The 72089-nt window shown below is 45.5% G+C and overlaps 1 protein-coding gene across 1 annotated transcript; it reads right to left on the bottom strand.

Moving 5' to 3' along the window:
- Positions 1–13103: 13103 nt before the first annotated feature.
- Positions 13104–70422, bottom strand: HUNK (hormonally up-regulated Neu-associated kinase; the record flags this gene model as incomplete). The annotated part of the gene is made up of 10 exons (XM_082487526.1): positions 13104–13750; positions 16118–16298; positions 21545–21628; positions 22732–22900; positions 27426–27561; positions 33097–33224; positions 35107–35242; positions 41162–41217; positions 50127–50419; positions 70147–70422. The coding sequence occupies 10 exons, from the start codon at positions 70420–70422 to the stop codon at positions 13104–13106; spliced, it is 2106 nt and encodes a 701-aa protein (XP_082343652.1).
- Between the last annotated feature and the right edge of the window lie 1667 nt (positions 70423–72089).

Raw genomic sequence — 72089 nt, 5'->3', positions numbered from 1 at the left:
GTTCACCCAAGTATCCCACAGAACAGGCGGATGAGTGGGCTCAGGTGGATGCCACATCCCCGTTTCCTGGAGGGATCGTTCAGCACACGCGTCAGCAAACTCTGTGAGGATTCTCATCCTCTGGTGCTGTCAGCCCGCGCCTTCTCATCACTTCTGCATTTGGATCAGGTGCAGTAAGCAGGGAAACGTCGTCTTCCATGAAATCATTCATTTGGGTTACAGGGGGATTTCTCCATCTCCGCCTCGGCCCCATGCTGCCGCCTGCGCACCTTCCGCAGACCTGGCAAGGCTGAGGAGCAGCAGCGGTACCCCAGAGCAGGTCTGCTGAATCGCGTGTGTCTCTCCCCAGTTTATTACAAGCAAGGAGGCCTTCTGCTTCTGCATCCGATTTCCCCTGCCAAGTCACGATGCCCTGTCTGCGAAGGTACAATTAATCACTATGGAGACTGTTGCAAAGTCACCAATTTGGGCTTAGTGTTTCAGCTGAGCACTGAGCAACAGGTGCTGGGAGGCTTTTTGGGAAGAGCTCTTTTTTTTTTTTTCCACGCTGGTGTGCAGTGCCTGAAGGCAAAGAGAGGTTTTTCCCTGCCAGCTAACAGTAAGTGCGCAGGCCAGGTGCTTAGGTGGGATTTCCTGAAGCGGGAGAGTCTATATGACATGGATCAGGCCCCTGTCACTAGTGGAAGTGGTGGGAGTTGGGGCTCATTCATCAGAGGAATGGTCGGATTCAGATTTGTTTGGCGGGTCTCTTCTTCGTCTCTTCTTTAGGGCCCCATCCCTGGAGGTGTTCAAGGCCAGGTTGGATGGGGCTTTGAGCAACCTGGTCTAGTGGGAGGTGACCCTGCCTATGGCAGGGGGGTGGAACTAGATGATCTTTAAAGTCCCTTCCAACCTAAACCATTCTATGATTCTATGATTTTAACCCCATGGAAAACTCTGCACTGTATGTAAAGCCTTTCAACAGCTCGCTCAGGGAGTCACCTCAAAAGGCAGAGAAATCAGTGGGAGCTGCAGGTACACAAGGTCCCAAGGTGGGTCTATGGGAGCAGGTGCAGGTAGACCTTAAGTCTCCATGTCAGGGCTCCCAGTCGGGTCTGCACCAGAGGCCAGATAGCCGTAACAGCCCAGGAACACAAAAAAACCCCAAAACCTGCTGAGTGAAACACTGTGCCTTTCGGCAGCTGCGGCACGTCTGGGTGTGCAGCTGCTGAGGAGCAGCACGTCCTCCCTGATCCCAGCACACAGTCTGAAATGCGAAAACCCAGGAAAAACCTGGGCTGGGGGTGGGGAAGGGAGCATTTTGCTGTCACTTACAGATATGGTAAGCGTGTTACGTGCTCTAATCACAGCCCCAGGCCATCTGCCAGCCCAGCTCCTCAATCAGAGGCTGGAGGAGCAGGAGCATCTCTCATCGCTGTACCTATCGCTGTGGGCGCGAGCGGTGCAGCGGTCAGACACCGCTCTGCCAAGCCCTGCACAAACACGTCTTGGAGCTGAGACTAGCACATACCTTAGACACGTGAGTCCTTTCCTGGTGCCTCGGCATGGGCAAACTGGGGGGACTGCACTCAGCTGTAGGTACTTTAAAGCGTCCTTCTGGAAAGCAGACCTAAATATGTCATCTTTTCTGTTTGGAAAAGAGAGCACAGCTCTGAGAAAAAAAAAAGAAAATTCTGAGCATCCATGGGATTTGCCAGATAAGAGACAAACTGCACTAAAGCACTGGCAGCTCCTTGCTGAATTTGCACAGACGGCTCCTGCCCCATCCCTGCCCCCTCAGCAAGTCTGCGTGACATCGGATCCGGAGGAGAAGGGGAATGACAACCGTGGCTAATAACTGCACGGATTTATGCATCAAATGCTCTACGCATTTCAGCAGCCTTGGAGGAGCTGAATCTACAACCTGACAGGCACTCTGTGAACCAGCAGTGATGAATAACTGCATCCAGAGGCACCCCAGGATAGCAAGGCAAGCATTTTTTAACCAGGTGCTGCTGATGCAAAGCCATCAGCGCTGCTCCACGTGAAACTCCCAGTGCAGTCAAAGGTTCACATCCACACCCAGCCGCCGGGAAAGGACAAGGGGGGTCACATCCAGATGTATCTGTGGATGAAATATTTAAATTAAATGGTGTGAAAGGGGACCTTGGGACATGGTAATATATTGTCCTTGTAAGGCACAAGACAACCAGCCCTACTCTGGGGCTCTGCTTTGCCCCAGTTGCATTACTGTAGACCTACAGTAAAGACAGCTGATGTAGACCCTGAATAATTGTCCCCTTTCCCCTTCCCAGTGGTTTCTTGATAGGACAGAAACACTGAAATACCTGTCCACAGTGCCATAGTGCAGTTTTGGCTTTGAGGTGTACTGTATACCTCCCAAAGGAGATGCTGCAGAGCCCACCCTCTTCTGCTTGCATCCAGAGGCACCTAAGCCCTCACGGACACACATCTCCATGGGATGTGAAGCAGCTCTGCAGGTGCTGTGCCTGGGCTGGGCCTTAAACTGGCAGCCCTGCCTAGTGGGGACCCTCCATTTCAGCTCCCTGACCACCCTTCAGATGTTGCACCAGCTCCTGAAACTGCAATGGAAATACTCCAGCTGAACTGAGTGTTGTGGAGCAAGTACTGAAAGGTTTGCTGGTTCAGCAGAGAAACCCAAAACACAGCTGCTGGAAAGGGTAAGGCGTGCTTTTAAAAGCATCAGTTCCAGCCACTTTCTGAGCTCAGAAAGGAGAAAGGGTAGAACGGGTTTCAGTTTTGGGAAAAGCACCAGATACATTCTCATTTTACCCAAATCTGTGTCCTCAGACTTGGGCCATATGTCACCGGAGCTGTGGTAGCCCCAGAAGACCACAGGGCTTTGCACCGCTACATATATCTTCAAAATAAAGAAGTTAGGCAGTCATCAAAACTGGCCTAACAGAGGTCTGAGACAGCGAGAACCACTGGTGAGGCAGGAGTTGTCTTTAATGCTGCAATCAGCAACCCCCCCGTAGTTTCCCCTATTTCTGTGCAGTTTCTACTCATTCTAAAAATGTTTATTTTCTGAGGCTGCACTGCTTCATTATGAGGGAAAAATAATTAAACTATAATTATTTTGCCCTATTTCTGCACATGAAATTCTCTTAGCTACAGAGCATCATTCAGGAAACATTATTTTGGCAGCTTTATATTCTGAAATGCTTTCATTGCCCAAGCATCGACATCTTTTCACCTGGGGCTCTGCACCCAGCTGTCTAGCCTCGCTGCAGCCGCGCCTCTGGCAGAGTCTCGAGGCTGCAGAAGTTTTAATAGCTGATTACAACCATTCAGACTCGCTTGCGAGAGATTTGGGCCAGAAGCGTTGGTGACCTGTCACAGTTATCGCTGCATGCTGACGGGGCACGGCCCCATTCCTAGCAACTGCAATGACACCTTTGCCCAAGCTTGCTGCGTCCTTCCTCTCCCACGCAGGAGAAAACAGAGATTTTCCTGCCCCTGGGGCTGTGGATGTGAAAGGTTGAGCTGGTTTTGGTCCAAAGGCTGAGGCAGATCTATTGCTGAAGTAAGCACGTGCAGACCAGTGTGCTTTCACATCTGAAATCGACAAATGGACCACTCGGTGGATAAAGAACTGGCTGCACAGTCGCACTCAAAGAGTTGTGGTCAATGGCTCGATGTCCAAGTGGAGAGCAGTGATGAGTGGTGTTCCTCAGGGGTCGGTACTGGGGCCTGTACAGTTCAACGTCTTTGTTGGCGACATGGACAGTGGGGTCGAGTGCACCCTCAGCAAGTTTGCCCAAGATACCAAGCTTTTTGGTGAGGTAGACATGCTGGAGGGGAGGGATGCCATCCAGAGGGACCTGGACAGGCTGGAGAGGTGGGCCCAAGCCAACCTCATGCAGTTCAACAAGGCCAAGTGCAAGGTCTTACATCCGGATCGGGGCAATCCCAAGCACAAATCCAGGCTGGGCGGGGAATGGCTGGAGAGCAGCCCTGAGGAGAAGGACCTGGGTGTGCTGATTGACGAGAAGCTCAACGTGAGCCAGCAGTGTGCGATCGCAGCCCAGAAGGCCAACCGTATCCTGGGCTGCATCAAAAGAAGTGTGGCCAGCAGGTCAAAGGAGGTGATTCTGCCCCTCTGCTCCACTCTCATGAGACCCCACCTGGAGTACTGCATCCAGCTCTGGAGTCCCCAACATAAGAAGGACATGGACCTGCTGGAGCATGTCCAGAGGAGAGCCACGAGGATGATCCAAGGGCTAGAGCACCTCTCCTATGAGGAGCGGCTGAAAGAGTTGGGGCTGTTCAGCCTGGAGAAGGGAAGGCTCCGGGGAGATCTTATTGTGGCCTTCCAGTACCTAAAGGGGACCTACAGGAGAGCTGGGGAAGGACTTTTTACTAGGGCATGTAGTGATAGGATGAGGGGGAATGGCTTTAAACTAGAAGAGGGCAGGTTCAGACTGAACATTAGGAAGAAGTTTTTCACTTTAAGGGTGGTAAGGCACTGGAACAGGTTACCCAGAGAGGTTGTTGAGGCCCCATCCCTGGAGGTGTTCAAGGCCAGGCTAGACGTGGCCTTGTGCAACCTGGTCTAGTGGGAGGTGTCCCTGCCTATGGCAGGGGGGTTGGAACTCGATGATCTTCAAGGCCCTTTCCAACCTAAACCATTCTATGATTCTATGAAATTTGCCTTCACGTTTAAACGAATAAACGGGCCTTTGATTTCTGTTTCTGAGCCACCAGGAAAGGTCCCACCTGGGAGCAGAACACTTGAGGGTGCAGTTCTGCAGGACCTTGGATTGGTTGCAGGGGCTGCCCTGGCCGGTTGGGTGACAGGCACCCCCGACCCCATCCATGTGTTCCCAGATATGAGAATGTGTATGGGCTTGGGGGAGCTGAAAAGCAGCCCAGCAAATAAGTTAATTATTTTTTTAGCTGGGTCATCTCCTGAAGTCGTTCCTAGTGAAGTGTCAGAAAACCAAACGCATGGTGGCAGAGGGCAGAAACAGGTCAGCAGGCCTGGAGGAGGGTAGTGGGCGCCAGAAAGAAAGGAGTGGATGGTCCAGCCACAGCCTTGGTTTTGTGACGTTCCAGCTGTGGGAGAGCTGCCCCTCATCTACTCCTTGTCTTCCCTCTGCCTGCCCTCGGGTTTCGTTTGTCCGAGCTAATAATTAGTGTGGTGACTCCTGGAGAAAGCAAAACGTGACTGTCCTTGCTGAGATGGTTTCTGCTATGCTATTGCTGCATGTAACCATGAGCAGAGACATGGGACTTACCCATGAACACCTGCATGTAGCAGAGTAGAGGTTAAAGTCAGATTTTCCCTCCTGACATACAAAATAAGCCCAAATGAAGGAGCTCTACCCTGCTCTGTGCTAATAAAAAATGCATCCAGCAGGACTTTCAGAGCCACAGATTTTACCCTGAGGTCATTTGTGCTCAGCTGTAAATGAAATCTTCCCTCCTGTCCCTTCAGGACACTCATCTCTGAGGGAAATGTCACTAACTTTTCTTTTGACATTTCCAAGGCTCCATTTGCCTCCAGTTCCCCCAGGGAAGCACTGATCAACTCCACATCCCAGTTCAGCCTGGCTGAGCTGCTTGCATGCCCCGTGCATGCCTCATGCCGGCCATCATGCACCACTCTCAACATCAGCTGGCAGAAGCAGCACCTTCCCACCAAGGAGATATCCTCCTTTGCGCATCCCAAGTCACGCCGACCTCAGTGGCCCAAGTTGCTGCTGTTTTATTCCCATTAAACCTGCAAATCACACTTGCTGGAGCTTACCTCATGTGTCACCTCATTTGTGGGCTCAGGCCCATAATTGGTAGGAGGAAACCCTCTGTGGGTAAAGCCTGAGGTGCACAGAGGGAAAGGGAAGCCCCACAGAGCCCTTATTAACTGCTCCACAGGAATGATGCAGTTACGTGTCCTCTTGCAAGGCCGAGCTGCGAGCCCAGGTCTTGGGGGGGAAATGGTAAATAGCCCCCCATGGAAGCTGCCAAAAAGTGTGCAGAAAACCTGCTTACTCTGAGGACTATTTTAGCTGTGGCAAAGAGCAGGAGAGTCCCATCGAAGAGCTGCCCCCTTGGGCTCCTGCCATCAGCCTGCTTTCCCCAGCCAGGTGTCCTCCACTTTCCCGCTTGCCTTCAGCTGGTTCCCAGAGCCGGCACCCGAAGGATGCAGCCCAAAGGCCACCTTCTGCATCGAGGCTTGTTCTCACTCCCTTCTCTCTTTTTCAGAGGTGCCTAACAAAACAGCTGTGCACGTTAAAATATTGGCTGCAACACCTGCCATGCTGTCATTTTCATAAATAAAGGCTGGGTTTGTAACTTGCAATTTTGCTGCCTGCTTAAGTAACTAAATAAGAAGGTTTGCGGTTGTGCGTGGTTGTTAAGAAGGTAAGTCTTAAACTCATCAGTAAAAAGCCTGAAGTTTTTATCAATAGCCCTGGGGTTCAAAGTGAAATCTAATTAATCCATAAACCATCACAAATTGGTGGCCTCTGCAGGGACTGTAGAGTTAAGCATCAATTTAAGACATTTTCTGCTGGGATAGCTAACTCCTCCATTCAGAAGCCATGCTGTGAAAATGAACTTTTTCACCCCTCTAAAACTGTTTCACACTAACGTTTTACTTAATTACTCTTTGGAAAGTGATAATCAATAAATCTGAGAGAGGAACTTTTGCTGGAGGAGTTACAGCAAGTGCCCCAATTAAAATGTTAGGGCAGAAGATCATCCCAGTTTTACAGATGTCGTCTCTGGGGGGTCTTCTGCTCTGCGTTACCTTTGAGGGCGACTTCCCATTTCCCCACTCCCAAACTGTGATGGTGGCCTTTTGCAGGATGAGCTCCAAGGCCTGCAGGTGCTTCTTGGAGGACTTCCCACCGATGCCACTGGGCGCTGGTCACACACAGCAAGATCACATCAGAAACTTGTCTTGTCTTTCACAGCCTTCAGCAGCTGCATGTTGCATCCCCAGTTTTCACATAGCCGTTGTGGAGGGGGGTGGCTCTGCTACCTGACCCCCAAAATCCCATGCTCTTGCAGTGCCAAGGTCTTCAGGGCAGGGTCTTCGGGCAACTGAAATGCTAAAACAACCCAGCCTCCTCTCAAAAATCTGCCTGCCGCTGTTTTTCAAAGACTTATGATCTGGTCTGATGTGGGTGGCTCTCACGAGGATGGACAGACCACTTTCCAGCACAAAGGCCACCCACAGGCACTTTGAAGGCTTTCTAGGGAAGGGTTTGTACTCGGAGAGCTGCTCAAAGACAGACGCTGCAAGATCTTGTGAACCTGGCCATTGCAAATCTGTATTTCCACCCCCAAGCCTTGTCCTCTGAAGTGACAGAAACATTTTAGCTCAATTAAAACAGTGTTTTAAAAGTGGAGCCACAAAAAAAAAAAAAAAAACCAACCACAATTTGAAATGGCTAATGTGTTGGCGTGATAGACTGAGGGATGTCAGGCCGCTGGCTTGCCTGATAGCAGGGCATGTGGATGTGAGTTTTACTGTACAAGTGCCCAGGTAATTAATTCTATGGGGTAAATGCCTCACGCATTGGCTATCAGTACGTGTTGGGTACCTCCTCAATAACACTCAGATAGATGTGGGGTGAAAAAGATACTTTTGGTGTGGACCCCAGATCAGCTTGTCTACCCCTCCATCAGTCTCCTGAACAATGTCTGAGCCCTCCTCGCTGCTTTCAACCAAAGGAGGTCTCTGAAATCCAAAGTTTTCACAGATTTCATAAGGATCGGTGACGGGGTAGAGAAGGAGGCTCAGATCAGCTCAGTGGGGTGCACAGGAAACATGAGTCCAAGCCCACACATGGACAAGTCCAAAACAAATTGGGGGCAGGTAGAGATGGGAGGAAAGAAAAATAATTTTATCTAACAGCCATGCCTATGCTATATGCACAGGACAATACTTCTGCTTCCTTCTGTGAAACAGAGGAAAGCTATTTTGAAATAAAGCCTCTGATGGCTTTTCTTTGTTTTAGATTGAGTCTATCTTTCCTGGTTGTAGGAGATGCAACAAATTGGGGGATTTTTACTTTTATAGGTAGAAGAGTGCTATTCATACAAATGTTAATAAATATATTTCTTTATGATCTATATCTCAAAGATGCAGTGGTCCTGTTTTTAGATATTCACTAAAATTTTAAAACAAGTTTAGAACCTCACCTTTAATCAATAAAACTCTTCTTATTTATTCTCTTTTGGACTTTTCACTGCACTGGCCTCAGCAGGCAGACAGCAGACATGCTCAGGTGAACCCCAAATCCTACTCTAGGTTCTATCCTGACACCCTTTGTTTCTAACAACAGCTAATTGCCTGTACCTCAATAACAGAAAGCATCGTATTTCAGGCTTCTTTCGATATTAAATACTGAAAGGACTCAAAACGATTTCACCTGTCCTCCCCCTACATCCATCTGCAAGCCATCTTTGTGAAAGACAATCACAGGCAATACAAAGACGCCCCGGGAAATACATGCCCATGTACGCGGCTGAGGAATCAATGCTCGAGCAGCTCCCTTGACGGAAAACCTGATGCAAATATGACACTCGCTCACTTCTGAGGGAGCACGTTTCTCTCAATGAGAAGCGATGATGTGAAGGTGAACCCTCTCACGGTATTCCCCCGCGCTATTCCTGCTTGAGACCGCCTCCGACGCAAACAGGTCGCATAAGCAGGAGGCAGGGAGCTTGCTGAAGGACCGCAGAGTCACACCTAGTAATGAATTTGCCACACAGCTGCCTTTCTGCACCTGAGTGATTTGTAGCTCTCAGGCCACAGAGCTATGGTAACTTTTTAATAGGAAAAACAGGTGCCGGTGCTTCAGCCAGCAATTTTGTTACACTCCGGGGAAGCTGCGTGGAGGGGGAAACAAGAGAAAATTGACCGTTTGTGACCGGCAAGTATTAAAAAAGCAGGGAAGAGGCAGGCAAAGGACAAACTACTGCACACGGCAATAACGCCCCTGAAATTTCTGCTCACTTCTTGATAAGCAAGGCCCTTATGAGCTTGGGGTGCTTCAAACAGTGAAGTTTAAAGCTTAATTACAAATGGGCAAATAAAAGGTCAACTTCCTCTGGGGTTGGAGGTTTTTGTCCCACCAGCTGTGGAGGGGGTATAACCCTGCCAGCCTAAAACCCCCTTACCACAAACAGCAGCCCTACACGCAGCAACACACCAAATTTACCTGCCAGCCTCACGCTCTGCCCGGCAGAAGCACAGCAAAGCTATACTGACCATGGAGTCTTTCTCCCCTCTCCCTTCCCTTCTTCCATACATTAATCACAGCCACACATTAATCACAGCCACGTTGCTGCCCTGGGCAGATTTGTGCTGGGCTCTCTCCTGCAAAGTCTCCTGCAAGCCCGACCCAGCCTTTTTGCAGCTGCACACAAAGGGATTTTGTTGCAAAGATCAAGTGATACCAAGTGCAAAAGTACAAAAGTAACTGTTACTTACTTTTAGGATCTGTAAACCTTGATATTCTGGAATTTTAATATCTATAAGCCCATTTACAGGGGTACAAAGACTAATACCTTTAGCAACAGGTGCTGATTTGTGTCCTTTGTCTTGCTGAATGAATTTGACACATATTTTTCGAAGGCAGAAGGGCCTGAACAAAATCGCTTTTATCACTATGAATCCTGAACTGCTGCCCAGTGAGCACTCATTAAGTGTTTCACAGCTGCTCCATTGACTCCACCAGGTTCTGAAGATGAACAGTACCTAAAAAAGGCCCCATAAAGCCACAGTGCTTCCACGTTGCATCCAAAGCTCAGCAGTGCTCTTTTACCTCAGTGCATGACCTGAAGTCAAAAGTGCATTTTCAGATCTATCAAACAGGTTCATTATGAGCTTGGTACCAAGCCTATTGCAAACACCAGAAAAAAAGACCTCAGCTGATTTTGGAGGTCTTCGGATCAGTTATTGTAGGAAACACATTTGTAAAAAGGTAGGAGGATGAAGAAAGAGTACTTAGAAGAATTGTGGGATCAACAACAGAAATGCTCCAACTGAAGCTGCAAGGCTGATCACCAGTTTGCACGGCGATGCTAAGCTGAGCAAAGGTAGGATTAGTCACTACAACTTGAAGACTTGAAGTCCAGAGGTGCAGAAAGCTGAGCAGCAAATGCCTTTGTTTATACTGGTGTGACTTCCTATGGCTAAAAGCCAGGCTCTTATCTGAACTGGCTGACCCTATTACCTCCCTCCTACCTGGGAACAGCTACACATTGCTGAGGAGCAATTAATTCCCACCATTTTGGACCTCTGTTTTAAGGTGAGAAGAACTGGAGATACCTATCAGCCTCCACTGGTGACAAACAGAGCTTGGATAATGACCAGAGACTAGATGCACAACTTGCTGAGGACTCATATTAAGCAAGGGAAATCCCACTCTGCCTTTTAACTCACTCAGGGTTTATGGGCACATCAGCTACCAGATTCAAAGGAACACCCTCCGATGGGTGAAGACAAAGGTGCTGGCAATCCTCTTGTCACCTCACCATCTTGCTGGTTCGTTTTGTACCTAGATAATCCTTGCTACATAGTGACCTGGCAAACAAAGTCAGCAGTCCATGGCAATGTTGTTCAAAAAGTACATATATTTAATAATGATAACAAATACAGTTTTGTCCCCTGGAATTTCCACTACTGTATTTCAGAAAGTCCCTCCTATGGTCACTGGAGTTTGACTGTACATAGCTACTGTCTAAGCTGGATACATGGTTATGTTTTAGCAGTGTAGTACTCATATATTCTCTATAAATATAATAAAAGATTTAACATTTCTGTTTTCATTCTGACTTACACATATTTACTGGGTTTTCACAAAAAAATACATGTCTCTTTCCTGCCTCCCCCAACCTTTTATTGGGTTCCAAATAAACCTGAGTTTGTAATTCAAGTCAGTATCTGCCATCCATTCAGGTATGCAAATCTGACGCACGCAAAAGATGGGATTTCAGTGGTCCCCGCTCACTAGCTTTGCAGCGCAAACATGTTCTTAGCGTGAAGAAAAAGAAAATGCTTTGATGATTCTAAATGAAAGGAAGAGCTAAAACAGACCCCCGGGATGCACAGGTACTCTGTACAAACAGATGATGGTATTTTTCAATCGAAAAGTGAGTAAAATTACTTCAGGGTTGTCTTTCTTATCATATTGGGGGGTTTATGTATATTATTTTAGAGGCAGCTTAACGACTCCAGAGGCAGGTGTCCTCACTACACTGAAGAGTACAAGACGCATATGGACTACTTCACACCGAACTGACGGGCGGCTTCAGTGCCGAGGTGAAGGTCCCATCTGCAGGGATGAGAAGGGCGCTCTGGGCATTCATGCTCTGCTGGTTTTGCGAGCAAGCATTCAAAATACTGAACAGGCCGGTTATCTGTTCTGCCAGTATTTGGATTAACGTCCGATTTTTTTCTTGCAGATTTTGATGTAAGACTGAGAATCGGGAACGTGTGCTCACAGCTATGGTCTCTGTTGGAGACCTCCTCCCCTGCCTCTGCTGGCCCTCCTCCCCCAGTCCCTCTGTGTCTCTCTCATCAAAAGCTTTTTCAAACAGAGGAAACTCAGCATTTGCACAGACACCAATGCAATGGGGCCACAAAATCATTTGCAAAAATATTGATAAAAATAGGGCTTGGATTCCTATCGACAGTCTCGAGGCGAAATCCCTGTTTTCCAGCAACAACCCCAAGAAGAAGACAATGCCTCCACTGCCTGGGTTTTGAAACGACATTAAGTGGGTGGGCAACAGTGGGACATACGTGGGCCAGGGCTGCCCACCTGGGAACCAGACTGGAAAAAGCTTTGTTGAGATGTCCCATACACACAAACACATACGCAAGTGTGGTACAGACGAAAGAAAAGAGTAGTCTTTGGCTAAACCTTCTAATTTATAGGAAATGGTTTGAAGACAAAAACAGAACCAAAAAAAAATGTTGCCAACCTCTCAGATGTATCATTTACTTAGAAAAACAAGACCGGTATGCAGAACATGGTGCCTTTTAAGAAAGTTAATCTTCACCACTCATAACAATAACGAATTTTTGGTAACCACTGCATTACCAATCTTGCAGTATAAAATGGCATTGGTACAAGTTCGTGTGTCCTTTATAAGTCTTTTTAATTCACTGCAGTCTCTCAGAAAAGCCTTCAGGTGTGTCCAATGCTGCCTTGCTGTAACAGGGGCTAACGCAGTCCTGCACGTAGGCGTGACATGGAACTAGTACGACTACAAAAATCGGAGGTGAAGGGATTGTTTAAACACAGCGTGTTGCAATCTGCATTACTGTTTGAAGCATCCGCTTGCAGACCTGTCACATGAAAGGAACAGGCCTCTAGTGTGGTAAATCTCCACATGATGAAATTTGTTTTTAAATAGTAATGTTTCTTCTGAGTGACATCATTAAATCACCGTTTCCTTTAGGAAAAAAATGATTCCATTATTACTACTTTATGCAATTAACAGTAAAATCTGCTTTCACTTCCAATGCTCCCACTTCTTTCTGAATGTTTAGATCACTCCTGTCTTTATTCGAGTTTCTACCAACTTAATATTGGCAGTGCTTGTTAGCAAGTTGCCTTTGGACGTAGTATCTTGAGTTTTTCCACTTGTCTAGCCATGTGAACAATGCCCGTAGCAGTACCATGTACTGTGTGACACAGGCAGATGGAGCATGGACAGTCTTACCACAGATCCCGGATGGGACCAGCATTCATAGCACCACGCAGATTACTTTGATGACTCAAACCATTAATGCTCGCTGCTCTTCCAATCAACCTTACTGCAATACTAGATGAGAGCAGTGAAAATACATATTCACGTAGCTCTTTCAAGACACGTTTTACTGTACAGTCAGATGCCAAATGCTAATACATCTTAACAGCACAAGCAGAGCCCTTTTCTTTCAACTTCAACATGTAGGACAACGCCTTCCTCACAAGCAGACCTCTGATTTTCTACGTTGGACCACTGTAGTGTATTACATGGTGACAGTAAAATGCCTGTGGCTTTCCCTTCTTGTTAAAAGTAAAAAAAAGTTAGGTCCCAGAGAACAGCAGTGCAAATCCTGGGATGTCAGGCTAACACTGGCCGCTGACAGCATCTGCTGCATTGAAGGAAATCTGCGTGGGGCTCATCTGCTGCAGCTGAGGCATCCTCGCTTCCAGCGGCTTGTCGCTCGCCGACTGCATTGTCTGGTTCCTCTTCCGCAGCATCTGTCCGATCCCCATCATGGGGAATCTGCCTCTGCTTTTAACACAGTTAGGGCTGCCCAAGGGGTTGTTGGAAACCAGCTGAGTAGGGGACACTGCTTCTTCCTTTGCCGGATACGCTTTTTCTTCATACGTGAAAGAGACTTGGGTGGGGTGGACGGGGGACGTGCTCCCTGGCTGAAAAAGCGGGGACAGTGTCCTTTCACTTGAGCTTTTGTAAGGGAAATTCATCGGCGAGCCTAAAATCCTGTACTGATGAGAGGGGGAAACCTGGTCTATTTGGTCCTCTCTGTCAACCGACTCGAAGGAGTGCACAATATTCAGGATGAGAGGAGAGTCCTTTGCCCGGCCCCCAATCCGGGCCGGATCCTGCTGTGGGGACTCCTGCCTCTTGAGGAGCCGAGGGGTCCTGGGGGGCGGCTGCTGGACTTCGAGGTACTCCAGGGAACTGGAAGTGACGCAGCCCGTCTTGTTTGCCAGGGGTTCGTGGAAAGGGCTTACCCCACCGCTGGAGTCTGCAAAGCAACCAGAAAAGGAACCAGAAGAGCAGATTGCATTTAATAGCACTGCCTTCTCTGCCTTACGGCAGACAGCATCTGACATCACCTTCAACAAATTTTAGAAGAGCGTGGTAAACGCACTGGCTAAAACAAATGGTCTTAGGGACATACTCGGAACCTAACTCCCAGACTCTCATTTGATACTTATGTCGTCGTTTCATGGGTAATTTATCTGCCACTTTCCTCAAAGGCAGGAAGAGTGCTTAAACTGAGTAAGACAAGGACATGAAATGGAAAACCACAGATGTCTTCAGCTGTTTGTATTAATTATATCCTCTAAGGCCACGTCTGAGAAATCTCACATTTCCCCCTTAGCACAACTTTGCATGGTTTTAACTGGGTCTGCATACTGTATTCACTGACATACTTAGAGACACAGGGGACAACAGTGAGTTAATTCCTAATGTCTTTCCTTGCATTTTGGAAGAAAATCTGTTCTTGGTTTCACACATGTAAATATGGAGTAGCTGCACTGGCCAGATTCAGGCTGTTACAGTTGGAACAGATCTGCTGCATCGACTTCAGCGAGAATCTTTCCCCAGCAAGGACCAAATATAAATGGAACAATCTTTGCAGGATTTGGCCCAGTAAAACCAAACAGCTCGTGGAGAAGATCTGCTCAGTTTCTACAGGATGCTGGCACTCGCTTATGCCAAGCTAGTCGCAAGAAAACACGCTTTGCTGCCTTTATGGAAAGCTATCCAAGGATCCTGCTTTGCTAGGTTTCCCCTAAGTGAAAGAATAGCGGACCAACAGTTAATCACTGTCCATGAGTTCCTCAGTCTCAAACCATCTAAAAGGGATATAAAGTAATTTAGGTCTGCCAGCCCTCAGGTCACAGCCACAAATCTCACATGTACTTCTTCTGAAAGGGATGGTCTTGGCAGGGGTTGAGACCTGAAAGGATGTAGGAGATGAAATCACTCACATTGAAAGTTGCTTGGGAAAAGCAGACCAGGTTTAATCAGACTAGTTTCTTTCCAAAACTGGTCAAAAATATTTGACTGCTTCATTTAAGAAATGTCAAAACATGGTTTCCATAAGCAGAGAAATGCTTTAGCTGAGATCTGAATGATTTTCAGGTTTCAGTTCAAAAAAGCAGGGAGAAACTTAAAGCGGGAAAAAAATTAATTAGGTCTACTTCCCCCTGTGCCTCCCACCTAAAAGGAACAACAAATCTAAGCAAAATCAGCTTTTTAAAATGTTTTTTACATTTTTCACAAAAAGTACGTCCCATTTCTGACCAGCTCTCTGGACTACTGCTACCTTGCAGCAGACGGGCCTATGCTGCCAGATGAACATCATTTTGCCATTTTTTTCAGGTAGAAAGCATCAAATGATAAATTACCAAGTCACGAGGAAGAGCATGAAACCACCATAAGCCACCACTCTAAGTAACTCCCTGACACCACGGTAAATGTTTTACAGGGCTGTATTTCCCTCCCCTCTGCTCTGTAGTGACCTCCCCTCCTTTAGTTCCCTCACTTAACAGCTGGCTACATCACCTTCCTGCTCCTCAAAGTCTCCCGGCCATGTGTACACTATCGACACCCCATTCTCCCCGCTGACTCCCTTTTTCCTCCACTCCTTTCTTCCGCCTCCTTTTGTGAGCAGCTCTCACCCATCCCTCCCAGGCTGCCTCCTACCCTGTGTGATTAATGCTCTGCTCTCCCCTGGCTGTCTTGTCTTTTCCTTTCCCCCTTAATGCTTTTCCCCCTCCTTTTGCTGCTTGAAATTTGCCGGGGTTGGCAGTCCCACCCGCATTTCCTGTTGGCTGCCTACTTCCCCTTCCTCCACCATCAGCTGCTGCCCGCTGCTTCTCCCAGGGATGCCGCCGTTACCGGCACTCTCCTCAGGGTCAGGGATTTCTTCCCGTGCTGCTCCTTAATCCTCTCTAAGCAAAACATGCTTGCCGGTAGGAAGAAGCATCTCTGCCGGTTTTGGTTTGTCAGTGATCTGGGGTGGGTGTTGATGCTTTCAAAGCACCAGTGTGAAGTGCAGATGATTTTGTATAAGTACATATAAATAGAGAAAGAAAGCTTTTTTTAAAACACTGTGGGAATTCTGTCATATAAAAGGAGAAGTAAAAGTGAGCACTCGTGACTGCTGAACATCGTCATGGTTTCCTCAGGATGCTCCGTTCAATGTTTGACTATGTTATCCAGTCCTCTTTCACATACCACCCCCAAAGCAGACAGCAAATGCAAGTCCATGACTGTTTACTAACAAACACACAACACACAAGACTCTCTCGTTAATACTGTGCATGCCCACACATGCACATGCGCACAGGGACACACCACTGGTACTTCTCCCACTGACCTTTCTCCGGACATCCAGCCTTGGTGACTTTCCGGTCCTTCAGCACAGCCTTGGTGTTCTGTATCTGCGAGATAAGACAGGAAGAAGGCTGTCTATATGAAACTGGACTTTTCTCAGTTTTCTTTGGGAGCTGACGGTGAAGAATCTCCCCTTTCTTTTCTTGTTCTTTGAGTTTTTTGTCCTTTAAGTTGTAAAACAAACAAGAACAATTTGATTTACTTAAGGGAAGTATAATGACCCCCAGACTTAAAAGCACACCACTTACCGAAGCCGAATTAAAACCCACACATTTACAAGGAACTTATCCTGGCTACTCAAAAAACCTAAAACTTCCATGTCTCATTTTCCTCTGATCTGTCTGACATGATTTCATGGCTTCCATCTGCTCTGACACTCATGCAGTGTGAAAGTTGGTTTTGGAAAATTGAAAGAAAAGGAAAGCTTTCTCTTCAGAGGCCATTGGTCTTAGGAGACCTCGTTGGAGCAAGTAGATGCAGGTTCGTGCTCCTTCATACCTGAAATTTCCCTCCCCATTTAAACACCAAAAAAAGATCTGATTTCTCTTTATTGCACTTCCGCTGACATTTGAAAAGGTGAGCAGCAAAGTTTTAAAGAAAATTACTCTTTGAGTAATTTATCTTCCGTCCAGAATAGAACTGGAAGAATACAGCCCTTGCTTTTATAGCATCTCTGCAACTGCACAAGACATGGGGGGAGGGAGGAAATTACCAACCCAACCCTTCGCTGAACTCTTAACACCTTTTCATGATGGGGAAGGCAGCTGATGGTGGGATTGCAAGCATACACATCCTAAAAGCTAGGTTTGAGCTCCAGCGATGACAGAGGTAAAACTGGGAGTGGGATCTGGGAGTGGGATCTGGGAGTGGGAGTGGGATCTGAAGAGGAATCCAATTTTCAAAGCACTGGTTTACAGTGAAAATTAGTTGTACCATTTTTGAACACGAATCACTAGATTCTGCAAGCTGCGTAACACTCTACCTGGTACTGATTTCAAGGGGAGCCAAAAGTCTTATTTCACTTCTAAAAATCAGGCATCGGATTTGCAGCCCATATTTTGCTATCCTTCAAAGACTTTAGGAATCTCTCACCTTTCTGGAACAAATCTGTGTGGTCTGGTTTTGGCCGTCAATCTCAAAGAAGTGGGGCTTTTGCTTTGGTTGCTTTGGGGTTGTTTGTTTAGAGGGGCATCTATGTGATATTCTTTGTGTGGTTGTAATTCTCATTTAAGCAACATGTTTCGCTGTGTCTTATTGAAAAGTCACCGTAAGTACGAGGGTTATTTTAAAAATGCAGAGAAGTTCCTTCACCCAATTATGTGCTGAGGCCTGTATTTTGTCTGATAATTATGCACTGCCCAAGGGCTGGCTCTCTTGATGATTTTCTTTTGAAAGTTCATTGACATGAAGTCTATCAAAACCCTCAAATGCAAAACAACGTGCATACATGTGAGAGAGGGAAAGAAAGATGCAGAAGACAACTTGGATTCTCTTGGGCCCCTACACAGCTCTGGAAACGTTAAGACACGTAAGAGGAAAATACCTGGATGGCACACGTTATGATCATTCCCAGCTCAGACAGAGTCTAAATCCCCACATAGAGGGTGTCTGGGCACTGCTGGGCTCATTAACTTCGAATTCTCAGAAGTTATGGAGTCAGAAGGAAGAGCTTCAGTGAATCATGAACTGAACTAGGGTTTTTAGTTTTATTACAGAAGTGGTTAGGTGACTTGGTTAGGAGCGAGAACCAGAGACCCTCTCTGAGGTCCTCACCGTCTTCACCTCAGTCTCCCTTCTCGCATGTTTTTTGTTCCCATTTTTCTCTCCATCTGTCCCTTATCCCCTCCAATTTCTTTCCTCTTAGATAGCTAAAGCTGGCCAACCCTTCCGCGCAAACAAACCAATGCATTATGGAGCTGTCATCGCTTTGCTTGCGTGATACCTCTTTGTCCACCTGATGTCTTTCCCCTTGCCTTTAGAGGCCATAAACACCTCCAGCACCGAGCACTTATTCCTCCCTGCCTATGCTGTGCTCGGAACAATGCAAAGTCTGATCGGTCCCAGGCACTACCGATGAAGTAATAACAACAGCAATAACAACAACAGCAATAATAGTAACAATGCTGTGTGAATAATACCCTGCGACAATAGAGTCAGTGGGAGCTGTACAGCTAATTTGGAGCCCACCACACTATTTTTCCTCTCAAGGCTCTGAAATTCTGCTGCCAAGTTCAGCAGAGACTGGGCTCTACTGAGTATCTTTTTTTAAAGGTACTTGTGAGGATGAGACCAAGTGGTGACTATATTAAGCCTAAAGGAGCCGATCAAGTTTGTTAGCGGCTTTCTGCTATTTTGGATAGGTGAGGAAAGAATTTGCATGTCTGTTGCTGCAGCATCTGTCAGAATGCAGGACGTTTCACTGCTGCAATATTTTTAGCCTAATGGTGCAAGAGCCAAGCCGCAGCTCCTCACCTGCCAAGTGCCCCTGACTTTGCCTTCACACTGCTGTCATGTTTTCTAAGCAGCAGTAATACGGTCATACTGTACAATTAAAACCACCCATGAAAAAGAAAATTCACATGTCTGCTGTTAGCAATTAACTAGTTTACCCTGGACAAATGTTGCAAATAGTTTTAGAAGTATTTTTTTAAGCTTACTAACACTGTTTCTCTTAGACGATGGTTGTGAGAGGGGAAATGACCAAAATCCTAAACTCCCAATGTGCCACATAGTATTATATTTTAAAAGGAAAGGAAGATTTCCTGCAGGGGAGTTATAAAAGTTCGCTCTTCACTGTACCGTGCACAGCCACGTAATGGCATGCTGTCACACAATGCAGGAGTTGTACCGGTATGTTATACTTGAATAGGTTTGGCATTACATCATCCTCTGCTATTTCCTGTCCTGACCTCGACCCGAAAACCTACTCTTAGTCCCAGCAACGGATTTGAAAGGAAGATAAAGGGTATTTGCCTTGGCCATGTCTGAAATGGTGATAGGACAATGACACAAGTTCTTAAAAATTGCAAATTCCCCAAGTCTGAGCCCACTATCTACCCTGCGGGAGACAGGTATTCCCAGCACTGGTCCCACGGATTCACTGGGGGGACGGCCGCTCATCACCTGAGGCCTCTCCAGCAAAAAGAGAGAGATGGAGCGAGACTGCTGCCTCCCTCCTCCCTGTGCTGCCCATCTGCCCTGAGCACTAAAATGAAATCAGCCTGCAAAACGGCACGGTTACTTAGCACCGACAGCAGCTCCCAGCACCCTCAGCCTCAGCATGCTGATCCCACCGCTCCAGGTTAGAAAACCTAATGGAGAAGAGGGGCTGGGCACGACCACTGCCTGTGTGCCCCGCTGCCTGCCCCAGCAAGAGGCGGTGTTGCTGGCAGGCAGCCCCTGTCCGAGGCAAAGTCCGTATTTCACATCGCTGGAGTGAAGCCAAAGAAATTCAGCCGGCTGCTGAAGCTGACCAGCCCTCTTCCTGCTATTCCCATGACAACACACAGCTACGCTCTTCGTGCAGTGTCTGCCTAGGGACCAGTGCCTCCCAGTTCCCCTCTGGAAATAAGGGGTGATAAGGGGACTCTATCTACAGCTCATGAACCTGCCTGAGCTTACAAAATCCACACTCCTGAGTCCCAGTGGCACCCACTGATCCCAGTGGCAGGAGCTAGACACTCCCTGGGCAGTGTTCTCATCCCCATTACGGCATTTTAGGAGAGATGTCTACCATAGTTACAAACGGCAGTAGCATCCCAGGGTCTGTATTCACCCACGTGTGCTGCTTCAACTGTCCTGGTACGGTAAGGGTAACACAATCCCTTTGTGTAAGTACAGCTGAAGTGATATAAAACTTACTTTATACTCAGCTATGCCCATGCAGAAAGAGAATATACTGTATTATTATCGTGGTGTCTGCACTGTGATTGCATCAAGGTAACTATTTCAAGAAAGAAATGACACCCCCTCATCCTCTAAATAGCTCCATGGGGACTAACTCTGAGTGCAGGAGAGGCTTTGGAGAGAGCTTTTATCCCTACGCATGCCTTTAAACCAAGCTGGGGTCATACAGTGGCGCTACCGTTAGTTTTCCATGATCCTTACAGAAGTCAAACATCAGTTCCCGTCTAGGGGCACGGGGACTTCAGGACCACCACCAGACCAGACCACACGTTTCTCTCTCAGCTATGCGTAGGTGCAGAGGCAGGCCTTGCTGCAGGCTCCCCGGCACCGGTTAGGCATGCAGAAGCTGTAAGTTAATGCCTGGAGAAGTGACACCAGCAGCCAGAGGAAGCTGGCCCAGAGAGCACCAGGATGCACCATGCGACACCTCCAGCATTCACCTCCAGGTACCTGCCTGTGTTTCCATCGGAAGGTTGAAGTAAGCTGTCATAGAGCATTTTGAAATATTATATTCACTGAGTCTACCCACTGCTGATACATTTTAAGTAAAGTGGGTTTTGATTTATGTTAGAAAAGAATGGTAAGTACTTTGCCCTGATATTTCCATCTAGCTTGCAGTTCAGCTTGTCTTGCTAGCAGTCTTTAAAATAAACAAAACCAGCCATGATACAAATCTGCCCCTGCAATTAAATCATCAATCCGGCACTGAAGAGTAGCTTTTGAAATAGGTACACTCTTCAGGAATACTGCTCTTTGTGTTGGTAGGTAAGACTTGCATAGCTCATATTACTCTTGTAATTCTAGTGCTTGGCAAGAATCAGCCATGAGAAGACTCCTATTAACTCAATTACCTAATATGTATTCTTTTAATACAACCTTCTCTATTTGCAGGCAAAAAAAATGGAGACCGACAGAGCAAAAGATGACCTGGTTGAATCTTTTCTCTGGCCAAGGGAAGTCCCTCACGATGCAGTGGGCTAGTTCTACATCACTTCTGCTAAGAAGCAAAAAATAGTAACCTGGGCAGAGTTTTGTGCTAATACAGTTTCATCGCTTCTGGTAGTTAAGCCAGGGTTGGCCCAGGACACCAGGAATGCCAGGTGACCACATCAGCCTGGCTGTCAGTCAGCTCTCTGCCCTACACCACCAAGGTCTTGCGACTCAAGACAACACAGTTATGGTCTTCTTACAACACCAGAAACTTGCACCCTAGAATGAAACTACGGAGCCCCCTGAAGAAGTTTGTATTATTTTGCTAAACAGAGCACTCAAAACTTTTATTTTCTTCATAAAAGCTGAAAGTCACTTTTACACTTCCACTCTAGAGGGTTGCTCTTTGTTCCTTCAAAAAGAAATTAAGGGGTTTATTTGTCCTGCACAAGCAAGACCACAGGTATTTTTTGTCTCCACAGGTCCAGAAACCCATTGCCTTAATCACAATTGCCAGGGATCCTCTAATTCAGTCTGCCTTCAAAGTACCTTAACGAGCTTTAATAAGTTTTACCTCATAGGAGTCTTTATTTGCCTTGTATTTTTCTATCTGGTATAGTTGGTTCTTGTGGCAAATGTTGTCCTGGCCTTCAGACTTCTGTGGAGAGAGAAGCACAGAAAAGTACAGTATGTAAGATAATTGGAGAAAACTAACCTTCAACTACTGCTTAATGGACCGTATCCAATCTTGGCATTCAGTGGAGGTGCATCAACTTACAGAGATGGTGAATTTGAATGTCATTAATGGCACCATCATTAAAGCAAGCTTGCTAAAAGAACTGAGAAAAGAAAAAAACTAAGAAGCTGTTGTCAGATTGGAATGCCGTTGGGGATAATTTCTCTAAAGAAGCAAACATTAAGAAGAAAACTCCATGCAATGCACCCTCCTGCCCGTGCAGTCACGTAGGAGTCTACAGACCCTCAACTACTTGAGACACCTCACCAGAGAACAGGCAGCTGTGTGGAGAGGCCATGGGAAGAGAGCGTGCAGCTTGTCTTTGTGCCCTGTGCCCATCCTAGCACTCCAGCAACCACCACACAAAACACAGCCTGAGAGCTCAGCTCCCCAGGACATACATGGAACAGTGACAAGTGGCAGCAGACTCCTGCCCTAGAGAAAGCTTCCATGCAAACCCTTCAGTAGGGTTTCTGACCTCCAAGTCATACTCAGGGACCAGGAACGTCGGCAGGAGATTAAGAGACTTTATATTCATGTTATTTCTCATGTAAAACTTTCAGCAAAGTTGTCATTTAAAAACTAAACAAAATCTTAAGAGCTCTTAAGCTTCCTCTTGATTTCCTGAATCAAATTACATTATGTTATTGATACTTCAAGCAGCAGAATTATCTCAACATACAGACATAGTACGCCACAAGTCACAAGTATGACTCTGAATGGCAACAGTTTGCTTTTTATAGGGTAACTGCCTAGCCAGAGGGAATCTCGTATGGAAACAGGGACTCGTGAGACGTAAAGCCTATCAGCAATTATCTCTGCAACCTAGGGAATTCTTACCTGAAATAATGTTATTAGTTTGCGAGGAATACTTGCCCTTCATGGCTAGTGCTAAAAAATTAGAAAAAAAACCCAAACCTGAGGTAAAGCCTTGAGATCAAACGCCAGCAAGCAGGGAAACTTTTAGCACTTTTTTTACCCTACTCACCCGCTCATCCAAAGAATCGGCATCAAGCAATACTTACCTTAAGGCTTGCCAAGTAGCGCTCCAGCTTCTTATTAAGCAGAAAGTAGATGGCAAGCGTGTGACTTGCCCTGTTTGAGAGCACAGTGTTGATGACGTCGCTGTTCTTGTAGCCCAGCTTCTCGGTCATATGGAGCAGCACGCTCTGGCTGAGGTCCTCAAGGTGAATCCTGCACAGAGAGAGGCAGAGCACACCGTTCGTACTGTCCTCCCAGTGACAGAGCCTTGCCAGCCACGGGGGATGTGGCAGAGGGTAAAGAAGAGGTCTGAAAGGCTCAGCAACATGGGAGTTATTAGCTCTCTCCTCCCATGAGCAGGTATGAAAAGGGCAGACTGTTCTGGCACCACGGGCATCGTGGGAAGCCGTGATAGCTGAACAAACAGCCCTCTCCCCACCATGTCATACCCCAATGCAAAACAATCATCATGCTCTGGACACTGCTGTTTGTTACCCTGCATCTGACCAGTGAAGACCATCAAGATCATCTGACTGGTTTTGAAGGAAAAGAGGTAAAATCCAGCTCAGGTAGCTACGTTTTGCTTTCTGAAATTACCCTTTTCTTGTAAACAAAGACCGCAGTTTTCCACTTTGCCCCTTACCTGTTGCACAACAGCTAGGGAATTTCACCCTGGAGAAAAGGGACACACAGGGAAGATTATTACTGCAGCTCTCAAAATGGTAAAACTGTTGTACTCATGTTGGTTAAAAGCAGAAGTACAACACGTGGTAATGTATGTGCTCTCCTGTAAAGTCTATAACAGACTCAGCCAAGGCGAGAAATGCTGTACAGCATCCTTGCGGAAATAGCAATGCATCTTCTCAGTGTTAGTTAAAACCAGATTTCCCAGAGAACTCTGCTCCTATTCAGACCTCTAAATGCACTGGCCAGCTTCCCAGATGTGCCCGTCAACTCCCATCCATCTCCAAAGAAACGCTGGGTTTTGTTCAGTTTCTAAAGGATATTCCTTGCTCCTAAGATTGAGCGTAATATCTGGCCAAGGCAACCTAGGGGAGCTGAGCTTGTGGGTTTTTTTTACAACCTGCCTTGCCCCTTCAAAAGGACCATTCTCCACCTTTCCTACTCCTGCCCTGCTGTCCCCATCCTGTGCACCTGTGATGCAAGGAATGCCCAGACAGCAGTCTTGGTCTGATGTAGAGAACTTAGACAAGATGAAAAACACAACCTGGAAAATCTCAAATAACTCTTTTCCTTTATTTAGTGTTCTTATTAATATTCGTTCTGCAGCTAAGGAATGCTTGGGGTTGTTTTTTTTTTAAGTTCAAAAGCAAAACTTATCTTGGCCATTACACATTAAAGCATCTGGACAGCAAAAGAAATTCAAGCAATCTCTACTTGAAGTGCTCAGCAAAATGGGAAATTTTTGCTTGCCTTCAGGGAATTTCTTTAACGAAAGCAAGCTTATAAAAAGCCTGGGAGAATATTCTCCTGAAAATGCAGTTTGTGCCATTCTTCAGCCTTATCTCCATGCTCTCCCTTTTTCTACCAAGTTCTTGTCTTGGGAACAACTGGTGTTACCCCCAAAATGGTGGTAGAGCACTGCAAGAACACAGAGCAGCTTCTTGCTTGTGTTATAAAAAGCATGATTAAGAGAGGGAGGGATTCCTTGGAAACTCAGTGGGGGATTTTTCAGAACTACTTTGACACGTCTTACCCACGTCTGCACACTAACAAAACTTGGAGAAACTCTGTAGAAGTGGAGTCTAGTGGCACTTTCTGAGGCAAGCTCAAAGGGAGTCTAGCCACGTCTTTAAATATTACAAACTTTAGAAAGTATTTTCCCTATAAGGCTCCAGTATGACAAATTCTAGATAGGTCAAGCTTTGGGCATCAACAAATTAAAGAAATACTATCCAAAAAATGAAGTGAAAGAAAGAATCCGCTTCACATAAAACCTGGGTTTGGATAGGAGTATCTACTTTTCTCTTGTTTTCAGACCAAATGATGAGAAAAGCAGTGCAATGAGAAAGAAAAAAAAAAAAAAGTAATTGATTTTTTTCAATAGCAAAGCATAGCATTCCACACTGATGTGCCCTTTAGAAGTGTTTATAATAGGAAAGGATTATTATCCTCACCATATACACATATACGCATGAGCAAACATATGCCCTCTCTATAGTTCGGCACTGCCTTTTCTTCTGTTCTTCCATTTGATTCGCTTGCCTTTAGGAGGGAATGATTAATGGGCACACCATAAATAAAGAGCATTGCACAGCTATTCTAGCTAATAGAGGCCGGCCTCTGTAAGTCACCTACCTAACTGCACCAGTGAGCAGACTCTAGAAGGGACACTTCCACCACAACTTGACCAAAGCCTAGCAACTACAAGCTAAGAAGTCATAAAGGCATGAAAACGTACCTACAAATGCAAAAGAATTGTGAAAGCACATTCAAACCCTATTTCTGTCTTTTTTCCTCTTTTCTACAGATAAGACACACAGAGCAAGAGAATTAAATTACCCATACAGCTCTCAATTACACTTATATTCACTTAACAGATGCCACGTTTAGTAGATTGATTAGACTCATTATGACAGTCATTTCATCAGCTTAATGACTCATTCAGTTTACACTTGTTTTCCCTTTCTTTACCATACAATGTTCATATGTGCCATACTTCAGTACAGTTCAATGCACTACGGAAACTCAGATTTCCTTTTGTTGGACAGCATACTATGCAAATTAACTCAACTGCCCTTAAATTTGGGGCAATAATGTCGAGATAATTGGTCTGCCTGTTCTCATTCTTATTCCTTGTGAAAAAATTGTTAGTGGGGGCCAACTTTATATTCTGTCCACATAGGTCTGAGGATTACAGGCAGCCTCACATTTGCCCTCCCCATTTCAGTGGATGGCTCTAGTGATGCCTCCAGGCATGCAAGCTGCTCAACATCTATCCAACCGTATTTTGAGAGCGGAAGACCTGTTATTCTCCTTAGGTCAAAGAATGGCATAGTCACAGTGATTCTCCACGATGCAGTACTTGAAAGTTAAGACAGACACTGCCTCTGGAAGGGAAATGCTTGCTGCTAAATTAGGGCACCTCCATTCCCTGTCAATGCAGAGGGAAAAGGGAGGTGGCTCAGGCAGGAGCCAGGACCATGCAGGCTGAGACCTTTAAGCCAGCCAACAGCAACGTCAAAGGAAAAGGTCTCAAAAAATTCCTAAAGGCTGTCCCGAGATTCAGGGCTCAAGCTGATCTCCTGTGCCCCAATTCAGCAGGCTCAGGAAGCGGCAGCACTCATCACCGGCTTCAGAAGTAAGAGAGGGGTGCTGCAGCTGCCACTCAGCCCCACAGGGTTTGGACCCACAGCTCTGAAACATGCTCTGTTCATCTGGCTAGTGGTGGAGCTGAGCAGAAAATGGGTGGGAGGCTCTCTTACCAGCAAAGCTGTGACCTGGGCTGAATGCTGAAGGTTGGCGCTATGCATGGCTTGAACACGCCTATGGGACCGAGTCTTTCAGGGCAACGACACAAAGAGATGGCCTGGTTGGTGAACAACAAGTCATTTTTGGGTGGAGGACAGTGGTTCAGATGTTCAGACAAAGGTAGGTTGCCACATCCCTAGGCATACGCTACATCTGGTATCTGGCAACTGAGTAAATTGTAGGGGGGAAGTTAGGCCTCTTCAGGACTCTCCTGTTAGTGAGTTAGGACACAAATTTTAGGGCCCTATCAAATTTTAAGCGCTAAAATTAGGCTTTAAGTTGCTGTCTTTGCCTCAGTATTACTTAGGATCATGGCCTGCAAGCTAGTAACTCCTACAGTGAATCCTCTGTAGGTACTAGACTGTGTATGAGACACAGCTGGAGGGCTTTGATACAGGAAGGAGGCTTTATCTGATCAAATATAGACATATATTTCTAAGTTAGTTGCCTGAGGCTCCGTCTACGGTCACTGGAGAGGAACTCAGATCTCCTGGGCACAAGTCATCCTACTGCAGAATCAAAAAGAAGCCAGATGAATCATTCTGTAAAAAGTGCCCTTATTTCTCCCCATTGACTGTAATGAGCGCCCGGGCTGACTGGCTCGTGTGTAGACTCTATACTGCAGATGTTCAAAGTCAAGCAATATTATTTCTAACCAAAGTGGACTACAAGTATCTTTCTTTCTTTCTTTTTCTTTTTCTCTAGATGGATGTTTGATGGGCCGTGAGATTTGTTATCTGTTTGCATTTAGTCATGCATTCAGCATTGCACAGGTATTCAAGATCAACAACCAACAATGCAAGATCATTTAACTCTGACCTTTCTCACCACTGTCTGCGTATTTGCGTAATCCACAGAACCTCATGTATGCATCACAGGCATAGCCTCTATGGGAAAAGTAGCTTGGCTTTTACTGACAAACAAGGAAAAGATCAGAACTACCTTTCACACGTACCCATTCCAAGGTCTGGAGCCAATTAATCATATGATCTGCACCCCAGGCCACCCTAAAAATAACGCATCATATGCCAGCTTCAAATTTAAGGCATTGGTTTTGACTATTCCAAGCAACTCATATTCAATGGCCAATCCCAACAACTTTTAGGATGGAGTCACAAAAGCAGTTCCAGAAAATGCACTGGGATGCTGAAACACGAATGGAACTGAAACACCAGAGTTGTTCGCATTTTAACATATATAATGTATACACACCCTGGCAGGCTTTTTCCACTCTTTTGCACAGTACCTGTTTGGATATGTGACATTAGGTGGTGCTCTTCCAGGGTAATTCTCATTAAGCCATCGATTTGCAAGTGCCTGCTGGATGTTTGGTCTCTTTGCAGGATCTGGCTCAAGTAGAGATCGTAGAAAGTTTATGGCCGCTGTGAAGAAATCAAGGAAAAAACACACAACAGCTAAGTCATCTGCTTTATGACTTACACAGTAGTTGAGTTACTACAGGTGTGTAGCCTGACCAAGAGTATACTAAAAAGGAACGTTTTCCTTATGGTATGCTCTAATATCCTTGAAAAAAAGGAAAAACTGATAAGGGATTAGTAAGTAAAACAAACAATGATTTATAGTCACAATGATTTATAGAGTCATAAAGGAGCGGAGAAAAAGTGCCTTTTGTTTCAGAGCTTGTTTGAAGTTTCTGAGCAGGTTAGCCAAAACTTAATTTTTGTATGAGGACAAGAGGCTGGAGTCAGGTCAGAGGCAAATCACTCAATCTGTGTTTAAAGTAGAAGGAGACGGGCTGGGGATGAGGGGAGGGAAGGGATGCAGAGCTGGGAGGGAAGACAGAGAGAATTGTGCTCCCTTTGACATTATAAGGACAAATTCTCTCCTGGCTTCCAGCCAACCTACAACCAGTTGCAAGAGGTTTTAGCCAAATTAAAAGACTACAGTAAAATTAATGGGCTTCATTCTGTTTTCAGATACTCAATCTTCAACCTTCAGTGACATTCAACCATCCTTCAGCAGCTTCTTGCAAAACCCCTCAAAAATACTTTTCTGATATTTTTAAGACATGGGCTTCTTAGATGGTTAGGAACAATGAAATCAAGTGATTTGCTTAAAGACTCACAAGAAGTGCCTGAAAATAAACTGTGTTTTAACTAGGTCTTGTCTTTATTCCTCAAATTATCAAGGCTAGATTCAGTTTATCGGCTACAAAATAGTAAAGAGTTAACTATGTCCTCTACAATTCCTGGCACGCAAGATAAAGAAACCTAATTCTGGGAAAGCAAGATGGGAATGATGTTTTAGAGGGGATACAGTCAAGTGAGACGATGCCAAATAAGTCCTGAATGAAGTCAAGGGCAAGCAAGAGGCAGAAGCAATGGCTGCAGCACAGTTTTCTCCAGGTCAGATGGACAGGGCCTTGGGGGCTTTTTTCCACCTTCTCCCACAGCAGAGATGCAGTTCCCCTCCTACACTCCCTGCAGCGTGTTGTGTCTACTCATCTCCTTACTAGTGCAGGCGCCCTGGGCAGTGGCAGCACAGGACCACCATAGCACAGGATGGTGTCCTCTGGGATGTGTCTTCTGGGTGAGCTGCAGTATAGCCTTGCCAACACAGCTACTTCAGATCAGAGCAGGCAAGCCAAACCCCTTAAAGGCTTGTTTTACAAAGCAGACCAAACTGGACGTGCTAACATCTCAGTGCTAGAAAACTGAAATTATGAGCCAGTCCTCCCGTTTGGCTCTACAGGCATTTGGTCTCACTGCCACAGCATGCTCACTTGGCACCATGCCGTCCCCCATTCTGAAGCAGTGTGGCCATGATGCCTCTTCTCCACCAGCAATACAGCGAAACCCTCTTGAATCCCTGTTGCCACACACAATTTAAGGAGAATAATATGCCTGCCAGTGAGGCCATGATGTCCTCATCTGAAAAGGGCATCAATATTAACCTAGATGCAGCGCTGCTGCCCTTCGCAGGTTCCCCTCTATGAGACTGCTGCTCTCCTTCATGTTTGCCTGGCCATCCCCCCAGGCATTTTTATCTCCCTGAGCCCACCCGCATCACCCTCCACTCACGATACAGGACAAGGTGGCTGGGCTGATGTTCCAGGGCAGAGTGGTGGGTGAGGGAAGATGGGTTTCTCTTCAAATAAATCAGGGTTAGACCCCAATAGGTGCCAACTCCTAACAGCTTGGGTAACCTCAGTGTTCCACATCCTGCAAAAATCAAGCAACAGCTGGAGAGGGCCCTGAGAGGCTATCTGTTTCAATGCAGGCCTACCATCAAAAAGTTTATATTTGGAAGACAGAGAGTTACAACTATGTATTTACCAGTTCAGCTAGGCATTGGCTGAGTTTTTTCTAAGCTCTCTCTTCACAAATCGCTAATTTATGTGAGACACTTTACTTAAATCTTTCCCAACACTTTTGCTATTTTCCTACAACAGCAATATTGCGGAAGCAGCAGGAAAAGCCTCCAACCAAGTTCATAAACCTCCTGGCTGCTCCCCACATGCCCCAAGTGCCCCCTGTCATGCCTCTTGGGCACAGAACCCTCTGTTACGGCAAACAACAAAACCCTTGTTCTTCCATTTCATCTCCTCTCTCTCCAGTAGTTCCCCCATCTCTGTGTTAGAAACCACATGCATCCCACGGGTTTAGAACAAAATAAATAACCCCTCCCCAAACCAACACCACCCCTCTCCATTACCACCACCCTTGGCCCCCAAATCAGCTAATGTCTCCTTAAATATCTTACTTTTTCCCCCCATTGGCAAAAGGCAAACTGATTAAATTAATCTTGTGAAGCACCGCAGAGATCAACTGATCCAGATAGGGAAAAACTAATTCTGGAGAGAAGATCCCACTGCCACCCCTGCCCTGGGAGGCTCCCTGGCCAGCTGGACCCCGGTGACACGGAGGAAATGAGTAGCAGCACCTTGGTCAATTTGAGCTGTCAGATGGTACAGGGAGGAGAGAAGCCTTTTCCAGTTAGCCCCATGGCTGTGGGACAGTAAAATTAATCCCCTGGGATGCAAACACAAAGCTGCCCAATTGATTTTTGGACCCATTGAGCCTGAGGCCATTTTTTCTGCTGCACCAAGTAGGCCGGCAAACAAAGGGTGCCACGAACCAGCCTGCCGGGGCCTCATTACATGAGGACTCATTTATGACGAGCTTGAGGACAGCATTAATCACATTAGCCGGTGACCTGCACTCGGTGGAATTTTGTTCCCATGGTGTAATTCTGGGGCAAACTTTGCTCTTTTGACAAATGAGAGACCAGCATCATGAGAAACTACATTTCTCTCTTAACTTCCCTTGACAGACTGAGCTCCGCAATGACCATAAACAGAGCGTGCTTCAGCGGGGACTACAAGACCTGTCTTGTAATGTTCTTCATGTTCCTTGTCATCAATGAAACCAACTTAGTGTCTTGCTCACACTGTGAGGGTGTGCCTGGTTAAAATGAGGTGTACAGGTGCTGCTTACAGAACTGGCTGGAGAAAATGCAATGAGGTCATTTCACAAGCCACGAGCGATCTTCACCTAATAAAATCCTTCCTCCAAACTACAGGCACAGATAGATGATGGCTTTTCTTTTCATCTCCACTTCGTTTCTCTGCTCCAGAAGGAAGACCATAAACACACAGAAGTGGTAAATTGAGGATAAAAAAGGAATGTGTGCAAGGTGAATACTAACTTCCTGAACAACTGAACTCTGCTCACCTAAAATCAATAATCAGATAGCTGTGTTGTTTAAGAAGCTTAATGAAAAACGGTTTCCTAAATGGGAAAATCAAACACTAACTCCAAATTTTCCCTGTTGCTACACAGTTGCTTTGGGAGCTCAGGGTCACCCAAGATTTTAACTAATACAAATAAAATATGCTCTTGCTTAGTGATGACTGGCTACTTTTATGATGGGATTGTGTGTTCAGTTCAGTAACTGTGAAATTAAATATTGAAAGACAACACACTGAACAAGCAAAACAGATTCCTGCAAAAAATCTCTACTTTATATGTGAATTTAGAGAAAAAGAAAACCCAATTAAAGAAAAAGACCCCTAAACCTAAGAAGTTAACGAACACAACGATTCGCAGAGACCAGGAGCAGAGTTTCTACCTACTGACCCAAAGTCTAACTGTGGCAAGAACAAATGTCATCTTAAATCAGTTTGCCATGTCAGTGAATGCGCAAGGCCGCTGACTTAGCTCAAGAACCGATGTGTACCTTTGTTCACAGTGAGTAAAGGTTAACACGTTTAAATCTATTCCATTAATTTGCCATCATCTCTTAAAGTTAAATCTGCTGTAGTTCTCAGAGAATAAACAAAATACTGTTTTCACTGGAGATCATAGTGTCAGTGAGCTACAAACGCTACAGAGACGCACTTGTGAGAAAATCTGATCTCCATTATAAAATGGTAGGATGAATGAAACAGCAAAATGAAACCTGTCAAAAGTAATGCTATCTTTTTTGCTACCCAAGGTCTGGTCTTCTACCGGCCTTTTGCGGGTGATTCAGCCTTTAACACATGAGTTGTCCCAGTGAAGTCAGTGAAATCTCCCACTTAAAGACAACTGAAAGAAAAGAGTGATTGGGGAAACAGTCCATTGGTTCAAGGACACCAAACAGCCATCATATAACTGCTCGCTATAGGTAAAAGCCTCGTTCTGGAAGGTGAGTTTGGTAAATTTTTTGTGAAACTTGGAAAATTATTACCATACATGCAAGTCCCTGAATTCAAAAGTAACTTTGCAATTGCTGCAGGATTTGGCATCTAGATCAGTACAGCACAAAGCAGTCAGTATAATCTTTCTTTTAATTTACTCAGTGGGCCTTTATAGCATGTGCTAGAACGTTAAAATAGCCATTTTGTGCAACTGAATCCTAATGGGAAGTCTCCAGAATGGAAATACCAAACACTCTAATTGCATCAAATAGACGGCAAGACTTGCAGCATCCCAGCTCACTTGTAATCCTACCACTTTACAACATGCCAGCAATGTGAACTCCTGGCAGGAAACGTGCACTTCATACAGATGTTGAGTGAACAAGGAACAACATACTCTCCTTGATCCACAGATAACCTGTGTGAGAAAACACTTAACTACCTACTTTTTCTGTATGCAGGTAAATCTGTACTTGGAGAATTCATCTTGTGACACAACTTCCAAGGGCTTTCTCTTATCCCCCAAGACAATGGTTGCCATCCTTAGTGTAGTGAGTGAAAACGTATGCTCTGTTACCCTTTTTCTATTTGCAATCTTTTAATTTTATTGAATGTCCCTTGTAAACAGGCTGCCAGATAAGGAGAACAGAAGCTCTCCATAAACAACAAATTTAGCATACAAAAATAAAACTCAACTACAAAACAGAGTTTGTTCCAACTGCTGACAACGGTCTTGCTATAAGCTGAAAAATTGTTCCGTTGCCTAGTGACATGGCTTTGAAGCAGGAATTAGTATTTCTAATACTAATACATCAACAATTTTGCATTTTGTGAACACACAAAGATCATCACAGGCCACTGTCCCAAAATAACTTTCTGTGTGCATGTCATTATTTCATAATAAATGTGAGGTCATTCAAAGTAGCTTATCACTCAACCCTGGTCCAAAATAATGTGTTCATGCACCCATACCCTATGCTAAAATCTTCTGAACACGCAAAACTGACCAACTACTCTGCAAAAGCAGTTTCACAATTTTTCACAGATTTGTTCCTCTCATATTCAGCACAACTTGGCGCTTCTCCAGCTTACATAGAAAAGTCAAAGGAGTTATACTACAGCAACTCCCGCAGATCTTCTGGAGGCTAAAATGAAAAAACAGAGTATTTTTCACAATTAGCGTACCATGTCAGCAGTATGACTCACAATCCAGAATTCGACGCAATGGTTCTAACCAACTGGATCTAAACAGGTCCCAGCACACCCCCTTGATTACCTGTAGAGAGCTGTGTGGGAAAAGGGTTCATTTCTTTGTCCACCATTTTCTGGTATAAAGCTCTCAAGCTGAATGGCTCCACAGTAAAAGGTAATGTTCCAGTCAACATTGCGTACATGTTCACTCCACTAAAACAGAAAGAAAAAGAAACCAAAAGCATCAGGAATAAGGAAAAACACAGGCTTAGGTTTTAGTGACTGTACTCCATCTTTAATGTCTGACAACTATTAAAAAAGACCAAAAAATGCTCTCTCTTCTTTTGCACACAATGATTTGGGCAAGAATTCCCAGAGGTTTGCTCATGGAGGGTCACACAATCTGTAGGGACATAGGCTGGGAGCCACAGAACCGAGCCCAGCCCTTAGGCAACTCCTGGGCTGCATGCCACACCACAATTAAGTCTCTCCTCAGGCTGCATAGGCGTGCTGCTTTCAGGGTCTTGTCTTGGTGCTGCCTTGGGTTTGGAATGACTGCCCGCACCAATGGGGACATCATAGGTCTTGGTTCAGTGCCCAAAGGTTTCCACTGACCTCCACAGCCTCTGGTGCAGCCCAAAGATCAGGTGGGAACAATTACATTTTTCAATACATTTTACTGCTTATTTACGCCCAGCAAAGTCAGCAATGAAAAGTGGGTTGGGCACTCTTGTTCTTTTTCCTCTTAAAAGGGCTTTAAATTTAATTTGAGTGGAATTCGTCCCTTTTGGGAATTTGTTTCCCCAGTCTGATGAATAAACATATGTGAACAGAAAGAAACTAAACTGGTGTGCTATCGCAAACTATGATTCCAGCAACCATTTGTTCAGCTATGAGGAAGGGTAAGAGTTAACCATAGTTTTCTTTCTTTGATTAAAAGAAAGAGTCTTCGATTAAAAGAAAGAGCAGGACAGTATTACTAAAGAAGTTTAAATGGTTTACAAGAATGAATGTGCTCTGTTTGCCTGCATTCCTCAGGGCTGGTACTCTCATCCTCGATGTGGAGGATGGCCTGCTGATGGAGTGAGAAATTCAGTAGCCATACAAGGATTTAGCTGTGGGTCTCCTTGGAAGACAGACCGCAAATGAGGCTTCAGCAGGGGATGCTCTAAAGAGCCTTGAGGTGTAACAGGGGACCCACCGGGTCAAACTGAGAGATTACTTTGACCCAGGTCTTAGTCTCATATATAAACTATGGCCAATCTTTCTTAGCAGTAGTACTTATATACTACAATACATTTTCCAAGCATTCCAAATAATTCAACCTGGGATTTACCATAATTCTGTTATTTCATTGAAATTTATACAAATATTATTATCCCCACTTGGTGAGGAAAAATCTATCGATACTTAAGCAAAAGCTAAAACTCAACTGACTTCAGTTAATTCCTCTCCAGGATTCACAAGGGTAACGGACACCATGTCCACGGTCAACAGGAGGGTAGTGGGAGTTGCACAGACTAAAACACTGCAGACAAATTCATTGACTCCAAAACATCTTTCTGGCTTCCTCTACACTGGCACTGGGGAATTCTGTCTGTTCTTTTGCCTGAACACTAGTAAGCTCACAAAGGCTCACGAGTCTTCTGGCCATTTTTGTTCCCCCTTTAACAACCATGCTTTCAAGATGGTGCTTTCAAAGTGATGACCTGACTTGATTTCACATTTCTTGTCAGACTTGACTGTGGATAGTGCGCATAGCCCACGTAAATGCTTGAGGATCCTTTGGGGAAAACTAAAAAGGCTGTCTGTCCTCTTGTGCCAGAGCCATATCTTCTACTATGTCTGAACATCACCGATCAACAGTTGTGCCTTACTGCAATCTCTCCATGCTATATGTTCTAGCGATCTATATACAGGTACATAAAGAGCTATTTCGAAACAAGATATCTGCGCAATTTAGTTCACAGAATCATACTAATTAATTAAACAGATTTTCTTACTCAGAGTAGCCGAATATATGAATAATGTTTCTCATTTGAGCAATGGGTAACAATGACAGTAATAACAATTATCAACTAGAAAAGTAACTCACATGGACCAAACGTCTATTTTGGGCCCGTATTTTTTCCTTGCCAGAAGTTCAGGGGCTGCATATGCTGGGCTCCCACACTGGGTGCTGAATGGATCAGAATAACCCAAGATGCCTGCACAGTTGCTCAATCCAAAGTCTGTGAAAGGCACAGAGACAGAGTTATGAAAGAGACAGATACAGTAAAACTGTGCTAGAACACAAGAAAAAAAAAAGGACATTTTTTTCCAAAAGTTAAGCAATGAGCTGCCTAAGAAAAAAAATCTTCCACGTGCAAAAATTTTATACGATTTCTCTGAGGTGCTCGATAACCAGAGATTTCCACAAGCAACAAAAAAAAAAAGTCTTAGAATGTGCACAATTACCAATTTCATACACAAAGCAACTACATTTCGCTGAGAAGCGGATGGCAACAACCGGAGCTGAGCTTGTCCCAGGCACTACATGAAGTGCATGGGGCAGAAAGCCACCTCCAGCTGTCGTGGATTGCATAGTGCTGCAGTATGTTATGTAGAGGCCAATTTTAAGTGGGATTTTGTCAACATTTTCCTCGAAATTGTGTAAATGAGCCATTGGATGTAAGGTGAGGTGGGCAGGGGGTTGCTTTCTGGGACTACTGTGGTGATGCACACACGCACAGGGTTGCAGAGTCAGCATTTCAGCTCTGAAATAACACAGGGAGATCTTGGAGCAAGAAGGGGAATGTGTTGATTTGGCTCCCCCTTCCCGGAGTTCTGCCTTGAATTATTATATTTCTGGCCCCTGGGTATATCTGACACTCTTGCTGGCAATAATAACGAGGGACTGGCAAAGGCTGGCACCACAAGCTGATCAAAGACGACAGGCAGCCTCTCTGCACCAGAGGAGGCTGCAGTTTCCCAACTGCTCTCAGCCAACCCAAACCTGGGCTGGTACCGAGGAGAGTGTTCCCAACGTCTCCTCTGTCTGCTCCAGTGCTGGTATGGCTGCAGGGTGAGCTGGGTTTAAGAAATGATCTTAAAAATTCAACCACTAAGCAAGGAAAGAAAGGCAGACAGAGTCACACTAGTGGCAGAAGAGGCTGGGGGCAACATGCAAGCCCACCCTGTCTAGTGGTAGCTCATGCTTGGCTTGGGAGAAAGCAATTATGAAACCACAGCCTGAGAGATCATAGAATCATAGAATAGTTTAGGTTGGAAAGGACCTTGTAGATCATCAAGTTCCAATCCCCCTGCCATAGGCAGGGACACCTCCCACTAGACCAGGTTGCACAAGGCCACGTCCGGCCTGGCCTTGAACACCTCCAGGGATGGGGCCTCAACAACCACTCTGGGCAACTTGTTCCAGTGCCTTACCACCCTCAAAGTGAAAAACTTCTTCCTAATGTTTAATCTGAGCCTGCCCTCTTCCAGTTTAAAGCCATTCCCACTCCTCCTATCACTACATGCCCTAGTAAAAAGTCCTTCCCCAGCTCTCCTGTAGGCCCCCTTTAGGTACTGGAAGGCCGCAATAAAGTCTCCCCGGAGCCTTCTCTTCTGCAGGCTGAACAGCCCCAACGGGTTGCAGAGGATCTTGAAAGTGAAGTCAAACAACTTGATGTGATAAAAGGGAAGAAGCAAGACGAGCTTGCAAGGAGGAGGATGACATGGGCAAAGCTGACAGGCCAGGAGAACGGCCTTTGCTGCAGGGCAATGCATTCAGGAGCAGAGGATCTAGGGAGGTCACAATCAAAGACGTTCGTATTTATTAATAACTTGTTATTGATGACAGCTGCAACAACAAAAATATTGCGATCAAGAACACTGACATCTGTTTTATTCCTTCCTTTTTTTTTGATCTAGTCTTCTTAAAAATTCCCAGAATGCATGCGTGTCTAAAATGAAACTGTCTTATCCATAAACGAGGCAGTCAGGAGAAGCAGACTGCTGAATCCTCTTCTTACAGATTTGCATCTTGTGTCCATTTGTCTCGTGAAACAGCGCATTTTGGGGTGTGCTACTCACCTGCCCGGATGAGCTAAAAGCATCACATCTTGCAGGTCAAATATAGCAGGCAACTGCCGAGCCCATGCAATACTCTCTCTCCACAGAATCATTAATTTGGGTCTCTCTCCCTTATCTGCCTACTTATTTGCATAACGCTTGAAGTAATGGCCTGTCCTTTTGCTTTTAGCCCACGGTAAATTTGGCTGATATCAGACAGGCATTCCTCAAGGTATTAGAAGCACCCTGACAGGGCGCTCACATAAGCCTTCTTCCCTTACAAGACCAGACAAAAATCTAATAATGCTTACAAAAAAAATTGCAATTATAAAGATGACTATGTGAGCTGGAGTGCCCAAATGACTGCACACTGCTTTCCACTCGACTGGCTGCATCTCTGAGAGCGAGACAAGCACAAGGGAGACAAGAATCACTATATTTGACATCCAAAGAGGCTCAAAGGGGTTTTGCTGGAGAACATTGTCAAAACTGAAGCGAGGATCAAGACAATTTCCTTGCCTCTGATGGAAAACAATTGTCTCTGGACACTGCTTAATCATCTCTGCTAGGTATGTATTATCCCTGGGGCTTATACAAATACTTCTAAGGATCCATTTACTTAATTAATGTATTTATTAGCTATGGCCTGAGATTAGTTATGTCAACTGTACAATACTTTTTAAAACTCCTAGAACTAATATCTCCACACAGTATTATTCATGGCCTCTACCCTGTTGTGTCATACCACCTCATAATTACTTGACTGTAATATAATGCTTTACAATCAAAGTATATAAGGGCTATATTCTGCGATGGTGTAAATCAGCATCCTATTATCATTAGCAATGCGGGTATACTGTAGTGGAGGTTTTAATTACCTTATTTGCTTAAACTATAAACATCTGATTCACTTTTTTCAGCTCATTCATTTAATCTAGGCTGATATAGTCTTTTTTCTAACGCCTGTTGAAATGCAGAATGTGCGCAAACACATGCATATTGGGAACAGGGATTTTATCGCATAAGAAATGGAAATACTGTTATTAACATTGTGGCAGCACATTGTGATTGCAGTGTGATTTTTATTAAGGATGCACTGCTGATCTCAATAAGAATGGTATTACCACCAGCACTGACAATTTCACTGCCATTCCTGCCTCTGTCTTGGGCTTCCTTTCAATAAGCTGAGCTAATTACAGAACTCAGATCAAAGGCCACACTTGGTTTTCCAAAGTAAATATTATGACATGGAAACTCCACCACCCCCACTGTTCGTACTATCGAAGTATCGCATTGCACTACTACTCTTTAACGCCTCCAGGAAATCAACATTAAGCTATGGATATATGGCTATCTCTGAAGCTGTGACAGTTGGAACATGGAAAGAGTTGTTATTAAATAACAGAAGCCTTAGCACCAACCTCGTGGGCAAGTTTGACCAGCAGAGCTCCATGGAGCTCAGCAGAGCTATGTGTTGGCAGGGTCCTTTTGGTGCCATAGGTGCTTGAGCAGGATGCCAAGGACTTTGCATGGCCTGTGCGTGGCTTTTCAAAGCATCTTTATCTGACACCTACCACCATGGACTGGTAGATGAAGAGATGTGAATTATTTCCAGCATTTGCCAATCCTAATGTTCTTAGATTTGAGACTTAACACAGCAAAGTGATTTTTTCTAATAATATTATCTAAGAACATCTTATAAACCACCTAGTCACGTAGCTAAAAAGAGTAACAAAATCAAGGTGCCATTAAGCAGCTGGGTGAAGAAAGGGACTCAAGGGATTCAGTTCTCATTGAAATGCATGAACAAGCAGGGATTTTCAATGTCACTTCCCAGTACATTTTTAATCTTCATTTCACCTTTTCTTTTTCCTTTATGGTGGGTTTTCTTCATTTCACAGTTATTACAAGAGCAACATTTTTATTAGGTACTAGTGTGTTTGCTGCTGCACAAGACAGGGAGACGAAGCTCCCACCCCAAAGCAGTTAATGTGCCCTGGTTTTGTAGCTTCAAGTCTCTTCTCCCAAGCATGAAAAGCAGCGTGTAATTCCTCAAAATGTACTCTTCACTCCTGAAGAACCTTCCTGGGCAGGACTACGTGATGACACAACTGATTCATGATGTTTCTAGAAAGACAGACTACATAAAATATTGTACTAAGCACTGAATGAGCTGAGTGAGGGAACCGGCAGGGAGGAGGGAGAGGAGTAAATTGTCTGGTTTCTAAATGATCTGGTCTATTCCACCAGCTGCAGACAGGTGCTGGAAAATTTTCGCTGTCCTGGGAAACCCTCATGGCAATGGAAAGCTGCACGGCAGCTCAAGCATTACTTCTGCTACCCCCTGGAAAAGAGGTATTAGCGAGGAGAGGTTGCCCAGGGACCTGAGGCCCATTTTGGTAGCCCCTGCTCCAGCTTTCCCCGCAATCACAGCAGACAGAGAATGAAGAACAGAGGCACTGCTTCTTCAGGGTGAACAACCAGAGGTCACCATCATCGCTAGTGAGATATGGCATGAGCTGACTGTGATATTAAATCTGTTTTTACTTACAGCAAAATTATTACTAATAAAGCAACCTTTACTTTTCTATAACATACCCAGTTGGACGGTGGGATTTAATTGCTTTGTTTTAAAATACATACTGTGTACAATCTGCTCTGCTTAAAACATCAGGCTGCAGACCTGAGGACAATTTACTTTCAACGTTAGCAAGGCTACAAAAGATCGAACCGTCTCTTTTCTCTAGTCTTCCCACACCACCCACTGTGAGGAGACCTTTCTATGCAACCGAAGCAAATGAAAGTGCAGGAACAGTTATGAAGTAATTTTTTGGCATGTGAGCTTTAATTGTACATGTATCATCTGATTAGGTCTGGGTTTGGATGTCAAGTTCACATACTGTTGTGTAACCAAACACCCAATAACAGGAAAGTTATAGAAACTCTTTAAATCTATCAGATGTTCATATAGCACTGTTGCAAACCATCTGGTCTCACTTATCTGCTAAATCAAGATAATGGGTGGTATCCATCATTACTGATGAATGATTCATGGTAACATATCGGTATCCTCTTGACCCGTAGCTGAGGTAATGCAGAGTTCTCTTTTGCTATTATTTTCCCAGAGTCGGTTGAATCGCTATAGAGTAATGACTAGAAGTCATGGTAATAGTTCCAAAGACTGAATTCACTAAGTAAATTTCGACTATTTCAGACTTTATTAACCATCCTCCTCCTGTTTGTTTGGAGACGCATGTGCGTTATACATTACAGTAAGTGTCCATTTGACCTGAATGTTAAGTGTTTTTCATCACTTTTCAGATCATGGAACCTTTTGAAGAAAGTCAATCAAGCTTTTAAGTCTGCAACCACAGACACTGCTGTTGGCAAAAGTGTAGGCATGGAGATAAATACAAGCAGATGTTTCAGTTTTTTTTTATGAAGGGCATATTTTCTTTTCAATGCCCACATTAACATTAATGGGAGTTATGCAAAGGCAGTGAGAGACTATACCCACTGATGATTAATCTAAAATGTCTGCACAACTTCAATGAATCAAGTCCTGCGTACAACTGATACCCAAATACAATCAAGATGCTATCATTTATCTTTTTTATTTATTAACAGCACCTTCTAAACCAATTTGGTATCGGGTGCTGGAAGCAAATTTAACGAATATAAATATAGGACCAAATTTTGCCAGCTGCTAAAAATGTGTGCAACTCCCACTGACTTCAGCGGAAGCATATGCATATGGGGGCAGAATCCAACCCTTAGTAAATATGAAATTATCAAGATAATAAAATAAATTATTTCTGTGGTGTCAATTATTTAATTCTTTACAAAGTTTCTGATTTGAATATGAAAGCTGTTGGTTAAAAGATGAAGGATTATTCCCATACCCAGTTAAAGCTGAATTATTTGGAACATTTTTTTCACAAGATGCTGTCAGGAACAGCTTGATTGCTATCTATACTCTCTCAGCTCCTCTCTGCAGCAACATTAGCAGTTGTCACATGAAGGATTATGAAGTCTCAAAAACTCTCTTTATAAAACTACCAATTTTAATTACTGGAATTGCCAAACTGGTTTCATACCAATAAGCTTGATATTGTTGTCTTCATCTAGCAACAGATTTTCTATCTTCAAGTCTCTGAAAGAAATAAAATATTTTGAGTGAGCCTCCAAAATAATGAAGCAGCTTCCCATCACTCTCATCACTGTATTTACAAGATTCATATATAATAATGCGTATAATGAAAGCAGCGCACACAGTTCCACATTCAAAGCGGAAAGCCCCATGCATTGTCTCCTCTCCAAAATTACCAGTGCTTTCGCGCACAGTTTCGCACCTATTCTTCAGGCACAAAATGACTTCATAAACATTTGTCAGTACATCCTGTAATTAACCAGGTTCTTCAAATTTCTCACATACTTAAAAGTCTGCAGAAGTCTTATACACTGGAAAACATTTCAAATAGATGTTTTTGGAACTGGAGGTCACTTTCTCATTACTCTTCATAACCAAACGCTCTTCACTGGCCGCAGCTGAAGAATGAACCTCCTTCTGCAGAGATGTGAGAAGCCAAACGTCTGTCCTCTGCTATTGTCTGCAAGGAAGATCAGAATCAACCTTCCCTGGGGGTGAAGCATCCAAACTCCTTACAGAGGTGATCAGCACTGGTACTTCCATACGCTAAAGGTGAAAACTGAGCCTGAGGGATTGAAATGACTTGCCCAATGCCATCCAGAAGGCCAGTAACAAAGCCGAGAAGAAGTCACATAGGTTTTCTGAGTGCCTCGTTAGTGCTTTCTCCACCGCGCCACCCTGCCCAACACCAACTGCACAGATCAGGGCCTGGACCAATTGCAAGACAGAGAGGATAAAGTGAAAGTGGTCTCCTTCTACAAGACAACCAACACTTCTTCTGACGCGTACATCAGCATTTTGTTCACTTCACATGTGCCCTTTCGTCACTTAAGAACATGGTTGTGCTTTCCTACGCCATGTTCTACCTAAGAAAAATATTCCAGGGATCAGACACACACACACACAAAAACACCCCAAACCCCTGAACCATACAGACTAAGCACTAAGTATAATATAAAAAAAAAATCATTCAGGTTGCTACACAACTTCTCCGTGACTTCCAGCAGTTGGCTGTGTCTTTATCACAAGAATTTTGTCCCCATCCCAACATAAAATATTTCTAACAATCAGCATGCCGGGATACCAACAGCTCACAGGGGCAGTGATGCTTCTCCCAGCACGCTTCGGAAAAATCTGGATAATAAAGCCATCAGCTATAATTATGGGAAGTCAGTGACATCCAGGGTATTTTGCCTTTGTAAGGCAAAGGGAGTAATGAAGGATGCCTCTATTACAGATGAAAATATAAGGCTTAATAAAATAAGACAAGTAAACCAAGCAAACCAAACAAAGTACTTCCACAAGAAAGGATCTGGGAAAGAAAGAAAAATAGCTGTGACCAAGTCCAAGCCTTTTTTAAAACGTTCCCCTCCATTCCGTTTTATGCTGATGCTGTGTTTCAAATAAACCTGAGGCAGAAGAGTACTTGCAGGTAGGATGCCACTCGCTTCATTGATACCACCCCACAAAGACCTTCTCCAAACAGATGTTCCTACACCTCAGTGAGCATTTCTTACAGATTCTCCTTGCTTCACATGTGAAAAGAAATAGGGGAAATACTATATAAATCTACCGAAGGAGAGTATTTTGCAAGTTTCAGATATTCAGGAGCAATATCCAGGCTTTACTAGAGGGTCCAGCCAAAACACTTTGTGAGGAGAGGACTGCCTTCTGCACCAATCCTCTTCTTGGAGAAGCAACGTAACTCAGTCAACAAAGACAGCAGGGGGGGAATACGTTCCCTCCTCTGGCAATAACCCAGTGTCTTAACTTGAGGAAACCATCCACGTTAAAAGTGGATGGCAGCTAATTTCAAACACCACAGCAGAAATGTAGCCAGATTTGGCTGTGTTCTGACCAAGACCCAGCCTACAAAGAGCCCGCTCTCCAGCCCCGGGACATGTACCCCATGATCCTGGCTGGCATCTACAGCATCCCTCCCCTTGTCCATGGGAGACTCTGTGTCTCACGATGGTGGTGCAGACCCACTGCCCTGCATCCTCCAAAAGGAGCATCCCTCGAAGGGCAACTCCTGCCGCTGAGAGATGGCTTGATACAAGGAGGATGTGCCCTGCCAGATGGATCCAGATCAACCCACTTCTGCTTCCCCCTACTGCCAAAAAAGGGCTTATTTCTTCACTTCTTGCGTCTTTATTGCTTGCAGGTGGAGGTTTTCACAGACTGTGATTAGGCTCGAGAAAGGTATTGGGGCTGGGAATTTAATAGGACAGAGTGCTCAAAAAACCCAGTACAGGAAAGAGAAAACAAACACAAAAAAGACCACAAAAAGCAAAACTAAACTGAAAACAGAAGCACATGGAGCTTTGGGACATACACTGCAATGCTCAGTACAACGTCTCAAAGCAAGGAGCAAGGCCATTTGGAAGCTCTGAGTACATTAAACATTAGCTAAGAAGAGGTATGACTTTTAAAAATAAAGGCAAGGGAATGGACGGATGAAAGTTATAAGCTGAGGAGAAAAGACACCCAGGCAATTAGAATAATAAATGAGTGACAGGAGGGCTAAAAATAAACACAAGAAAAAAATGTTTAAAAGGATTCAAGGTTAAAAAAAAATAAAACTAGAAGTAAACATTACAGGGCATTTTAAAGTTATCAGAGGAGGAAAAAAAAATTAAATATAGCCTCAGCATAGAGTGCAATCAGACCCGGTTAATTAAAGTTGTTTACCCATATGTCTATTCTCAGCAGATTTGTCAGTAAGTGGTAACTGATCTAATAGTCCATATGCACTACATTTTTGTCAACCCATGTCAATATGAAAGCACTTTTTTCCTTTCGGTGTGACACCGGGAACTAGGACAACAGGTTTTTACTCCCTGATACAACCTAACAAGAAGATTCCACGGGAACCAGCCTTAGAAAAGTGAAGCAAAAGCCATACGCAACGAAACCAAAAACCTCCGGACTAAGTCAGAGAACGGCTGTAATGCAGATGTGGACCCCCGGGCAGCCAGACCCCCTGCAGCAGGCTGGCAGCAGGGCAGGGGGATGGCAGGTACCCGCAGCCAGGACAGCAGAAGTGCAAACAAAGCCTGCCTCTCTGGACAAGATCTGTGGCCGTCAGGGCAGAAAGGTTATTCAGTGAATACTTTCAGTGACTTTAATAATGCACCAGACTACCCACTATTTCTTTTTGACAAAAAGTGCAGTGGGACAATCCAATTACACATCTACCTGAGGCTCATCCTGCAGACAGGACCAATTTTCCTGAACTTCTTAAATGCTTTGTTATGTCAGTTCTGTCTGATTCAAACTTTAATTATTTTTTACAAAAGGAGGCTTATCTGAGTTGCTGCTTTGTTTGAATGTTTACATTACCGCATTGAAACGGGAAAAGTAGCACCATTGCATCCAAAAGTGTTAGGGAACCCTGAACTTCATGCACTATATTATAAATTGGTTTAACAAATAAAACCAGACATACCACCTTATTTATTTCGGTCAGTGGAGTTTTTTGCATGTTTTTAATAGCTGCATACTGCAAGAGAGAAGGTGAGTTACCAGCTGTGACACACGCAGCAACTGAAGTCCTTGCTGAAGTCAATGGGAAGACCCAGAGCACTGAACATCAGGTACCTGTGCTGGTCCCTGCGGACTCAAAGGTCCTCATAGTTTTGCATTTCTTGATGGGTTCCTAGAGCAGGACACGGCTGCTTTGCGACTGGAAGGGCTGGGCAAGCACTCCCTTATGCCAGCAGCACACGTGCTGCACTGCACGGGTTTGAGGTGGGTAGAATAAACGCAGCTGCTGGAGACCGTCAATTTCCCTCCCTGAAGTAAATCTGATCTTGTTCCTTACTGTCACATGTCCTCAAATATTTTTTCTCCCCTAAAGTAAATTTTCAGCATTCATTGCTGAAAAACCTCAAAATACCCTCAGTGATTAAATCCTAAAGGAACAAAAAATTTTACCTTTTCCTAAGGGGTTAGTTCCATGATGCTGAGAGAGTCTAACTATGGTGCAAGTTAGTCAAATAATGAAGACACTCAAGAAAGATCAAGCTGGAGAATCAAGCAACGTATTTATGCCTTGTCAGCTTGTGAAGCTAGCAGCATACAGTCGGCCTTCCCCATATTTGAAAACATGCCCTCTTCATGGGATGGTTTGTTCTGCTGCTGATGGGGCTGACGTATCTCTGGCTTTGCTTAGAGCTTCACAGACCACTTTGGAAATCCCAACTCCAGCCAGTGACTGCACCGAGCAACACAAGCCTGCTCCACTGAGCGAGCCACCCCAGCCTTCAGCTGTCAGCTCAGCGTGCTTCTGAAAGAAACTTATTCAGTGTCATTGCAGGCATCAGACAGCAAAATTGAAGTTTTTGCATTACACACTTTATTTCTTGTCTGGGGGAGGAGGGATGAGAAGGAAGGTTTCACCAGCAAGCAGCTGCAGAGCAGCAGTGGTTAGCTGCTGTCTCATGCATCTTATATTTAATCAGAACAGCACCACGGAAAACCACTCCAGAACTACCAACCTGCAAGCCCCCTTTCTAGCCCCATGCAAGAGCCAGAGAGGAGCTGGAAAGGTCACGGAGATTTGGGTTCATCATCACGTCAATATACCTTTCAAAGGCTTTGTTATCAAAATATTATTTATTGAGCCTGATTCTTCTATCAGTCACAATGTCACTGAATTCAATGCGGTTGCCTCTGTAAAAGAGGAATTCAGTCTATTGTCTTCACTAAAACAATGTTTAGTTTGTTTACAGTAGAGTACTCCAAGAGAGAACGCCCAAAGGTAATTTTGAAATCTGACATAAAATAAAAAGGCAAACCAGCTTTGCACTTCAAAAGGAGACTTTGTTCTGTAGTGCAGGATCTGTCATAAATATTGCATCAGCAGCCAGACTACTGGCACTTAAAATTAATAGGATGGAAGTTATCAAAGCCAACATGTCAAAGTAATGGGTACCAAGGCAGGAATCCCGTAGCACCCTGAGCAACTGCACTGCATGGCACCACATTACTCTGCTAGGGAAAAGAGATCACGGAAAAATATATAAACTCTGCTCAAAACCTCAGGGGGGAGTTTTGTGTCTTTCAAACTCCTGACCTGTTTTTAATTACAAAATGGCAGTGGAAGGTACGAATATGCTGCCACGAAGACAGAAAAAAGGGGAATACAGAAAGCTATCTTTGCTACCAATACATTACTAAATTCTTTTCTTTGACATCCTGACAGTAATTGCACTGAATGGGATTGAATTTTGTTAAAATTACTTTAAAAGGGTTGTTGAGAATTTCCTGTGGGATGCAGTGGCAAGCACCAAGGCTTTCACTTCATTTTCTCTGTTGTCCTTACGCTCCCAAGGGGCTTATTGTTCATCGCACTTTTTGACAGCATGAAGGCCTATGTAAACACCCTCTGAAAAAAGAAAGCTTCACCAGATACTGCCATTTGGGTTTGTTTTCCTCTGTCAGAGGGAAGATAAATATTCCTACCTGATTCACAGCTGAGCTTGTTGCAAGTATATTTTTAGCAACCAACCAGCTCTTCTGATAGAAGGAATGAAACACAAATGATTACATGCAATTATATATAGAATAGCAGCATTTCTTTTTTCAGCGAGCGGCCAAGGAGTTCTGAACCCCGGACACCCCCCACAGAAGATGTAGCTCCCACACTCAGGAACTTGCAATCTTCATCCATTTTAGCAGATGATATGTTTGTAATTTGAAATACATCTATACAGTCAAACATGAGTATTTTTTTTTAAACTTCTCTAAATAAAATGAGGTTTCTTGAAGGTTTTTAATTTTAGGCTGTTGGCACATCGGTGCCTCTTAGAAAAGGCATTTCCATTGAGTTGTGGGTCCCAGTTCTTTTCCAGAGTGCTTTTCTGCCATGCCAAGTCTTGATTGTAAGTTATGAAGCTTACTGAGTAATATTCATCAAATAACGTAATCAAATTTCATGCAACTTATTTCATCTGGCATTCTTTCATCCTGAGTTATACAACAGGGCAAGTCATCTATATTATTCCCCAAATAACGCAGACAAAGACGCTGGTGACTTTTGCAACAAAACAGTCACTGAACACTTTTCAATGTCCTGCCCCACTCAATGCGAATGATGAAAGCATTTGGAGAGAGACAAACAGCAGACTGCTTTCTGGCCTAGGATGCTGTGTTTTGTTTCACACGCAGTGAATGCAAACACCCACAGATCACCACCTAGATGAAAGTGCTGTTATTTTTACCTGCTTTAAAAATAACAACAATAACAACAACAGAACGTTGCCATTTTATCCAGGTTGAAAATGAATCAGACTTCTGCACTATTTTTCCCCCCTCTTCAGCTGCCGATTGAATAGTCTGTTTTTAGAGCTGCCAGAGTCAAAAGCCCGAGACGCTGAAGGACAACTCCTGGGGTAACTATTATTCTTTCTCCATCTCTTGCTCACAGAGAGCCAGAAGAATAAATCTGGATCACGCCATCAGTGTTCTTCCTGCATCTCTATGCTGCTCTACATACTTGTTTGCAGAGTAAGTCAAGACATTGAATGGTTAAGCTAGAGAAAATACTTGCAGATATACTGCCTGTGATTCTGTCAAATGTTATCAGTTTGAGCAGAATCGGACCTACTCATTATCTGGATGGAACACTCTCGAGGACAAGCTCTGTGCCTTGCTGTGATTTGAGAAATGGAGTGGATGGAGTACGCTGCCTTTGGGGTAAGGATTAATCCAACACCACGGGGCTGGACGGAGAGAGCTCAGCTGCTAGATGCAGCAGAGCATAATCACTATTTCCAGGGCTCCTTCCTCCCTCCACTCACGAAGGTCCCTCACACTTCAGTCTCTGTGAGCTTCACTTATGTTCACAGAGACAGCAGAGGCAAAGAGGGGGTGAGGGCCAAAACTGCTGTGAGCGTGCAGCATCTGTACGGGAACTCATGCTCACATTCTCTCTGGACCCCAAAGCCTTGCTTTCTTCCCACCACAGCAGCCTGTGGATTCTATCTTGTACCTCGTGAATGAGCCACTTTGGTACAAAATGCGGGTTCGAATCCTCTCAGAAAAAGAAGGGAACCAAAGCCAAACCTACCAATGCCCTGTAAGTGCTTCAGTCATTATGCAAAGGCTAAATTTTTCAGGGAGAGGAACTGCTGCTGAACTCAATACTGCTGTTAAAACCTAAATGCGTTCGTTCATCTTGTTCCTGCCAGGTTTTCCTCTAGCCAACTCAGAAACTTTGACCTTTTTCCTTCCTCTCTCTCTGTAGGTACTGGATATCAATTGATCCCTTAAAGCAGTAAGTAGACTTCTTTTTCCATGCCCCAAACTGTGGGGTTAATAATTTAAAGAGGACAGCAGTTTAGCTGGTGATAGAGAACCGATAGAGAACCTGCAAAATAGACCTGTTGGCGGCTGCTCAAATATTTATATTACAGTGGTACCAGAAATTTAGCTCAAGATAAGACCTCAGTACACCCAAGGCTGTATGTGCACGTAGCACCTATCCCTAATGGATCACAGGGAACACGCAGAGAGATTCAAGATTAAAAAAAAAAGCTTTTTACAGAGATCATGGTGTTCCACCAAGCCAGATGCACCCAACAGCATTGCACAGCGGTAGGCAGCTCAGCACACAGCTGGGCACAGCTGGAGGAGCTGACTAGGGGCTGCCTTCAGGCAGTTTGCCAGCTGCCTGCGCAGCAGCCCTGTGGATGGGTACGTAAAACAGCTCTCCACCAGAGAGTCATACAGAGTCAGTGCAGCCAAGGAAATTAAGACCCCTACCCTCAAAAGTATGCAGGTGTCTAGCTCCTACTATGTGCCCCCATACCCTAAGAGGACAGGGCCTAGGCAACTTGCTCAGCATCATACAGGAAGTATATGGGAGTCCAGACTTAACACCAGTTGGCCCAAATTTAGAAAGCGGAGCCTCCTTCTTAGACAATACCCTATAAATGCACCTAAGAAAAGACAAGGAGACATAATGGCTCAGACCAAAGGTCCACCCAGCCCACCGTCCTCCTGTCTCCACAGCAGCCAAAAACACATAAGCAGAGAAAGGAACAGGGAGAGGCAATCACGTGTGGTACCTCCACCTGTACCCTCCTAGCCTCTACCACTTGCTGCTCAGGGACTTCAAGGCAGAGGTAGCTACGCCTTAATCAGCAACCCTCTGCAGGCTTCTCTCTGATGAACTTGTCTTGTTTCCCCTTGAGCTCAGGTAAACTTTTAACTCCACAGCATTCTCCTGCAAGGAGATCCACATCCTGCTTATACACCAACTGAACGAAGGTCCTAAAGAAAGATAGTGGTGTACCACAACAGCTCTGGATCTCTCCTGAGAAGACACTGTGAGATGAACTAAACAGTTGCAGACTCTGCACTTCACAGAATTCAAACTTGTGAGGTCCTGTTGGGGCAATGTAGTCAGCAGAAAGAGCAGAAGCAATGGACTTCTGTGGTCCCGTCCAGGTTTCGTTCCACCTGTGTCACTGTGAGGCTTTGGGCAAATCATTTCATCTTCCCATACTGCTGTATTTGCACCAGTAAAACAACAGACACAACCACCTCCTCAAAGAAATTGTGAAATGATTCATTAGTTAACGTTGGTCCAGCACTTTCAAGAGGCAAATTAGTGCTACTTGCAGGCAAAGAGCCCTACATTTGCAAAGCACAGGCTTATCTTTAGGGACATGGGGTCAGCACAGCTCCTGTGTGCTCACCTGAAGTTACACACTTACTTCAGTGCTTTCTGCAGATACTTTCTAATGTCTACAAGACGAGTATCTAAACAGTATCACGAAGATTAGCCAAAAAAGCTGTCAAGAATATGTTTTTATAAGGAACACTCCTTACTATACAAGTAAGTGCCAAAATACCACTTAGAGGCTCTGAGATAAATTTTAACCAGAGAGGGTTTTATAGATTACCTGTGAACTACTCCTGCTCGGTGAAGATGTTCAACTGCCAGGATAAGCTGCCGGATATATTTGCGCGCTTCATGCTCCTCGAGTCTTTTTTTCTCATAGATCTTGTGCATCAAGTTGCCACCAGGGCACAGCTCCATGACAAGGTAGTAGCTATTTTCAGTTTCCAGTATATCCAGCAACTGAGCAATGTTCGGGTGGCGGATCATTTGCTGGATCTGCCCTTCCCGTCGCAGATTCTTGGTGACATAGGTGTCCTTTTTGGCTCTTTTCTTGTCAATTACTTTCACTGCCACCTAATGAAAAAAACAGAGGAGAGAGGGTTGTTAACAGTCACACCAATGATTTATTGCTCTAACCTTGTACAAGAAACCTCAAAAGAAAAAGAAAAAAAAAATTAAGTATGTCAGTCTCAACTGCTACACCACGGTTTCAGGCGCAACTGCCCAGATCAGGGAAATAGCTGTTTTTCCAACCTCACTGAAAATTTCTTTCTTTATTCCCTTGTACGATGACAGACAAAAGTTATTGCAAGGAAATAGGTAACAAAGGAGAGAAGACAATATCATTAACCATACCCAAATGCTTTGCACACTAGGCATTTATTTTACTTATTTTCCCAGAAAATCTTCAGGCTGGTGTTTACAAGTTTTAAGTGCCAATTTTGGCTTTTCCTGGCTTTTGATATACAACTTGAGATTATATGCTTCCATGACAAGTTTCTTAAACTGTAGCCAAGTATCAGTTTTGCATGATTAAAAAAAATAAAAACATGCTACGAAAACCAAAACAATTTTGGTACCACTCTCCTGCCACATTTCTTTTTCCTCTTTTAAAATGTACATGAAAGACGATCCACTTGTGAATTCTAGAACTGAGCAACTCTGAAAAACTCAAGAAGGCAAAAATTCTCTATTTTTTTTTTTTTAATGCACATTCTCAGTGGCACACCTGCTCACAGCTGTCCAAGTCAACTGGAGCCCATCATGAAAGTACATAATAAAGCTAAGGAGACTCTGTACCACAATCTATGACAAAGCACGTGCTAGTGCCTATCCAAGGGCTTTCCCTCTCATTGCTGGTGCAGAACGCCACCTGAGAACAAAAGGATGGGACCGGCTAGGATATTGCTCTTTTCCATGCTTAAAGAATCTGGTTCCTTTTATTGTTTTAATGGCTTCACTAAATAGTCGCAATAAGAGTATCTGCCTTTTTCTGTCTCAGATTTATAGACATTTATTTATTGAGGTTTCTTATTTAGATTGGGTGCTGCAGACTTCCAGGTCATTTGCGCCAGACAAAGATTTAACAGCTTGTGCCAGCTGAGCAACAAAAGCCACCGCGAAATCCTCCCTCCCGGCTCCTCCTCTCCTTAGAGCTCTGCCACAAAGGCACTCCTTCACTGTACGCACCCGGACCCCATAGCTCGTCCATCGTCGCCCAAGTGACAGCTGCTTGTTTGTCAGGATGAAGGGGGGGGCAGGGAACCACAGTACTTGGTATTCCTGCCTGACGCTGAATTTCACATGATGTGAAAGAGTCTTGTTTGCATGGGTACAGGTCCAACAAAATGCGCAGAAAATGCCACGATCCCACTTCCCCCCTAGATGGAGGCACAAAGATGCTGCACCCCCATCTTTGCTGTCTGCCTTGATTTGGCCTTGGAGGATCTTGAGGTACTGCAGGACAGTGAGGCACTGGAGCATGTTCAGAGAAGGGCAACAAAGCTGGTGAAGGGTCTAGAAGCTTATGAGGAGCGGCTGAGGGAACTGGGGTTGTTTATCCTGGAGAAAAGGAGGCTGAGGGGAGACCTTATCGCTCTCTGCAACTACCTGAAAGAAGGTTGTAGTGAGGTGGGGGTCAGTCTCTTCTCCCAACTAACAAGTGGTAGGACAAGAGGAAGTGGCCTCAAGTTGTGCCAGGGTAGGTTTAGATTGGGTATTAGGAAAAAAATTCTTCACTGAAAGGGTTGTCAAGCATTGGAACAGGCTGCCCAGGGAAGTGGTTGAGTCACCATCCCTGGAGGTAAGACACATGTAGGTAGACATGGTGCTGAGGGACATGGTTTAATGGTGGACTTGGCAGTGTTAGGTTAACAGTTGGACTTGATGATCTTAAAGGTCTCTTCCAACCAAAACAATGCTATGATTCTATAATCTCCCACATTACCTTAGTCCTAAAACAAGAAGGAATAACAAAAGTGGGGAAAACCTCAGAGTTTTATTTACTCCAGCTTTAACACCCAGACAACAGCACAAGCCTAAGAGGCTTCCCTCCATCTCCAGCTCATACAACAACCCTCCTTATGTCCAACGAACTAACTACTCGCAGCAAACTCACTTTCAACTACAGCCAATGATGTCGTTACTGGGGGCTAGTGGGCTTCGGCAACAGGGAGACAAAGTTATTCAAAGAATACCTGGCTGCCTTCCTAGCTTGAGAAAGTGCCAAGCACGCATCAAGCACATGACAGCTCCCAGCGTGCCTAGCCTTACCTTTATTTTTTTCTGCAAGTAGAGGAAAGGTTAAATTAGAGAACATTTTGGTTTTCCTTTAGAGAACAAAAGCCACAAAAAATACGGTCTGGAAATATGACAACAAAAATAGATCTAGACCCTTTGACACAAACACCTTGAATCAAAGTCAAGTTTTACCAGCAGAGGAATTGAAAGATAAAACTACAGGAGTTGGGGCTTCATAGTCTGTCTTAAGGGCCAGTAGTCAGGATCACTGAGCATGTTATTAGCTGGATACGCTTCTGCTGCTAAAAGATCATTCTGATGAAATACTCTTGATAAAGAGATAAGGTTGAACACCACACATGAGACAGCTGCTTGGGTGAAACCCAGAGCAGCATTAGGACCATAAACGCCTGGAAGCTACATTCCTGACTAGTCACATTAAAGAAAGATCATTTAGTCGTAAGATAAAACAACAGGCAAATCAGAGCTTAACTTCACCATTTTTGAAAGCCTCAGGTGATTCACCAAGGAAACAGCCTTAAATTAGAATGTTCTTCCATCTAATGAGATAGGACCAAGAACACAGAGGCTTGCATGGATTATTTAGACAGCAAACCACAGAAGTTATTCTGGTGAGGACAAATTCAGGGGTTACAGAAACTTGAGATGCCAGTTTGTTTGCTGGCAACACAAACACAATCTCTGCAAAAGTTTAAAAAAAAAAAAAAAACCACGCTGATATTTTCCACAGTTGCAGGATCCAAAACACGCAGTATTAACAGTATGGAACAGAGTAATCTGTTATCCATATCAGTAAGTCATCCCCAATTCTTTGACCTAAAAAAAAAAAAAGCACATTACTAAATGCAGGCATGTCTGCTGCCCAGGCTGAGGGTGGCTGTGGGGAGCAGGGGCAACCACCTGAACCCAGGAGACAGAGCCAACTACGTGACTGTGATGATTTTTCCACTATCACAAAGAATTAGCTTTCCGTGCCTTAAGGACAGATTTTCTCCTCAATTTTGACAGATACTTGGTCAGGCACCCCATCTAACCCAGCAGACAAGCAAAGCCCGCTTTCAGACCCACCCTTGACTTCGAGCTACCTTTCCCCCTTCAATGCCCTTTGCATCAGGTCCGAGAGATCCACCAGCAGAGCTGACAAAGGTGGAAACAACAGTTTTGTTTCAGCAACAGCTTTGCATAGGAGAAAGAGAAGAGTAAAACACTAGGTCAGTCTACAGGAGTCTTGCATCTGCATGGGAGACGGGCAGGAAACTAGCTTCAGTGCAGTATTCATTGACCCTGGGACACACATGTGTGGGACCTTGCCTCCTCGCCTAGATCCATGCTGCATCCTAGAAATATCTCAGACAGGTGCCTCCCCTCTCCGTCTCAGGGACTATTCAAAGGCCAGGGTCTTTAAAGAAACCTCTATATATCTAAAGAAAAAGAACTGTAGTTGACCCAAACACACAAGCAGCCTACCAACCTTCATATGGATGTTCTCCATAATAACTTCTAGCTTTTGTTCCTCTCTGTTCCTGCTGGGTGTTCTCCCTTATTACTCCTTTCACTGTCCTCCTAGTCAATGCCCTTTCCCTTGCACTACAGGTCTTTTTGCTTTTGCTTTCTCGTAGGATCACTTTGCTTTCCTAAATGAAATGCACCCCATGGTACAAGGGTTGTGCAAAGGCGTCGGCACTCTCAGGCAGAGCCCCTGTGGGGTTTATTTGCTTGTTTGGGTCTCTTCGATTGTCTTCTGATTTACAATTTTCTCTGAAGCATATGGAGGAAATCTAGGGATCAAACTCTGCACTCAAGTAACTCCAGGGTTGACTTAGCTCAATATCCCCGATTTTGAGTGCATCCAGGGGTAGACCAAGGTAAGTGAAGACCAAATGTGCCCTGACGCATTTAATATACACAGCCTCCTGTACAGTGTTTACGCGTGTGCATACACCTGAAGATTTCATTCATGCAGAAGGAAAAAGCATTCAGTAGAGAAAATACTGTAGATGTTAGATAACCATAAAATAAACACGTTTGAGCTTTCATAACCTACTCGAGGCATGCCAGTTATTCAGTTTCGCTCTCCTAAGTTTCAAGTAGAGGCTCTTTGCCTCTGCATCACACTTATCTCCTGACTTGAACTCTTGACCAATACTGGCACAGAAATAAAAATTAAATGATAAAGCAAGTAATTACTCTGAATATGTAGGAACAGTAGCTCTTGACATTCAACACCGCTTTTGGCTAAACCTTTGCTGTGTAAATAAACAAATGGTTTAGGTTATTCTGTGTTATGAGATACAAAGATGAGTAATAGCCCGTATTTTTGGTTCCCGAGTCCTAGAATTACACTGTTGGAATGAATTACTTTCCTGAAGTTTATGGTGTGACACATCATATGAGCAATTGCTGCTTCTCTTGATCGTCGCACTAAAATAGTTCAGGTTGGGCTAAAGCGGAGCGGAGGTGAGGGGGAAGTGCAAGCACCACTCTTCTCCACAGATCCTTGGAGGAGACTGTGACATTGCTTACAGAACCAAGCAGCTGAAACACCATCAGCAAATACAGGCACGTGTCATCACCCAAACAAAGGCACGCGTTTGACACACACGGGCGGAGGATTTTTGCCAGCTAGTGTTTTAGGAGGGTTTGCGAATCCGCAAGAGAGAGGCGAGGCAGGGGGGTGTGTGGAGCTGACTGGCACCAAACTGCACAAAAACAGTCACAGTGAGGCCCTGAGAAAAAGCAAGAAGAGATAGTTTAAAGGACCAAATGCTGGCTGGAGGAATCTGAGAGCCAGGGCTTAGGTTGCTACATCACCGCTGCATCCAGAGAAAACACAGTTTGTATGCTCTTTGTAAACAATCATGCCTCAACATATAAAACTGCAAAAAAAGCACAGGGGGTGGCTCACATACATCCTATGCCCCAGCATAGCATCCATAAGTCTGTGCCAGAGGCAGATTTCACAGTGGGCAGCTCACCAGACCTGCACCCCAACAGCATGCCAAGCCCGTGGAGCCGGTGATGGGTCTGCTGCACCAGGCAGGAGGAACCTCCAGGTGCTCAGTGGACAGAAGTCATAATCATCTTCTCCCCCTCCCCTTCTGCTGGCTATTTATAACCCCAACAGTGACATTTGGAAAAATCACAGGTCAAGAAGAAATGCTTTTGTTAGTGAGGGTTTTGCTTACCCAGCGGACACGTAACGGTCTATTCAGATCGCTGCCTGGCTGCTCTACAGCAGTGTCGTTTCATCAGAGTGCAGCTCAGTCTTACTAAGACTTTTTTTTTTTTTCTTCAGACCAGCCCTCTATAAATACTCCTCAGTGCTGGAAACCTGCTTTGAATGCTTGTATTTTTCAACCTCTGTTGTGCTTCGATAAGAAATCCAAGGCACTGTGTGCCTGCATTGTACTGCTGATGGGAAACCAAATGTTGGATACCAGGATGAAGCTGAACACAAAACCATAATAATAGTGGGGGTGAGGGCAAAGCCAACCCTGCTGTAGAACCTATTTTCAACTACATACAACATTGTGGGAAGGCAATTGGGTTTCTGTTTTTTGGTTGGTTGTTTCCCCCCTCCCCAAGCTGCAAAAAGCTTTATTCAAGCCACAGTTTTACACATCCATCCCTCTACCTAGCTTTCCCTGGTGAATCTCAGGCTTTGACCAGTTAAGACACATCATGATTCCACCTGGATAAAAACCAAGGAACAACCAGATGACCAGCAGTGATTTCAGCCACATGGTACATTAGCTCTCAGGGAACCCAGGTCCGAGTTCAGCCTCGGCTTTCTTCCTTGCCAGCTCAGATGTCTTTGCACAGGCTGTCTCTTGGCAGAAGGATGTACCTCAATGGCAGCAAGCCGTCCTGTTCGCCAGAAAACGGGTTTTCTCAATGGCCTGTTTGCCAAGTAAAAGTCAAGAGGTCTCAAATAATACTCACGTCAGGCGCCTGCAACAACATCTAGAAGAACAGCTTCATAGCAATGGCCCTGGCTGGCAAATATTGTTATAACATGTTTAACTTTACAGAGAACCTAAGATTGCATGTGACCTTGCGAAATCAGCGTATGGCATTTTGAGGACTTTTTAAGAGTTTTCCCCACTTATCCAACCACTTGAATTGTTTCCTTCTGCAAATTCTCTCATAACTTTAAATAAGGGGAAGGCAGTTCCTGCAGACCGCTGCCAAAGGGAGCTCCAGCTGAATTAAGAGGAAACTGGTTTGAATAAGAACCCAGCATGCACTGTGGGATTTGGCCAGGAGACCAACATAGCACAAGAGAAGCAACTTCAGCTACTGAAGGGACAACCCCCTGCCATTTTTTCCCCCTCCTTCTTTTTCTTTTTTTTTCTTTTTCCCTCCTCTTTTTTTTTTTTTTTGCCAGAGCCTACTTCTGGCAGACCTGCTGAAGATGATGCCAAGCTGGGCAGCAGTGCTGACTCTCAGCACTGTCCTGGGCCATGGAGGGCCTGGTGCACCCAAACCATTCAGATGAAGTTCAGAGTTGCAAGCTACAGGGTGCAGCTGAGGGGACAGTCAATGGGAAGACCTGAGACTTGGTCTTCTGCACCTAAACCCACAAACCTTTATTGTCTTGTTTAAGCTCAGGCAGGAGAATGACATGAAGAGCCAGGCCACGTAGATATTTTACAGCCATCGTTGGTGCAAGCCCATCTCCAGCTCTTTTTTGAAGTGCCCAAGAAGGCTCATGGAATGAATTCATATTCTTTTCTTCCTTCCTTTCAGTGATAGCTGTCTGGCATCACTTGCAGCTTGCTTTGTATTTTACCACTGTTCCCACCACAAAAATCCGAGCTTAGTTTTCAAAACCGGCTGGTGATTTTGGGTGGCCAATTCAAATCATATTAAACAGACCTAGCTTTGAAGACTGCACAATTGTCAGCACAGTCCTGAAAGCAATCCCTTCAAGGGTATCTCAATTTGGGCAACCAACCAGGCAGGCACATAACAAGTTACTTCTCACGACTGAATCCAAGGATTAGAAAATGCCAACTTCATTCACTGGGTAGCATTTATTCTTTCTTTTAGCTGTTACAGCTTAGCAAATTTTGCCGTACAGCAAAGGAATCATTTTTTTATATATAGCAACTTTCAATATCTTAAGAAATGAAGCATGAAAGAAAAGGATCATCCAAGCAAACGCATAGCAGGAATCACTAAACTGTACACCTGCAGAAAGGACCACACGTCCCACTCAGGACAGAAAGAAATCACAGGTCTTCCGTTAGGACTGTCGGACGTGGATGAGTCAAGACACCATTGCAGAAACACAAACTTAACTGCCACCATGGGACTGAACACAATGAAACTGTAAGAAAAGTAACACGCATCATGTTAGGCATTTGCCAAATTACCTTGTGGCCCATACCACCCAGCTCAGAGAAACTGTCTGAATAGGCTCCCAGGGTGGCATTTTTGGTGGGACTGCCTTTGGCTATCCTCCTTGGCTTCCCAGTTCCCTAATAAATGATAGCATCCTATTCACCTTTTGAGAACGGCTTTCAAAGAAAAAACGCAGAACATTTATGAGAGTATCACAAGAAGGTAACTGCTTGCTAACCATTCTGCTTACAGCTTCGCCATTCACCTCAAGGAAGCCAGCAATCCTCCAACAGGGGGGACAGAGGTCGAGTTAAACACGTGCGGGCACGTGCACATATATGCACTGTGAAAAGACTGCTCAGTAGCTATACAGTCAGAGACGCATCGAGGTTTTATGTTAAACAAGCGGTATCATCTCTTTGCTTCACACTGGAGCGGCGATATTCGGTCTTCGGTAGTTTTTGCATCTGCTCTTTGTAGGACAGCCGAACATTTAGTTTTTCTTTTGTATTTGCTCTGACATTACTAAAATCAGCCATCAAAAAAAGGTAGAGAGGAGTCACTTTGTTAAAGTATTCGTTTTTCTTCCGAGTCTCTGACAGCGCAAGCCAAGAGTTTTGAGCTCAGCAATACATAAAACCAGCTGCTGCAGAGACGAGTACAGGATAAATGTCTCAGTAGGCAGGAGGCCACTCTCTCTGTTGGCAGAGTAGACACAGTCAGGAAAGCTTGAAATCAGCCCCCAAAGAACTATAAACTCTTCTAAATGAGAAAGTAGCTCTGAGTATGCTCACTCAAATATTCCAGATTCGAAGTAGCTTGAATGAAAAGAATCAAATCGCCAGGGGATAAAAAGGAAATCTTACCATTACCTTCAACCCAAAGACGACAGTATCCAGCAATGCAGAAAAGGATTCAGGAGTACTTTAGATAAGCAAATGAACTTAAGCCCTCTTGATGCCACAGCCAACTTAAACATAATCCCTCAAAGCATAAGCAGGATGTATTTGTTAAAGTAAGAAAAGGTATTAATTACACCTGTCCAAGGCACTGGGGTCTATTATTAGATTACTGTATCCAGTTCTGGTGCCAGTAATTAAAAAAATGATGTTAAAAATTTGGAAAGAGTTCTGAAAAGAGCTTCAGGAACAGTCTGAGGTCCAAGAACTGTTTGTCGTAGTAACTGACTGAAGCTCAAAATATTTCATTAGGAGAATGTTAAGCACCGACTTGATGATTTGATGCAAGTACCCACACGAGGAAGAGATTTCTGATAACAGAAAGCCCTTTAATCTAATAAAATAAAAATTAACTTCCCAAAAGGTAAATTGGGCAAACTCAGGCTATAAACACGATCCATGGTTTTCTTTGGTGCGGTGAAGTAATGACAGAAACATCTTAGCTTACAGACATGAATGCAGATCTTGAATTTTTCCTTCCTCTCTTAAAAGTATGCAATAGCTCAACAAACTATTGATACAGATACTTCTAAAGAGAATACTGGGGGCTCGTCTTCTATAGAAAGCCAGGCTGGATGATTGCTGTGATCTCTTTGGGCTTCAGTGCCTGCACATACGTGAAGAGTCTCTGGTCCCTGCAGAGAGCGGCGGGGGACAAGGCACGGTACACAGGAGGGTGGGGGTTGACCTAGGCAAGACGCTTTGGGAGCCGTCAGCAGCCACATCAAGGGATGTAAATTTTGCAGGCTCTCCCTGACATCCTTGCTGGAGCTCCCCAGCGCAGAAGACATGAAGTGTCACGAGGAGTCATGCAAATATTGATGCTGCTGCAGACAGCCCAACTCACCCACGCCTCTGCTGCCAACTGTATCGGCACTGTCAAATTAGTGTTTCCATGGGGAGACAGAGTTTTCATGTGTGGCGGCACTGGTGTTTGTAAGGACATACTACGGGGTTGCTCCCACTATGCTAAGAGCAAGGAAAGACCACATGAAGGCTTTAAGATGGTCAGTATTGCAAAGCTGTGTGCACGGACTCCTCAGGGCTTCCTCACGCTCTACCTTAGTGCCCTTCCACACGCTGCAGCATTACCCATACTTCTGCAGTTCTTCCTCCCCTTTTTCTCTTACTTCACTTGGGAAGGAAGGAAACAGAGCGGAGGTAATCGCCAATTTAACACACGACTAATGCCTTGTCCGATGTGGTCCATTTCCATAGGGCAGCTCAGCTTCACTGGAGGAGAGCCATTCTCGGCAGTATTTCTCTTCAACATGCTTTGTAGTTCACATCGTATTTATGGGTAACTCCATGCCATTCTTCACGGGCAATAATCCTTTCCTGGACATGCTTTTGCTCCACTGTTTCCATAAAGCCAGCTGGCCCCAGCTGAAAACCAGACATATTCTTATCTGCCAGCATCTCTGCCACCTGAAACGGCCAGACCTTTACAGCACAGTGACTAGCAGGAGATGGTTTTGAGGCAAGGGGGGTGCCGCAATTCTGCCCCTACCCAGCCGCTCTGAAAAGAAACCCCCACAAGTTACATTTTCCCTTGGTGCTATACGTCCAAAGCAGCAGGGTTTGTACAACCCGCAGGTGCCATCGGGTCAGAGCACATCCCAGGACGCTGGGAAGGAGGAACCTGTGTGGCTACAGCACAGCCCCATCCACGGGAAGGAACGCGTGGCTTGTCTTGAGTGGGTCACGGAGGGGATCTGTCTCGCCTTTGGCGGAGAGAAATCCATTCCAGTGACCTTCCAGTGCTCTCTTGGTCAACTAATTAACGGGGTAGCTGTAACAGCATCCCCCGAGGGGAAGGAGCACATTTTTACCTCCCTGGCCTCTAAGGATATCTACGCAAGTCAAGAGAGATTACACAGAGACTGATGGAAGTAGTGGTGGCAGAAAGCCAGGCACACAGATACACGAGGAGGCACTAAAGAGGTTCTGAAAGAAATCCTTACGAGCTTGTCAAAACCAGTCTCCAGGCTGGAGAGATCCCAGGAAAGGAGAAAGCGTGTCTCTGAATGGCGGGGACACACGGGCTTGCCTTGCCATTGACATGTAAAATATTTGTCAAGTATCGCTTTCCAAATATTAGCTGTTTTTCAGAAAAGGGCTTTTTGACCCCCGGTTCCTAAGGGGGAATGAATCACCGCCCAGCACCTAACATGGAAACTGTTTGAACTCAAGGTATGATCAGCTCACAGGGAAGACATTTTTCAGGGCCTGCCACACAAGTGCAGGGGCAGCTTGACGTGCCCTCAGCTGTGGCAGACGGAAAAGCCGATCAGACCAGCAGGGTCCTCACTTCACATCGACTGAAGTTGATGGCTACTCACAACCCCTCCCGGAGGAGGCCAGCGTGACAACTGCTAGAAGACAGAGGTCCTCTCCACCCAGACGTGGCCCTAAGAAGCTGTCAGGACAAGGAGCAGCTGCCAGAGTCGAGGCATGGCAAGGCATGGTTGATGCCTCGGTTGCAAGCGAACCATATCCCATCCAGCTGTTTCTGATAAACCATAACTTGCCTTCCTAATGCTGAAAACTTCTTCTGTCACAGAGAGATGGATGAAGATCTCAGGTTACGTGTGGGGAAGCAAAAGCAGAGGAGCAATACCAAATGACATTCCTCCAACACCGATCCCTACAGGAGAAACCTGGCGGCTCACGCCGCTTCCCATTTTCCTGATCACGGACTCATAATGTGTTTCATATTAAATAGTCCCCGTTTCACATTTTAGTGATCAAATGCATAACCAGATTTACGGAAGACTAAGTGTCCCTGATTTAAAGCACTCTAATACCAATACAGCTTTATGGCTTTAAGGAGGAAAAAGAAACCAAACAAAAACCCAAGAGCCACTGCTTTTGAGGCCCAGGTAATACCCTCCTTTGTAGTGATTTAAAACACTGTAGATAAAACATTTACAACTGTTGGAAGCCAAGAAAAAGGTGCTTCCAATAAAGTTTTTATATATAAATAATATGTTCTCTCCCTTAGCTCTGTGGACATTATTCACAGAAAATAAATTTATTCGCTGAAAAAAATGTTTCCATGACAATCTTCCACAACAGGCAGAGAGCAAAGGAACTTTAATATATATAACTTATCTTTTTTTAGTTCTCTTTGTTGCGATGATTTTCCTCATCACACTAGTAGCACCGATCTTGTGCTGCAAACAAGAGCAGCCCTCTCGGGCCTCGCATTAAAGGTGCTGGACCTAGAGTTCAGCAGTGCAATAGTGGAGCAAAACATTGACAGAAAAGGGAACTTTAGTCAGGGCAGCACCAGCTTTCTGTTCATTTTTGCAGGTGGTCTCCCTGGGGGACCACGGTAACTCCTCCCAGACATTTTCCATGAGGATGAGGGTTTGATCCCACTCCCTGCAAGCTCCGATCCTAAACGCTGATCAACACACCGGTTTTGCAGGGATTCACCTTATCATCTTAGAAACAGGTACCTCCGCCCTCGCATGGGCCCCAGAGCCGTGCTTGGGGTGGTGGCCTCTCTCTTAACCCAGTAAAGCTTACTGGAAAAACCTACCCGGTTCTCTTCATCAGCACAACCTCCATCAGCCGCACTGAAGACGCTGGCACCACTAGATTCATACCCTCCAGGAGATCAGCCATCAGAAAACTCATCAGGAAGTACAGCAGAAGAAGCTTCACAGAGCCACAGAATGGAGAGGTTCAGGTTTTTGGCTCCTCAGCTTATCTAAAAATAACAGCTAAGCCAATCTGGAGCTGAAGCAATGCAAAGTGTGGCTACATGGCAAGCAGAAGAGTACTCGAGATGGTCTGAATCTAAGGCAGTACTGGTTTGCTCTTTGGTTCAGTTGTATCCCATGCTGCTAGGTGGGCACCAACGCAGCAATCCACCTAGTTCTTCTTCTGGCTGATATCTACCCAATCATTGGCTTTGAACGGTTTTAGACGCTTGCTTCTCCATAACCTTGAAGAGTAGTGTAGTCAGCATGTAAAGTCTCCGCTCAATTTTTATTATTGTCCATACAACACAACAGCTTGTGTTTTAGACAGGCTATTACAACTCAGTCACCAGAAGATCTGTCCTACCACCTCACGACCACTTTCCTTCTGGGGTTACACCCTTGTGAAGACTAAGTGCTGCTCATTAACAACCACCATTTCCCTAACTACAGGCAAGCAAATAACTCACGAGGGCAGAGGGGCAAAGATGCATAATGTGTTACATGCGCTGAAACGCATGAAGCTACAGTAGCATTCTCCAGCTCATTGGTACAAAAGGAGGTACGGCAAACTGCAAGATGCAGAAAGCAAGACATTTTTAATTACCAAGACGTTTATAGGTAACACATGCCTACAAAAACAGGCACGCAGCTTTACGCATCATTAAATATGTTAAAATACATAACTTGCAAGAACAAATACAAGGATCCAGATGTGAGCGTCGTATAAGAACTACACCTGGTGTGAATTCAACCTAAATACTCATCTTCCCTCAATCTTGCATATGCCACTAAAATTACAACAGTTTATACGAAAAGCAGCACATTGCTGACATGCACTGTTAGTGACATCCTTAGAACTGCTGAATGTAAACTTGAAAGCAGATTATCTCAAGAGGATAAGCAACTGCCACATGTGCATGAATTCAGCTCATTGCAGAGCAAGTTGCAAGCTACAGCTGAAAAATATTAAAGCAATCTTCCTGGAAGACAGACTGCACTAATGAACAGGCTCTCTTGCCTATTAAAGCCTCTTCCCGCTTACGCCAAGTATGCAATATACAAAAGGGTTAGAGGGAAGAGTGTGGCTTTATAACAAGTGCCTGATGCAACTGGTTATTCTCCAGATAAACAAACTGTTAGCAGGTGATCATACAGCAAACTGAGCAGGTAGGTGCAGATGAGCAGTTTGGCATGTATTCTCCCTCACGCTCAAATTCTCGCGTGCTCCATAACATGTACTGGGGAACATTGTGCTGACACAGCGACCTATCTTCTGGTCCTGCTTCCAGTCAAGCCCTCACTGCATTGCAACCATTGCAACCACCACACCACCCTTCAAATATTTTTTCTGAAGTATGATATGTTAACAAAAACCATGTGTTTGGTAGCTTCAATACAAGTTATGCATCTGCACATGCACACAAACCTCTGTGAAAAGAACAGTGTCAAAGCTGTGAAAGCAAACACATAAAAGCAAGGAAATGTCAAAATTCAGGCTGCAGAAACACCCTCATTTCATTCCCTTGGTGCATATAATTCAGAGCAGCATATCATCCAGGTGCAACAGTTGGCAGCTGTTAAAAAAAGTGAACATCATCCTGGGAGAAGGCCACCGAGCAGATTTGCAGTAAGTACTTTTCAAAACAAGCTTTTTTTTTTTTTGGTTAGAGATAAAATTTAAAAGTATGTAGGCAAACAGGCAAGAAGAAAACTACTAATTAAATACGTACAGTGAGAGAACAAACGCGTCTAGGAAACTGATATACAAGTATCACTGGAGGAAGAACATAAAATGACAGATCAAATTTCAAATTAAGATCCTGTGGCTTTACCCTCTGAGCCACTGAAATCAATGAAGACATTCCAAGTTTCACAGTTTTACCTACAACCTCATGATATTTGGGAGAGAAAAAGGAAAGGGTTGACCTGAAAGACCAGTGACCACCTTAGAAACTCACCTTTTTTTTTTTTTTTTTTTTTGGCAATGAAGTAACTTCCTGGCCTATTTGGTTGGCAAGAGGGTTTGAAAGTAAAAGTGACACACACACACACACTCTCGTGGCTCCCAAAACTCAGAAAACAGGCAAAGGTAAAGATCCTAGAACTATACATGAGTATATACCAAATTTCCCAGGTTTTAAGCCAGTACTACTACTTGGGCAAACCTGGATACGGACAAGGTTGACAATGGCAAGTCCCGGGGCAGAAGCCCTCAATGGGAAGCCCCCACCAGCATTGGTTTCCCCGATGAAGAGCAGTGATGTCGCAGGGGGAGGCACGGTTACCAAGCACATTAAGAGGGAAAGATCTCACCTGCCAACACACCCAAAGGCCTTTGGCCACAAAGTCTCCCTTCCCTGAAGTCTATGGCAGAAGACACAGGAAAACTGAATTTACTCAAGGCAAAATTAACGCTGTGACATGTGAAAGCATATATGGCATTGTAGCATCTGCTGTTGCCTACCGGAACCACTTGTGTCCATATTTCTCTGTGTCCACCTGCCTATATTCTCTCAAACAGTTGCTAAAAGACAGAAATGGTGCGAAATTAGTTGCTCCAACCTTTGCTTCGGGTAAGAGGTCCTGACGGGCTCAGATGAGAGCTGCCTCCTCCGTCCTACCCAAGAAGAGGACAGAGGGGTCTGCAGCGGGAAAGGCGCGGTGCAGGGTCAGGCACCGACACCACCACATACAGACTTCTCTATACTCTCACGTGAGTGAACGCTGCTCAAACCGACGGCCCATGCCCAGTCACAGGAGGCATTTCAGGAGACAGCTGCCTTGGCTGACGTAGAGCAGTCATGTAACTCGCACGACCTGCATCTCCCACGGACCCCCTGGCAGGCAGCTCCAGCCCCACGTCACCCCACACCTACAGAGAAGGATGGGAGCTGCACCGCTACCCCCCGCCACGCTCATCGAAAAGCCCTTCAGAAGGCGATGGCAGGGCACGAAATCTGCACAGAAACGCACCGACTAGGCTGGCATATAATTTTGGAAACACCTCCTTCCTTCGAGGAGGGACCGCTGGGGAGAAAGAGGCATTTCCAGCCCTCTGCAGGGAGGCTGCTCTGCCCACCTACCCACCCCAGCACCTCCAGGGTGCCCAAATACACCTCTTTTATTTTTTTTTTATTTTTTTTTACCTCTTTAATACAGAAATGCATTCTGAACACGAAATCTTCTGTGAAAAGGCCACTTTTAATATTGATTGCTTTGCCTTCATAGAAGAAACTGGTAAATTGTATTTTTAGCCACTGCTTCCCACTGTTGCAGAAAGCCACTTGACTTACTGTAACTAAAAATGTACCTTTTTTCAAGCTTAACAATAGCGCTGAAGAAAACGATAAACAAATTTGCTGGTGGATGAGAAATCAAATGATTCAATTTGCCTCAAGGACTCTTTTTTGTAGTGCTAAAGATTACACCTAAAAGTAGTTAAATGTAATCTCTGTTCAAGTTTGTTTATAAGAACTTTGCCTCAATATATCATCAATACACTGTCACTCGGCAACAATACATGGAGTTATTCGGACATTTCGTCGAGGTCCACCCAATCTATCTGGTCTACTAAAGGAGCCTCCTACCACCCCCACGGCAGTGATGGCAACATAATCTCAGCTGTCTAAAAATGCAAAAAAATCATTATCTTGTGGTATCTGCCTTTGCCTGATTCCCGTCGCCCAGTGATTGACCCTTCTGAGCCCCAAGCAGGCGGCTTGAAACAATCTGAGAGTATATTGTGCGCAGGCTCCCAAAGTTAGCTGAATAACAATACAGCTAACTCAGCAGGGTTTCAGAGCCACAATTTAAAGCTAAATTGGCTTGCTCTTCATAGAGGAACTATGTTTCTTTAGGATTAGCAATAAAGACTGCCTGAGCTGATCTGACAAATCAGCCTTTTACCCAAAAACGTCAGATTATAGGCTGCGATATTTTTATTCAAAAGCAACGGAAAGAATAATCTGTTCAACATTCTCCTGCGCTCAGCTAAAATACACTTAATTGCATCAGGCACTACCAAACATTTTTCAAGCCCAGAAAATAATAACATGCCTGACATTATGGCAACATAAACCGCGAGAAGTACCGTAAAAGATTTGATTTAAAGTCCAATGCTAAAGACATTCATAGGGAAGACTTAAAAATCTCACCTCAGCTCACCCTCTCCTGCTTAGGCGCTCGTAGGAGCTGCTGGTTCCCATCCCACACAGGTCACTCAAGACGCATCGTCCATCACACTGCCCTCAAAGCAGCTGGTAAAGTAACTAGCATTTGGCCCAAAGTACATAACATCTGATGCTCTCCTGAAGACCTCTTTAGCTTCTAGCAATTTCAGGGTGAGGTAATGGCAGATTTTTGGCACCCGCGCCGCACTGCCTTGATTCTGTACAATGCATCGTGTCAGTGCGATGGATCCAAGCCTAGCTGGGGACTCATTAATCCACAGATTTCATTTCTAAACACACAATTCTCTGAAACAACAATGCGCATTAACTCCTCCGGAGTTGCTAAAGTCTGCTGCAAAGCAAAACCTGTTTGGGCCCCCCTTACTCAAGTTAGATATTTTGGTGACCGTAATGGCCCAGACTCTGCCAAAACAGCTACCAGACATGAGTAGTAAGACCCCTACTTTACACTATTATAGCAATTTTATTGAAATTTAGGTAATGCCCTTGCTCAACAACGGCTTTACAAGACAAAAATCAGATGTCAACTTTTTTTTTTTTTTGCTTTCAAAATACATGCAGGCACTAATCCTGGAATAATAGGCTCATAAAACATCAGCTTAGAAAAATGCAGCAATTACACCGATCCAGCGAGCTGTCCACGGGAGACGGCTTTGTTTCCACATTTTGCTTCGCTGAACTCCACTTGCGAGCGTATTAAGTATACGCTCCTGCAGATTAACTTTTCCTCTGCAAGTGAATGGAGTGGAAGACTATACACGGCCAATTTCTGGCTCACCCCAGGGAAGGAGGGACAGCATCACACCCTTTTGGAGCGATCTTCTCTTCCAGCCTCTGGAGGAACATGGTGTCGCTCTTGGGGGATTTTCCCCTGAGACAAGACAACTTTAGGGACGGAGGTGGGTAGGGAGAAAGGACAAGAAGTAACTGTCACATACAGCGGCTCATGACATGTCTCAGACAGCTCTGTTAACTCCAGCCTGACTTTGGCCACCAGATCTCTGAAGGTGGAGGTCTGTACTGAATGTTGGTGTCACCAGGGCTCAGATGCTACTGGCACTGTCACACCTAACTCTCCAGCGCCCGGCCCGCTGTTCACTGAGATTTCTCAGAAGGTACGAATACAGCTTAATCAATGGGTCTGGCCCTTCATGAATTAGGATGTTCTTGTAGAAGCACTTTGCCATGGAAGTAAACTATTTCTTACATAGGATGTCCTCTTCCCACAGAACCTCGTCCCACGCCTATGGCAGGGGGATGGAACTAGATGATCTTCAAGGTCCCTTCCAACCTAAACCATTTCACAATTCTATGACCTGCTGCCACTGATCCCCACTCTCAGACTGCCTTGTGCTTTCGCTCCTGATCCCATTCCCATCCTTGCCAGCCTCAGCCTCCTCCGACACAGCCTTGCACTCTGAAAGAAAGGAGTCTGGGTAAGCAGATGTTTTTCTTCTCTTCCTTATATCACAGGCAGAGCTCAGTCACCCGTGGTGGGCTCCATGTAGGCAGAGCTGCCAGCAGCTGCGAGGCAGAGCCAGTTTGGGCACGTTTCAGCTGCCTTTGGCTGGAGGCCACACAAAAGCTTGGTAGAGGAATATGCCCAGAAGAGCTGAGTGTCCATTAGCTCTCTACTCGGGGTGAAACTCTCACATGGGGTCACGCGTGGGACGGAAAGCATTCACCCCTCCAGTTAAAGGGAGGAACCTTGCCAAGATAGGACCTCACCTGAAGCAAATCACTAATTACTCTTATCTCCTATCCACTAACTCAAATTGCTTATCCATAAATAGCTGGAATTAAATAGGTGGATTTTCTGGGAAGATGGACCTTTGATTAGTCAATTTGAAACTATGCAACTGATTCTTCACCCACTGAAGTCGACAGGAGGAGCTTCCTTTGATCCCATGGTACCAGAGCAGGTCAGACAGAGCTCAGAGATCATCATCCCCGTCTGCAAATACAGACGCGGTGGCTCAGCAGGAAGGAAGCGTGATTCTCCTAGAGTTTCTGCTTGTCACTTTGTCACAGTGTGTGTTATTCAAGACATTGAGGGGGAAAAAAAAAAGGCAGCAGGCCTGGGAGCTGAGACAGAGGGGCGTGTGGTGGGTCTTTTTATTTTTTCCCCTCTTAACAGACTGAGATAAATGTAGCAACCCAAAAACGTGGAGGTGGGAAGGACATGTGTGTGCATGTGCCTTTTATCAACTGGAGGATCATTGGATGTATCTGTTACCAAGGAGAAGCGCACGCTTGGTAACAGAAGAGAGCAAGATTATTTCTTTTTGCATTCCTATACGATAATAATCACTAACCTTATCATTCTTCTCATGATGAAATTCAGAGCCCTATATTAAATTTCACTCCGTGACAAACTTACTGGAATGAAAAAAGAAAAGAAAAATATCCGAGAGCGCAGGAATGCAAGCTACCAAGATGCAATCCTAACAGCAGCACACTTACAGTGCTGCTGGAGCCGGAGGAAATTACAACTGATCTTAGTCCCACTGGTCCAAGGAGCTTTCAGTAGCAAGAAGGCATCCCGCTTTGGGCAGCCCTCTGTTAAAGATCAGCAGAAGTCAAGACAGCTCAAACAAGAGCAGCACAACTCTTCATCGGGGGGCCCTAGCGGGCTTGTCCTTGCTCTGTTTACCACCCAGCCAAACCCCTACTACTCTTTATAACGTTGTGACATATCCTGATTGATGGGTAAAAGCCTCCACTGAAGGGTTCTAGATAATAAACAAAAAGCAGAGACCCTCCGCAGGCTTTTCTTACCAGCAACTTGAGGGGAAAAAAAACCAAACCAAACCAAAACCAAAAAATTATCCAGGGTGCATCTTGCACCTTTTGCCATGTAGTGATGACAACTTCTAATCGCCAAACGGTACCCCTTCCGCACGCAGCGTCTCCCATCGCTTTGGCGAGCAAGAAGTACCTGTAGGGACCCACAGGCGAAATGCCGCGCACAAGTGACTGGTCCCCGGCAATACAAGTCGCACCATTAATAAAAACATGTTTGTGACCCCCCAAAAATAAGCAAACGGGGGGGTGGGGGGAGGAGGACAGGTCAAGGCAACTGAAGTATTTAAAGAGGTACGCGGGATTACATCTCGGGGTGCGCGAAGGGGAAGCGCCGTTTCCACGCCCGCGGCGTGGGGCAACGAGGGGAGGGAGCCCCCGGTTGGGGAGGACGGACGGACGGACGGACTCATCCTCCCGGCCGGCAGAGCCCCAAGCACCCCCAACTCACACCCCAGACCACCCTCCCTTCCTTCCTTCCTCCCCACTCCCTACTCCACCCGAGAAGGGTGCCCGGCGTCCCCCGGTACCTTCTCTCCGGTGAGGACGTGCAGCCCCTCCCGGACCTTGGCGAAGGAGCCCTCTCCCAGCTTCCTGCCGATCAGGTAGTTGCCCACCCGTTTGGTGTGCTGGAAGTCGCGGAGCCGCTCCCGCGGCGCCGCCGCGCTCAGCCAAGCGGCCAACAAACTGCCCTCCGCGACCGCCGCCGCCGCCTTCCGCGCCTCCACCCCGCCGCCGCCGCCGCCGCCGCTGCCCGCCACCGCCGGCGGCTCGCTCAGGAGCCCGTCGCCCGCCGCCGCCGGCATGCCCGCTGCTGCTGCCGCTGCTGCCGCGCTACCGCCGCCTGCCCCCGGCCCGCCGAGCGGTCACCGGGCGGGCAGGAAAGTTGTTGGGGGACGAGGGCCGGCGGGCAGGCTGAGGCGGAGGGGCCGGGGGGCGGAGCGGGGCCGGCGGGGGGCCGGGGCTGGGGCGAGCCGGCGGCGCGGTGCCTCGGGCTGCCGCCCCTCATTGGATCCGGCGCCTCCTCCTCCTCCTCCTCCTCCTCCTCCCCTCCTCTCCCGCCCAACCGGGGCTCTGCCCCGCGCCGGCGGCGGGCGTGAGGCGGCCGCGCCGAGCTGAGCGGGGAGGAGGGGACCGGAGGAGGGAGGGACCGGCGGATGGGGGGGAGAAGGGGGGGGAAGGGGCTCATTCAGTTTGAATTTGCGGTAATTTAAGCCGCTCGCAGGCGGTGGGAGCAGATGCGATCCAAACCCGGCTGGCCCCTCCTTCTCCCCCCCCTCCCCATCTTCCCTGGGCCGGCACCCCGAACCGGGGGTGGCAGAGCATCCCTGCATCCCTCTCTGCAGTTGGACCAGGGGTCCCGAGCACTCTGTCTGCCTGTGGTTCTCTTTTATTGCTGCCCGGCAATATCTTTCGCGCTGCTTTTTCCCCACCTTCCTTCCCGAGTCGCCCCTGAACCTTCCTCACCCCCATGTCGGGGGGACGACGACGGAAAACGCGCTACCGCGGCGCCATCGTGACCACCCCGCGGCTCCGCTCCCGCTCCCCGCCTCGTTCATCACCCGCTTCTCCATCTTATCTCCCCCCACACCCCAGCGCTCGGCTCTCCGCTGCCGGCGGCCTCCTCCTCCTGATGTGCGGCGGGGGATTCCTATCCTAGCACCCCCCCTCCGCAAGCCTGCACTCCCCAAATGCTCTCCGGGGCTCGGTAGACCGGAATGGAAGGAGGCGACCTGGGCACCCGCCCGCCGCAGGCTGCGTCCGGGAGACAGTCGTTCGTGTCGTGTCGTGTCTTGTCCTGTCCCTCTCCCCCCCCCCAGCGTGGAGAGGCGGGAGAAACGGGTGTATTGCCCTTTTCACTGCCCACCCACACCCCTTCCCCCTTATAGCCGGGGGCGCACGGGGAGGGAGAGCTACACCCCGCTTTGGGTCTCCGATGGCCGGGGATGCTCTTGCCCGGCTTTGATTTTCCGACGGTGAGGGACGCTGGCAACCTTTCGGCTCAGCCAGCGGACGACCTGATACCACAGTTAATTCATTGGAATGCCTCCGGGCTCATAAGGATTTTAACCTACAACCTATCCTGAGCACGCTATCAGCAAGAAAGTAATCAAGGACTACCTATTTATCTTTAAGCTTAATCGACGTTTTCAAGTTTTGCCCGCGCAGCTGTGTTAGTTAATGCTCTGGAGAAGAAAAAAAAAAAAAAAAGAAATCACGCGCACCCTAGCAGATGTCAGAGCTATGTCAGCAAAACCTCCCAGAAAGATGCAGTTGTACCTGATAAAAACCGGCTTAGAGCTTTGCTGCAATCACACTCCCACCCCATGTGAAGCTGTTTTTCCCACTAGAGGGCTGGCTAGCACAACTCTCCCCGCGCACACTCTGCCACCTCTTTTTAAGCCCTTCTTTTACTCCTTTAAAATGCCAAACCAGTTTTACACCACGCTGCTGCCCATTAGCCCTTGCTTCT

This window comes from Vanellus vanellus (genome assembly GCF_965231255.1).
Source record: "Vanellus vanellus genome assembly, chromosome: 1".
In the NCBI taxonomy this organism is placed as follows: domain Eukaryota; kingdom Metazoa; phylum Chordata; class Aves; order Charadriiformes; family Charadriidae; genus Vanellus; species Vanellus vanellus.
The sequence above is the reverse complement of the archived record's forward strand: the minus strand, read 5'-3'. Positions and strand labels throughout refer to the sequence as shown.